Source organism: Salvelinus fontinalis, chromosome 3, assembly GCF_029448725.1.
Source record: "Salvelinus fontinalis isolate EN_2023a chromosome 3, ASM2944872v1, whole genome shotgun sequence".
NCBI lineage: Eukaryota > Metazoa > Chordata > Actinopteri > Salmoniformes > Salmonidae > Salvelinus > Salvelinus fontinalis.
The window spans coordinates 36,117,995-36,190,083 of NC_074667.1; the positions used below are offsets into that span (position 1 = coordinate 36,117,995).

Sequence of the window (72,089 nt, forward strand, 5' to 3'; positions counted from 1 at the left end):
GGTTTCATCAGACCAGATAATCTTGTTTCTCATGGTCTGAGAGTCTTTAGGTGCCTTTTGGCAAACTCCAAGTGGGCTGTCATGTGCCTTTTACTGAGGAGTGGCTTCCGTCTGGCCACTTTACCATAAAGGCCTGATCGGTGGAGTGGTGCAGAGATGGTTGGGTTGTCCTTCTGAAAGGTTCTCCCATCTCCACAGAGGAACTCTAGAGCTCTATCAGAGTGACCATTGGGTTCTTGGTCATCTCCCTGACCAAGGCCCTTCTTCCCCGATTGCTCAGTTTGGCCGGGCGGCCAGTTCTAGGAAGAGTCTCGGTGGTTCCAAACTTCTTCCATTTAAGAATGATTTCCAGTGTGTTATTGGTGACCTTCAATGCTGCAGAAATGTTTTGGTTCCCTTCCCCAGATCTTTGCCTCCACACAATCCTGTTTCGGAGCTCTACAGACAATTCCTTCGACCTCATGGCTTGGTTTTTGCTCTGACATGCACCATTTGCCTTCCCAAATCATGTCCAATCAATTGAATTTACCACAGGTGGACTCCAATCAAGTTGTAGAAACATCTCATGGATGATCAATGGAGACTCAAATTTCGAGTCTCATAGCAAAGGGTCTGAATACTTATGTAAATAAGGTATTTCATTTTTTTTTTTTTTATATATATATATTTGCAAGAATTTCTAAAAACCTGTTTTCCCTTTGTCATTATGGGGTATTGTGTCTAGATTGCTAAGAATTTTTTGTTATTTAATCCATTTTAGAATAAGGCTGCAACATACATTTTTGGTGAAAAAGTCAATGGGTCTGAATATTAGGCCTTAGTCCAGTGATTTGTTGTTCAAACAATATAAAGGTAGTTATGTATTACTGGACCATCCTTAATAACCTTACTGTTAACCATAATAAAGATAAAGAAGCAAGTTACATAACAAACAGATTCTTAGTAAGCTGTCTCAGTGTGGGTGTACCTTAAAATGTGTTGTCTATTCTAAAGTGTGACCACATTTTTACTTGCAGTTAACTTTCTCCAGAAATTACCTCATTGGACAGAAAGGGGCACACCTCCCCACATATACGCAATACAGCCACATTTCAAGTGGCAATTTCATGTAAACAATTAGCAACTAATTGATCAGAGGCATGCAGTCTTACATTGCTATAGATCTCATGCACCCAACAGAATCCAATGGAGGCTGAGTTGGACCTGAAAAAAAAAGACAGTGTGGATCAAAACATGACCAATAAACATAGAATGGGGCAGCTTTCAGACATGACGTGAAATCTCTCAGTAGTACATGTGGGCAATGAATGCAATTTGTGGGCACACAAACCAAGTGTTGCATAATACAGAATGAGTCGGGACTCGGGACAAGAATGGAATTTGTACTGTATGGGCTGTATTTCTAGTCATAGCACATACAATCTCAGACCACATATGTTGACAACCGGTCTTGTTTACTCAGTAACCATAGCAATTTTAGGCAACTGAAAGCAAACAACAGAACTGCAAAGTACGGTACAATATTAAACTGGAAATTGCATTTGTGTGTCCTTGTGGCTGTAGATAGGAAAGACATTTAAAAATGTATTATCTTCAAATACAACCGCATAATCACCCAATGCATAATTACCCAATGATTCATGTTTCTGGCAATCACCCATTGAGGATATGTTGTATCCATCCTTGCAGCTACACACCGTGTCTGAGAAGGTTGAGCAGAAACTAAAAGTAATCTTGCCTTCACCTGCCATGGGTCAAACAGACATATAAATACACTTAACAACAGATTGACCAGTCTGCAAGCACGTAAGGAAATGAGTTACTGGCATGAATCAGTTCCTAAATCTGGGTTGTAGCAAACAAAGAATGAATGGAATAAAAAAATGTAAAGTAATCTGTATTATCCAGCTCTTAAGTACTGTGTCAGATATATACGTACATTTTAGAATTTTTTTCAAGTCACATCTGTTGGGCATGCCAGTAAGAATACCAGTTAATTTTCTCCATCAAGTTATACATTATGCAAAATAATAATCTTATTTCAATATTTCACAGATTTTGTGTGGTTTTTACCTCTACAGTCACTGCATAGAATACAGCTAGGTCCTGTCCACCCCCCATCCAGCTGGCTGCAGTTTTTGACGGTATATCGTCCTAAATGAGAGGACATATCATGAATAACCATAAACATGAGAGGGACTGTGAAGAACAAAACAGATTGAAATGATGATTGAAACATAAAGCCATAATTTGTAGGACAATAAAGCTTAGATGAAAATGTACCTATAGGACAGGATGGACAGTGCTGTCCAATGCAGGGATTTACATATGCTATGGCCAGCAGAGAATGCAAGAGAATCTAGAAAGGGGAAGACAGGGTTAACCCAGCAGCTCTAGTAACAGGCAGCAGAAGAGGTGTGTGCCTGGCTACAGGTAGCTACTTTACTGTCCACTATCAGCAACATGCAGCATTGTAAAATATAGAGGGGCATCTTTAGGCAATTAACATATTTGGGACTAGGACCTAGGCGTAGGGCCCTCACAATCGGCTGATAACCTACTGCAACTACTGCATGTGCACTATTAGCCTTATGGTATAAAACTGGTAATACTAATCCAGCCTACTGTTTTACTAATTCCTTCACTATATTTTATAGACCTGTAATTACATGGTTTTTGATTGGTCATTGAATTTAATGTAACAAAACATGGGAGGAACAAATGAAATACAACAATTATTAAAATAAACAGAAGGATAGGGCAGAGGGAAATGTAACTGAACTTCATTTCATAGACAGAGATATAGATGTAAGGTTGCCATATTTTTTAAACTATAGCCTACATTTTTACACAGTCTTGACAACAAAAACATCCACAATATTACAAAATGCAGCCCTAGATCTTGGGTTATGATAGGATAAGACACTTAATTGTATACATAAGTTAAAAATTATCAAAAATCTATGTATGACCATCAAACAGCAGGACTGTGGATTTATTTTGGTTTGTTATGAGCAGCAGAATGCAGGCTATAATACGGTTTGGTTTGTTCTGAGCAGCAGATAGGCTATAATAAATTCGATAATCAATTATGTAGGTTTTGGATGCACTTACTTTTCTGAAGAACCACATTATTCCGTTGACATTAAAGGCGTTTGAAATTATTTTCACCTGAAATGGTCAGGGGTGCACTGTTGCAGACAACCAGTAATGTCCAAATAACTGTATCTCTCTGTAGCCAAAGTGAAGAAGTCCGATATGCTCAGTCTTGACGCACAGAAGTTATATGAGCTCAGACTTGCTCAGATATGAGGAGGTAGTTCGAACCAAACCCAGAGATTGTACCTCATTGGCCAATTTGAGGGAGAAACGACACACGTGGTTTTGTTCATGGCAATGACATATGCGTGTATTTATAGTTGCATTGCGTTATGTTTATTGTTACACTACTGCTTATTAAGTGTGATTCAATTATGCTTGTAAAAAGTTGCCACATTTTTATTAGTCAAGACTTCTACAAGTTCTAACCCATTTTTATTTCTTATGAATACTTTTTCACAACTTATACTTGTGACACATTAGGCTATACCTGTTTTTGAACAGTTTGGAATACATTTTTGGAACTTCAACTACTGCAATACTACTCATTTTGCCCAAGAAAAAATATATCACAGCGAAGGGCAACAAATCATTTAATCCTTAAGTATGGATAGGTTTGTACAATGCCATCAAGACATTTGAAACCCTAAAATAGTTCCGTTTCACTGTTTGTAGGGAGCCATGAAAACAAACTGCTTGAAATGCAGGTCTACATAACATCCGGAAAAATTTTGTGGCCATGGCAACCACAGTCGTTATAATCAGGGTGCCCTATCACCATCTGGTCACACCCAGAGCCATATGCCTACACCTAGTTGTAATGTATTGCACAAGACATTGGGGGCGTTCAAGGATTATGGGTATAAACATTTTCTGACTTTCAACTACATTTTGACTGCATGACCTTTACAACAACCATGTGTTTAAAGATCATGAACTTTCAACTGCAGTCGACTGGAAATTTCAGCAGTTGCTCCTCACTAAATGCAACTTGAAGTCGGAACCAAAGCATTATGGGAGAAAACCTTTTTTTCTGTTTATTATGATTATTTTTTATGGTTGATTTTGCCACCTATCTTTGGTTATTATCAATGCATGTTTACTCTTTTAGGTGGATGACTATTTAGAGCTTATACATCTTCATCCTTACATCCTTACGATTTAATTACATAGGCCTGCCTACATGTGAACCAAATGTTTAACATAAATAAATCAAATATCCTACTTGAGCCAATATAGCTAATGTATTTATCTATGTTACTGTAATGTTGTGTCCCATGTTATAGCCTACAATTTGTCTTGTCTGTAATATTGTCGTCACCAAACACGTTGTTGTTGATTGTCTATTAAGTGTGAATAAAATGTAATACATATTGTAGGCTACACAAGGGTTATTTTAGGGGATTTCTAGTAGGTTACTGAGAAATGCATGAGGAGGCAAGCAACACACTACTGAAGCTGTACTCGGGAGGGTTAATGAGATCAATTGGGTGATATCACACAGACTGTGTCATTAAGGGGTTAAGCACAAACTAGTCTTTGAAGTAGTTGAGATATACCAAAATCCACTACTCTCTGGTTCTACACGTGAGCGCTTAGGACTCATGACTGTCACAATACCAGCGTAGCTAAACAAAGTGGAGTAGTGCCTCAAAGGACCTTTAACCAAAGAACAGCTGCTGAGCGCATATTATGACGTTTTCGAAGATCCAGTGGACTCTGTGCTTCATACTGGACATGAATTGCACCACGGAATGTGCCTGTAGCCTTGAGTGAAAGCCCAACTGGAGAAATATGAATGTGATGGACATATCACCCCAGTCACTGAGCCGACTACCTGAATAAGCAACATGGTCGTAGTTGCCAAGACAGAAAATATCAGATTATGCATGGATCAAATGCTGGTGGATGCCAGAGATGCCTTTCTCAAGTGTGAACTTGATAACGACAGCAGCAGGATGACGGGGGAGGATGAGATGGCTGAAACGTCCCTTTGGGTTGTCCGTGGCCCCTGATATTTAACAATGTAAGCAACATGAACTGCTGGGGCACCTCAGAGACATCGAGCCGATTGCAGATTATATTCTTGTTGTCGGATGCGGGGACACTGATGAAGAGGCGGAGTGTGACCACGAGAACAATCTGCATGGAATGATGGACCGGTGCAGGGAGGTGAGACTCAGGCTCAGTGTGCAAAAGCTGCAGTTCAAGCTGTAAGTAGTTTTAAGTTTCATGGACACTTACTATCCTCCAAGGGACTGAGAATAGACCCAGAGAAGACCACGCCCACTGATGCCAAGGCAGTACAGCATTTCATTGGATTTATGACACACCTGGCCAACCTGTCTGAGGTGTGTAAGCCACTTCGCCACCTCCTGGACAAGAACAGTGTGTGGCACTGGCTGCCTAAGCATGAGCAAGCTGTACAGGAAATAAAGTGTCTGGTGTCTGTTATGCCTGTTCTGAGATGCAATGACGTCTCGAAACCGGTCACTGTCGCAGAGTGACGCAAGCAAAAATGGATTAGAGTGCTGCCTAATGCAACAGGGTCAGCCCATGGCGTTTGCTTTGTGAGCATTGTCGTCAACAGAGCAAAAGCACGCTCAAATAGAAGGAATTTTTGAGTACTGTATTTGCTTGCCAGAAATGTCATAATTATCTGTATGGCAGAGAGTTAAAAAAAAAAAATTATATAAGGGGTGGATCAGCTTAATATTGCGGAAAGATTGTTGCTTCCATCAATGTAATTGTCTGCATCCTTTCCAATCCCCCATATATTTTTTGGGGTAAATATATATATCCATATACATGCATATATGCATACATATACACATATATACATACACATACTATATAGACATACATACTTTTTTTAGAATATACCTTTATTATTCCCTGCAAACCCTACCACCCTTCCCCCAAATGGAGTAAACTAATAAAGAATAACACTTAGGCTTCTACCTTCAGTTTATACATCTTATACACATTTTACAGACACAATCTATTTTACAATAGTTATATTTTGTTTGTTTTTAGTCCTTCCTCTTTTTATGATCCATCCAGTTTGATTATTTGTAACTGTGCTATTTCACAACATTTCTGAATCTATATACATTTTACAGACCCCGTATGTTTTACATTGGTTTTCTTGTTATTAGTCCCATCCTTCAGCTCCATTCAACCCCTCTCATCTATCTCGCAACACCATCCATTTTGGATTTCTATTTTCCAACTGTGCTGTGATGCTTGACAAAAGTACTGAACCTTTCTATTCTCATAGCTTCTACAGATTGAAAAATAAAAATATATTTTTTACTAAAATAATTATTATATCATTGATTGACTATGGCTTTTCAAATCACCCAGTATTGCTATCTGCAGCGTTAGTTCTAGGCAAATGCTGCAATTCTTCAGCCATTCCTGGACCTGTGACCAAAAACGAGCTACATATAGACAATACCAAAATAAATGATCTAATGACTCTGCCTCCTCACAGCAGAATCTGCAGAGCTGGGAAGATTGTATCCCCCATATATATAACATTCTATTGGTTGCAAGAATTTTGGATATTAATTTAAATTGAAAAATTAGAAGTTTTGAATTCGGTGTTGTTATGCGTATCAATTCATTAACTATGTGCCATGGAATGGGTACATCGAAAATCTCTTCCCAACTATTTAGCAATTTATTTGGCATAGCTGTCAGTTTTTTGGTCCTTAAATGAAATTGGTAAATGTTTTTATTTATCACACTTTTCTTTAACCATTTACAGGGCCGACATACAAGTTCCTTACTTTTTTGTATGGCAGAGCGTTAACAACAGCTGAGACAGCTCATAAGCCGCTGATTACAATCTTCAAGAAGCCCCTCCTTTGTGGTCCTAAGCGTCTCCAAGGCATGTTAATGCAGCTGCAAAACTAAACTCAGCAAAAAAGAAACTTCCTCTCACTGTCAACTGTGTTAATTTTCAGCAAACTTAACATGTGTAAATATTTGTATGAACATAACAAGATTTAACAACTGAGACATAAACTGAACAAGTTCCACAGACTAACAGAAATGGAATAATGTGTCCCTGAACAAATGGGAGGTCAAAATCAAAAGTAACAGTCAGTATCTAGTGTGGCCACCAGCTGCATTAAGTACTGCAGTGCATTTCCTCCTCATGGACTGCACCAGATTTGCCAGTTCTTGCTGTGAGATGTTACCCCACTCTTCCACCAAGGCACCTGTAAGTTCCCGGACATTTCTGGGGGGAATGGCCCTAGCCCTCACCATCCAATCCAACAGGTCCCAGACGTGCTCAATGGGATTGAGATCCGGGCTCTTCAATGGCCATGGCAGAACACTGACATTCCTGTCTTGCAGGAAATCACGCACAGAACGAGCAGTATGGCTGGTGGCATTGTCATGCTGGAGGGTCATGTCAGAATGAGCCTGCAGGAAGGGTACCACATGAGGGAGGATGATGTCTTCCCTGTAACGCACAGCGTTGAGATTGCCTGCAATGACAACAAGCTGAGTCCGATGATGCTGTGACACACCGCCCCAGACCATGACGGACACTCCACCTCCAAATCGATCCCGCTCCAGAGTACAGGCCTCGGTGTAATGCTCATCCCTCCGACGATAAACGTGAATCGAACCATCACCCCCGGTGAGACAAAACTCGTCAGTGAAGAGGACTTTTTGACAGTCCTGTCTGGTCCAGCGACAGTGGGTTTGTGCCCATAGGCGACGTTGTTGCCGGTGATGTCTGGTGAGGACCTGCCTTACAACAGGCCTACAAGCCCTCAGTCCAGCCTCTCTCAGCCTATTGCGGACAGTCTGACCACTGATGGAGGAATGTGCGTTCCTGGTGTAACTCAGGCAGTTGTTGTTGCCATCCTGTACCTTTCCCGCAGGTGTGATGTTCGGATGTACCGATCCTGTGCAGGTGTTGTTACACGTGGTCTGCCACTGCGCGGACGATCAGTTGTCCGTCCTGTCTCCCTGTAGCGCTGTCTTAGGCGTCTCACAGTACGGATATCGCAATTTATTGCCCTGGCTACATCTGCAGTCCTCATGCCTCCTTGCAGCAAGACACATTCACGCAGATGAGCAGGGAGCCTGGGCATCTGTCTTTTGGTGTTTTTCAGAGTCAGTAGAAAGGCCTCTTTACCTGTTTGGGAAAGGCGTGCCGCTAGCGGGACACCTCGACAACATCCGGGGAAATTGCAGAGCGCCAAATTCAAATTAAATTACTATAAATATTTAACTTTCATAAAATCACAAGTGTAATACATCAAAATAAAGCTTACCTTCTTGTTAATCCAGCCGCGTGCCAGATTTCAAAAAGGCTTTACGGCGAAAACAAACCATGCAATTATCTGAGGACAGCGCCCCGCATACAAACACATGAAAAACATATTTCAACCAGGCAGGTGCGACACGAAAGTCAGAAATAGCGATATAAAAAATGCCTTACCTTTGATGATCTTCTTCTGTTGGCACTCCAAAAGGTCCCAGTTACATCACAAATTGTCATTTTGTTCGATAATGTCCTTCTTTATATCCATAAAAACTCAGTTTAGCTGGCGCGCTTCAGTCAATAATCCATCCAGTTTCCCTCCATCAAAATGCATACAAAATGAATCCCAAAAGTTACTAATACACTTTTTCAACCAAGTCAAACAACGTTTATAATCAAACCTTAGGTATCCTAATACGCAAATAAACGATAACATTTAAGACGGAGAAAAGTATGTTCATTACCAGAGATAAATAAGAAAGAACGAGCTTTCATCCACTCGCTTGGAAACACTACAGCCAAAATGGGAGCCACCTAGAAGAACTACAATTTCTGGGTCATTTTTCCAAAAACCAGCCTGAAACTCTTTCTAAAGACTGTTGACATCTAGTGGAGGCCCTAGGAACTGCAATCTGGGAGGACTTGGCCTTATAATTAAAGTACTAGCCATTGAAAATAGTGGTAAGCTGAGAATGTTTTGGGGTCCTCGGGGTTTCGCCTGCCATATATCAATTCTGTTATACTCACAGGAATTATTTTAACAGTTTTAGAAACTTTAGACTGTTTTCTATCCAAATGTACCAATTATATGCATATCCTAGCTTCTGGGCTTGAGTAACAGGCAGTTTACTTTGGGCATGCTTTTCATCCGGATGTCAAAATACTGCCCCCTATCCCAAAGAAGCTTTAGTGTCCTAAGTTTTCATAACTGTGACCTTGATTGCCTACCGTCTGTAAGCTGTTAGTGTCTTAACAACCGTTCCACAGGTGCATGTTCATTAATTGTTCATGGTTCATTGAACAAGCATGGAAAACAGTGTTTAAAACCTTTACAATTAAGATCTGTGAAGTTATTTGGATTTTTACGAATTATCTTTGAAAGACAGGGTCCTGAAAAAGGGCCGTTTCTTTTTTTGATGAGTTTACAACTTGGGTGTCATCTACAAGCCTGGGCTGGAAATGTACATCAGTGACGCTCTGAGCAGAGCAACAACACAAGGCAGGAGGACAGATGCACCACACACACGGCACACTGTGTGCAACGTAGAGATTGAGCATGCTGCATTCACACACATTTACCAGACACAGCATCTCAATGTTACAAACCACAGGTTCTGTCAGATTTTATAGTACACTGAGGTCGATGAAGACTTACAGGACTTAAAGTCAGTTGTTCTCTAAGTATGGCCAGCTGTGAAAGAGGAAACCTCTCTGAGAGTAAGAGATTATTGGTTATTTCGTGAAGAAATCAACGTGGACAACAAGGTGCTGTACAGAAGACAATGTGTTAATATTCCAAGGGCACTAAGGGCAGAAATGCTGAGCCTCATACCTGCTAGCCACATTGGCACGGAAGCATGCTATAGACAGGCAAGGGACACATTTTCTGGCCGAACATGAGAGGGGAAATCAAGGACTATGTAACCAACTACTCAGCCTGTAATGAATATGCACAAGCACAGCAAAAGGATTCAATGATGTCACATGACATCCCAGAGAGCCCATGCCAAAATGTGAGCATGGACCTTTTTGCCTACGCAGGGAAGGACTTCCTGATCATGATTAATCATTACTCAGATTACTGAGAGGTGGAGTCACTGCCAGACGTGTCATCTGACACGGTCGTCACACGCTGCATTGTCCAGTTTGCCCGCCATGGGCATCCAGACTGTGTAATCACAGACAATGGGGGGTGCTATGTCCAAGCACACCAAGACAGTTGTGAAGAGGGCACGACAACACATTTTCCCCCTCAGGAGATTGAAAGGATTTGGCATGGGTCCCCAGATCTTCAAAAACTTACACAGCTGCACCATCGAGAGAATCTGATGAACCTCCTGACCGGTTGCATCACCGCCTGGTATGGCAACTGCTCGGCATCTGACTGTAAGGCGCTACCAATCAGATCAGCTCTGAAAAAGAGCTGATGTGAAATGGTCTGATTGGTCAAATATACTAATTAGTGAAAAAAAGATCAGAATTGGGCTCCCTGTCTAAACGCAACAGCCAGCCTAATTATTATATTTCTTCACTAATTGTTTTTTTGACCAATCAGATTAGCTCTTTTGGCAATAATTTAGCAAAATATCAGAATTGGGCTGCCTGTGTAAACACAGTCATAAAGGTCTCTTGCCTTTGATGTCTGATAAATAGATAGGCATTGCCTGAAAGATTATAGATTATACTGTCACAGCTTTTTCCAGTTTTCTTTTTAATTTAAAAATAATTACTAGACCTGATTTAGCCAGCAGCATACCACCCTGCATACCACTGCTGGCTTGCTTCTGAAGCTAAGCAGGGTTGGTCCTGGTCAGTCTCTGGATGGGAGACCAGGTGCTGCTGGAAGTGATGTTGGAGGGCAAGTAGGAGGCACTCTTTCCTCTGGTCTAAAAAATATCCCAATGCCCCAGGGCAGTGATTGGGGACACTGCCCTGTGTAGAGTGCTGTCTTTCGGATGGGACGTTAAACGGGTGTCCTGACTTTCTGAGGTCATTAAAGATCCCATGGCTCTTGTTGTAAGAGTAGGGTGTAGTGGCTAAATTCCCAATCTGGCCCTCAAACCATCATGGTCACCTAATAATCCTCAGTTTACAATTGGCTCAGTTCATCCCCCTCCTCTCCCCTGTAACTGTTCCTCAGGTTGTTGCTGTAAATGAGAATGTGTTCTCAGTCAACTTACCTGGTAAAGGGAGTACGGCTATATGACTCACTGGTTTTGGTACACAAGTTCATTCATGCCTATTAAGCAATAAAATAGAAAAGGAGAGCTGAAGAAAGAAGGTAGCAGGTAGCTTGGCGGTTAGAAAGGTGAGTCAGCAACTGGAGAGTTTCCAGTTTGAATCCAAGGTCTGACAAGAAAGATCAGGTTGGTCTGTGTGTCAAATTCTAAATGCTACTGCCTGCCCTTGAGCTAGGCACTTACACCCACATTTCAGTGTGACAAATAAAGTGATCTTTATCTTAAACCAGTTTCTGTACCTGGGGAGGCAGGCAGTCTAGTGGTTAGAGCGTTGGGCCAGCAACCAAAAGGTTGCTGGATTGAATCCCTGAGCAGGCAAGGGAAACAAATCTGTCGTTCTGCCCCTATACAAGGCAGTTAACCCACTGTTCCACGGTAGGCCGTCATTGTAAATAAGAATTTGTTCTTAACTGACTTGCCTAGTTAAATAAAGGTTACAAAAATGACACTTGAGTTGTCAATGTTGCTATGATTCACATAGGGAGTAATGGTGTATTTTGTATGAATGGTTCATTGGACAAAGGCTATGTTGAAACTATTGGTGTTTTTGTAGGGTTTTTGGATACATGCCAAAAATAAGGCTCAGGAGTTCTATGAGATAATTTTCATCAGCTAACATTGCTTTTTGTGAATTTTGAAGCATAAATGCAATTTTAATAAGCATGTGAAAGTACATAAAGACTTCATAACGGTCATGTTAACTGACTGATATTATCTCATAGAACAACAAGTATAAGATCTCCTATGCTTGTGTTAACCTCAGACCTTATATTGGTTCTCAAAACCCTATTCTTTCCCTATTCATTTTTGCCATAGGCTAAACGAACAATGGCTGAACGAACAAGAGGTAACTCATTTCCGGGTTTAAGGACTACAAGTTGGCAAGCACTATAATCATGTATAATATAGTTAGTTTAGTTTAAATGTGGTATTTAGTGCCATCTGGTGGTAAAACACAGTTATGGTCATAAATATTTATTGGGTGTAAGAGTATTGATTTGATGTAACATACTGAAAATACAGGAGGTGTAGGTGCTTTGAATGAGAGACTATCCATGTGGGCTGGTCTGTGAATTCTATCATTACTCAATGTAATGATACCCAGGCTGTCATTGAAAATATGCATTTGTTTTTCACTGACTCACCTTGTTAAATAAAGGCAAAACAAAAAATAAAATAAAAAAGAGCGAGAGAGAGTCCAAAACAGCAGGTCCGGGACAAGGTAGCACGTCCAGTGAACAGGTCAGAGTTCCAAGCAGAACAGTTGAAACTGCAGCAGCACCATGACCAGGTGGACTGGGGACAGCAAGGAATCGTCAGGCCAGGTAGTCCTGAGGCATGGTCCTAGGGCTCAGGTCCTCCGAGAGAAGAGAGCAAGAGAGAGAGAGAGAATTAGATGGAGCATACCTCAATTCACACAGGACACCCGACATGTAAACTATTGCAGCATAAATACCGGAGGCTGAGACAGGAGGGGTCGGGAGACACTGTGGCCCCGTCCGACGATACCACCGGACAGGGCCAAACAGGCAGGATATAACCCCACTCACTTTGCCAATGCACAGCCCCCACACCACTACAGGGATATCTTCAACCCCCAACCTACTATCCTGAGACAAGGCCGAGTATAGCCCACGAAGAACTCCCCCACGGCACGAACCCGAGGGAGGCGCCAACCCCGGACAGGAAGATCACGTCATTGACTCAACCCACTCAAGTGACGCACCCCTCCAAGGGACGGCATGGAAGAGCACGAGTAAGCCAGTGACTCAGCCCCCGTAATAGGGTAAGAGGCAGAGAATCCCAGTGGAGAGAGGGGAACAGGCCAGGCAGAGACAGCAAGGGCGGTTCGTCGCTCCAGTGGCTTTCCGTTCACCTTCACACCCCTGGGCCAGACTACACTCAATCATAGGACCTACTGAAGAGATGAGTCTTCAATAAAGACTTAAAGGTCAAGACCGAGTCTACGTCTCTCACATGGATAGGCAGACCATTCCATTATGTATGCATAGTCACTTTAACTTTACCTACATGTACATATTACCTCAATTACCTGGACTAACCGGTGCCCCTGCACACTGACTCTGTACCGGTACCCCCTGTATATAGCCTCGCTACCGTTATTTTACTGCTGCACTTTAATTACTTGTTACTTTTATTTTTTACTTATCTATTTTTTACTTAACACTTTTTTTTCTTAAAACTGCATTGTTGGTTAAGGGCTTGTAAGTAAGCGTTGTATTCGGCACATGTGACAAATAACATTTGATTTGATTCCAATAGGAATTACACATCACTTTGCAAGCTATCATCAGAGCTTATCCCTGATGTGGAAACTGCCTGGATATTCTTTCATTATGTTTTTTTCCAAATAGTAAACAAACATGCCCCATTCCGCAGGTTCAGGGTTAAAGGGCGGGATAATCCATGGTTTTCTTCTGAGCTGTCTTGTATTATTCACGACCGTAATATAGCTTGGGCTAAACCAAGGAAATCATGTTCTGATGCGGATTGGCTTATTTTTAGGCAGTTACGGAACAAGTGTTCTTTTCTTCTCAGGAAGGTCAAGTCTGAATATTTTATGTCTGTTACCACTGATAATCTGAATGACCCTAGAAAGTTTTGGAAGGCTATTAAGTCTATGTCTGGTAACAGTAATGTTAATGAATTACCGTTATGTGTTTTGAAGGACTCTGTTACTGTATATGATAAAACTGAAATGCGGAATTGTTTCAGTGAGCACTATGTATCATCGGGTAGGCTGTTTGATTCAGTGTCCTCTCTCTCTCTGTACAACCCTGTGTGGATGAACCAGTGAAAGCTGGTCAAACTTTTAGCTTTTTGCCATTCTCAGTGCAGGTGGTACATAAAGCCCTGAAATCCTTAGATCAGAGAAAGCCTGCAGGTTCTGATATTTTGGATCCCTGCTTTTTAAATCTGGCAGCTGATTTCATAGCTGAACCACTTACATATGTGTTTAATCTAACCCTGGAATGTAATGAAATTCCGAAAATCTGGAAATCAGCATTTGTTCTACCACTTTTAAAAGGGGGAGATCCAACTCTTTTAAATAATTATAGGCCAATCTCAAAGCTGTCACCCCTAGTGAAAATACTTGAAACCCTTGTGAGTGAACAGCTAAAAGAGTTTTTATTTACTAACTCTATTTTATCAACGTACCAATCGGGCTTCAGGAAGAAGCATAGCACAATTACAGCAGCCATGAAGGTTTTAAATGATATCACTGAAGCCCTTGACAAATAACAGCACTGTCTCACTTTTTATTGATCTCTCTAAGGCTTTTGATACAGTTGATCATGCTATACTAAGGCAGAGATTGTCGAGTGTAGGTCTTTCAGAGCATGCAGTTGCATGTGTAACAGTATGACTTTAAACCGTCCCCTCGCCCCGACACGGGCGCGAACCAGGGACCCTCTGCACACATCGACAACAGTCACCCACGAAGCACGGTCGTTACCCATCGCTCCACAAAAGCCGCGGCCCTTGCAGAGCAAGGGACAACACTACTTAAGTCTCAGAGCAAGTGACGTAACTTATTGAAATGCTACTAGCGCGCACCCGCTAACTAGCTAGCCATTTCACATCCGTTACACATGGTTTGCTAACTATCTGTCTGATAGAACTCAGTGCACTCAATTTGATGGGCTTATGTCTGTTAAATTGTCTGTCTTTAATGGTGTGCCCCAAGGCTCTGTACTTGGTCCTCTCTTTTTCACTATTTATATAAATGATTTAGACAAAAATGTCCAAAATGCGCAACTTCATTTTTATGCTGAAGATACTGTTATTTACTGTTGTGCCTCATCTCTTACAAAAGCTTTCCAGAACTTGCAAACTGCTTTTTAGACTAGTAGAAAGAGGAGGAAGGGAAGCGCTACGAAGGTACACTATAGTATATTTTGGTAGATAGAAGGTGCTCTTTGGTAAAAGGTGTAAATTGGTCATCAAAAAGAAAGGAGGACCAAGGCACTCTTCATATAATTAATTAAAATGCCTTTATTAGTATGGCATGTTCAATAGAAACAAAGTTGTTTAAAAACCGACGCGTTTTTGGCTGCATGGCCTTCGTCAGGGAGTACAGAAAAAGGAGAATACAATGTCCTCTTTTGAAAGACTTTTCCAATTAGCCCTAATTAGAAGAGGGAGTAGTTACCAAATTGGACACACCTAGTAAGCAATAATATACACATGAAAAGGTGAAATACTGTAGCTATGTTATCATGAGCATACAACTCCAAGCTAGAAGCATCAGAACACCCAGAGAGGCAGTTCCAACCCTAACCATGACTGGGAGAAGTGTCCAGAACAAGAAAGCAATATATTCCACAGTACACTTAGACCACAGCAAAACATGAACCCCATGGCAAGGCACTAAAAGTCCTTACACCATGGCAACCCTGCCTTCCTACAAGCTACGGGTATTGATCATGTTCCGGCCTCTATTAGAAAAGGGGACCGTCTTAAACAGTTAAACCAAAGGAAAATTTTTGGGATTTACAAACTACAGGCCACTAAGTACCCTGGTTTAAATGAAGATATGGATTTCTCACCCTTCCTGTAGGGCCGTGATGGGTCCATTTGCTGTCATCTAGTGGACATTTTGCTCAATTGCCCTCAGCTATGTTTGGACTGTTGTTCATGTTTTGCTGTGGTCTAAGTGTACTGTGGAATATATTCCTTTCTTGTTCTGGACTCTTCTCCTAGTCATGGTTAGGGTTGGAACTGCCTCTTTGGGTGTTCCGATGCTTCTAGCTTGGAGTTGTATGCTCATGATAACATAGCTACAGTATTTCACCTTTCCATGTGTATATTATTGCTTAATAGGTGTGTCCAATTTGGTAACCACTCCCTCTTCTAATTAGGGCTAATTGGAAAAGCCTTTCAAAAGAGGACGTTGTATTCTCCTTTTTCTGTACTCCCTGACGAAGGCCATGCAGCCGAAACGCGTCGGTTTTTAAACAACTTTGTTTCTATTGAACATGCCATACTAATAAACGCATTCTAATTAATTATATGAAGAGTGCCTTGGTCCTCCTTTCTTTTTGATGACTGCTTTTTATACTGTTTAACATACCTTGTGTCAATTGAAGCTTATCCTCAATACTGACAAAACTAAACTAATGGTGTTTTCTAAAGCAAGAAATAGACCTCTGAACCTTTCACCTATTACTACCTGTCAGGGCAAGGAGATTGAGGTTGCAACCTCATATACATTTCTTGGAATTTTAATTGATGACGGCCTCTCATTTAAATTGCATATTCAACAATTTACAAAAAAATTTAAGCTGAAATTGGGATTTTATTTTAGGAATAAGGCCTGTTTTTCTTTTGAAGCCAGAAGGAGGTTAGTATCAGCTGCATTTATGCCTTTATTAGACTATGGGGATATTTTATACATGAATGCTTCCGCTCAGTGTTTGAGATCAATTGACAACCTTTACCATGGCACTTTGAGATTTATTTTAAACTGCAAAACCCTTACGCACCACTGCACTTTGTATACCAGGGTTGGCTGGCCTTCTCTAGTCACTCGTAGGCTCAGTCACTGGTATACTTTTATTTATAAATCCATTTTGGGTTTACTACCTTTTTATTTGGGCATTTTTATTGTTCAGAAATGTGGTGGGTACTCTCTTCGTTCGCTGGACTTTATCCTCCTAACTGTTCCAAATGTCTGAACTGAATTTGGTAAAAGGGCTTTTATGTACTCTGCGCCATCGTCTTGGAACGCCTGACCTGTCAATGTTTTTAATTTGCTGTTTTTGATTTTTGTTATACTCTTGTGAATTCTATGGTTTTTACTAGATTACTTGTAGTTTTTCATGTTGTTTGTCTGTAATTTCTGTAATGACTTGGTGCTGCCTATCTTGGCCAGGATGCTCTTGAAAAATAGATTTTAAATCTCAATGAGCCCTTCCTGGTTAAATAAAGGTTAAATAAATAAATAAAAATCATTATGTGACTTACAAGCCTGGAAAACGTGAACTTCAGGCTACTGTAATTGGGTAAAACCAAGCACCCAAATGAATACCTTATTAAATATTTATATTGTGTTGAATCATGTAATTTAAATGATAACATAGTCACTAAGAATTTCACTTGGTTAAAGGCCACCAACGAAAACGCTGAGGACTGCAGCAGGCATGTATCTTTCACTAACTAATACAGCCATGGGTTGTAAACTCTACAATTCACCAGGAAGGCAAGGCAGTCTGGGAAATATGCAGATAAGGCTTTACTAGCCGTGTGTTAATTTAACACTGAAAAGTGTAGACCAGTATAGACACTGGACTGGTGTTAAATTTAACACTGGAGAATTTGCTGTTTACAAATATTCCGCTGATAAAAACACAAAGGTCATTGGATATCTATTTGTAGAAGTGTTTGCATAGGCCTATGCCTATTGATAGAGAATTATGCAAAACCTGGCAATCCTTGATTCGGAGACACGGTATAGCCTACCTACCCTTATCATATTCTAGTCATTTGGCAGACGCTCTTATCCAGAGCGACTTACAGGAGCGATTAGGGTGCCTTGCTCAAGCACATATCAACATTCGAACCAGCAACTTTTCGGTTACTGGCCCAACGCTCTTAACCGCTAGGATATCTGCCGCCCCACACACTACTGGTCAAAAGTTTTAGAACACCTACTCATTCAAGGGTATTTCTTTATTTTTTACTATTTTCTACATTTTAGAATAATAGTGAAGACATCAAAACTATGAAATAACACAGATGGAATCATGTAGTAACCAAAAAAGTGTTCAACAAATCAAAATATATTATATATTTGAGATTCTTCAAATAGCTAGCCTTTGCCTTTGACATCTTTGCACACTCTTGGCATTCTCTCAACCAGCTTCACCTGGAATGCTTTCCCAACAGTCTTGAAGTAGTTCCCACATATGCTGAGCACTTGTTGGATGCGTTTCCTTCACTCTGCGGTCCGACTAATCCAAAACCATCTCAATTGGGTTGAGGTTGGGTGATTGTGGAGGCCAGGTAATCTGATGCAGCACTCCATCACTTTCCTTCTTGGTAAAATAGCCCTTAAACAGCCTGGAGGTGTGTTGGGTCATTGTCCTGTTGAAAAACAAATGATAGTTCCACTAAGCCCAAACCAGATGGGATGGCGTATTGCTGCAGAATGCTGTGGTATTAAGTGCGCCTTGAATTCTAAATAAATCACAGACAGAGTCACCAGCAAAGCACCGCCACACCTCCTCCATGCTTTACGGTGGGAAATACACATGAGATCATCCATTCATCCAAACCGCATCTCACAAAGACACAGCGGTTGTAACCAATTTGGACTCCAGACCAGAGGACAAATTTTCACCAGTCCATTGCTCATGTTTCTTGGCTCAAGCAAGTCTCTTCTTATTATTGGTGTCCTTTAGTTGTGGTTTCTTTGCAGCAATTCAACCATGAAGGCCTGATTCACACATTCTCCTCTGAACAGTTGATGTTGAGATGTGTCTGTTACTTGAACTCTGTGAAGCATTTACTTGGGCTCCAATTTCTGAGGCTGGTACCTCTAATGAACTTATCCTCTGCAGCAGAGGTAACTCTTGGTCTTCAATTCCTGCGGCAGTCCTCAGGAGAGCCAGTTTCATCATACCGCTTGATGTTTTTTTCTTCTTCACAGGATTGGGCAGGGATGCAGCATTGTGAGGCTCGTTGGATGTACTGCCAAATTCTCTAAAACAACATTAGAGGTGTCTTATGGTGGCGAAACTAACATTAAATTCTCTGGCAACAGCTCTGGTGGACATTCCTGCGGTCAGCATGCCAATTGTACAGTCCCTCAAAACTTGAGACATCTGTGGCATTGTGTTGTGCAACAAAATTACACATTTTAAAGTGACTTTTTGTTGTCCCCAGCACAAGGTGCACCTGTGTACGGATCATGCTCTTTAATCAGGCTCTTTGTATGCCACACCTGTCAAGTGGATGGATTATCTTGGCAAAGGAGAAACGCTCACTAACAGGGATATAAACACATTTGTGCACAACATTTTTGGAAAAATAAGCTTTTTGTATGTATGGAAAATGTCTGGGATGTTTTATTTCAGCTCATGAAACTAACACTTAACATTTTGCGTTTATGTTTTTGTTGCGTGTAATTCCACTGACACTCGAATGGACTGTGTGCATCTGACCTACAAATTGAGAGATTATTCAGACAAAATCCTAGTTGCTGTTGTTTTTTTGGAGGGGGAAGGCTGAAAATCTACGTGTATGAATACAGGCACTTTCGGGGCAAAGATACGTTTTTCTAAACTGAAATTAGACGTGGTTCAGGCTGCTAATTGATCCGAACTAAAATGGAGTAACGTTTTCACCTTCCAACATGGCAGACGTATATACCCATTTTCTCCAATCACATGGCAGGGTTCTCCTCGGGGAGCACATCCGGTGGCGTTTCCTGTGTTTGTAAATTGAAAGAAATTGGAACTCAGGCCACGGGCGTCGAAACACGACAAACGAGGAAAATTTAAAGGTAAACACCAAAAAACGACGTTTGAATATCACACATGGTTTGACTTATTGTATGTTTAGTCGTGTATCAGGCAATATTTGACAGATTCGGCCTCCGTCTCTAAGCAAAAAAGCAGTGACTGACACGACTTGTTAGCTTGACAACAGGGGAGGGGGAGTACGCATCGACCATCGCGAATGAATGTCTTTATCGGGAAATCTTGCTGTACTAGCTGCCTAGTCGTTTTGTGGCTCATCCGATCGCAATCCTCAAACTATTGAATTATATAGCTGGCTGTATTTATCCGGATCTAATCATATCGAAATTGCCTAGCGATATCATTCTATTTCGATTTGTTGATGGGTGGCAACTGAAGTTAGTAAGATGTAATGATGTACGTGGAAGCCACTGCTAGCTAACGTTAGCTACGCCGTTATTAGCTAGCTATCTGTTTCTGTTTTGGCTAGCGGTTAGTTAGCATCTCGATGATTTGTATCCGAGTTATGATTACATTAACAATTTTGTCACTAGCAGACTCTCTTAACCTGAGTGATTTACAATTAGTGTAATAATCTTTAAATGATTATAAGATTACGAGAAAATCATTTTAATTGTTGGGTTAAGTAATTTAAATGTATCTTCAAGTAGCTAACGTTAGAATTTCTACCATTGCAGGATAACTAGCAAACGTTAGCTAACCAGTTACGTTTATTAAATCTGTTTCACTGTATATTACTACTTGATGGTCCATTGCCTTGCCACACTAGCTAGTTATTTCGTTAACTTCACCAATTACGAAGTTAGTCAGTAGCTAGCTGTATCCAGGGAAAATTGCTCATATTTGCAACGATAACTAGACATTAGTGTTGCTGCTGGCTGCATGTAATAATGTTAGCTAGCTATGGGGTTGCTAAAAGATAGCTTTAGGCTTTCCCTGGATCATTATTTAGCCAGAGCCATATTATTTGACTATTGTTATTACATTGCATATATTTAGCTAGCTAGAGTTAGGTCAACTTTTTAAATTAGGAATATCTGAATACATGGCTCTGGCCATAGCCATTAACTTGCCAATGTTGGTGCCATTGGTTTAATTTGTAAAATGTTTTTCAGCTGTATGGCTATTCGCAATCATGGTAGTCAGTTAGGTTAACCTATCTACAGTATCAGCGTTTTGTCCCAAATTAATGGTAGCTAGCTATACTATTATAGTTCTTACACCAGTTTGCTAGCTAACATTAGCTATATGATTATGTACACAATTGGAATTGGGTGCCTGACTGAATTGCTTGACCATCCCATTTTGGCTATTAGCTAGATGTGTTGTATTAATGTGACCTGTGTTCAGGGCTTGTAGGAGCAGCTCTTTCAGAATCATATTTCATAGCTAGCAAAGTGACCTGATGACTGACAAACAAGGAGTAAACCAAATGACCTTCTACAGTTATTATGGAGATGCTAGTTTTTGAGTTATAATTGGGTTTTGTGTGATTGGAGCAGTTACAATCTGTGACTCATTGCTGGTTTTATTGTTTTAAAAAATCATTTCATTGTTATTGAATGTATTTTCATGTATTGTCCACATCCTCCTCTTCCTCAGTTTTAGTGCTAGATGAGTGAGGTGGGTGTGGCCCCCCGTCAGACTGACCATCCTGATTGACGGATCCCTGGATGACCTTGTCCCCGCCCCCATCCCCGCCCTCACATACACCGTTCCCACTGCAATGTCACACCTGCCCAGCAGCTCAGTCCGCGACCATATGAAATGGGTTTGTTTTCCAACAAAAAAATATATAAAATGGCTACAAACAACATGCCTACTATTAGGCAACATTATACAGTATCTTTTGTCACTCAGGATGTGGTCGTCATAAAATGTAAAGTGCTTGATTTTAATTTTTATCATTTGGTTTCATACTGTTTCTGGTGTAACTGACTTGGCCTATGACAGTCTGAGTGTTTGTCTTCTCATTTGTTTATCCCCTCTACACCCAGACTGGTTCTGTTTTATATATTTTCTAAATGTCTGATTGGTACTGGATTTCCCTGACTCCGGCTCGGTTCTGTTCCTAGGCGGGGTTGCTTGGCTGTGAGGCTGTTCTCTCCAGTATGGCCCTGATGCAGGCCAGCTCCATGGCCGGTCCGCCCAAGAAGATGATGGCTCCACTCGGCCATGGACCACCACCCCAGAGGGATGGTTTAGACCGCGGTCCTCAGAGCCACATGATCCTGCCATCTGGAATGAGCTGTCCACCCCTGGTTAGGAGGAGCTGGGGCAATGCAGAGGGGGAGGAGGGAACTTTGTTGTTTATCATTGTCACCCACTGAAAGAACAACAAATTAGAAATGGATATATTTGCCATTGGCTAGGTCTCAGTAGTAACTTACTGTGGCCTGCTAATATGCCTAAATAAGTCTTCATTAATGATTTAAAGAGGCTGCCAGATTATGTACACCATTTAAAAGTAGTCATAGGTTACCTTCTGTATTTCTGTCTTTTGTCAATGTTTTTTTTTTCTTTTCTGTTCATTATTATTTGTTTTCCCAGCATAATCATGTAAATGATTCTAAAATATCCTGTGGTTCATGTTTAAATTTCACACATTTAGAAAACATTCCTTGCTTTCCGTTCTTGTTTTGTTTCTGTCTTGAAATGTAGGCCTTATCTGTAAGGTCATTTCTCATTTTAAGTTTCATGCTATCTCCACCAGGAAGGCTGATTCACAGGCTCCTGTCTCCCTCTTGTATGTGCTCCCCAGCTTATCCGAAAGGAGGCTGACTTCCACGCCCCCCGCCTGCTGGACGAGAAGGAGATGAGGGCCAACGAGGACATGCAGCTGAAAAAGAAGAACAGGAAGTCAGGAACTCCGTGTAAAGTGAGAGAGCAAGACGGGAGGGGAGGGAAGGTCAGTGTCTCTGAATTTTAAAGCAAAACACCTTCTCTGTGTGTTGAGGAGAGATTGTTATAAAAACGGGCTGAAGGTGTGTTTGTGGGTGTTTGGCTCGCTTTGTGCTTTTGTGTGTGTGTGCGACTGACTTTTTTTGTCTCTCGCTGAGTTGGTGCCTTTGAGTTTGCACATTTTGTGTGGGGGGAGGTGTGCAGACGAGATGTGGAGGGGGTGGGGTTCTCTGGAGAGGAAAGAGGGGGGAGGGGAACACAATAACTGTTATTGTGTTTGAGGGGGGAGCAGTAACATGTGGGAGGGGGTTAACCCTTCTCTAGGTTTTGCTTTAAATGGCCAAAATGGTCAAAACGTTGTTTTAATCCTGTACTACCTTAATTTAATTCAGCCTTTACGTCAGCACTGGCTTTTCTCATACTAAAACGATTGTATCATATGTTTCCTTCTATACAAGAGTGTGAGGGTATGCTTGTTGTGATGATTTAGTAGATTTGTACGTTTTTTTCCTTCTTCTGTATGGTGTATTTAGGCCTACAATTTTATGCTGAGCCACTATTCTGTCATATCCTGCCTAGGTGGTTGTTGTGGATGAGAATGGTAACTGTCCAATATCCAAAGTGCAGAAGAACTTCATCTGTGATCACTGTTACGGAGCATTTAGGAGTGGATATCACCTGAAGAGACACATCCTCATTCATACAGGTATGCGTCCCAACCACAATGGCCTACTTCTGGAAGTTTCCATTACCAGTTAGGGAGATGTTTAACATGCTTAGCTAATACAGTACGAAAATACATAAGGCCAGCAGAAACACCCGTTTGAAATAAAGTGACCAGTGATTTTAATCTTATTCGATGGCCTCCAAAAAGAGATTGTCTAGTGTCAGATTTTCATTCACAGTTTTTGGTGTTCTCTGTGGGGACCTTTCACTAAAACTGGTACTCTTCGGTTTAGGGGAGAAGCCGTATGCTTGTGGCATATGTGACATGAGGTTTATTCAGCGTTACCACCTGGAGAGACACAGCCTCATTCACACGGGTATGCGTCCTCTTACCGTACCCATCTCTCACTAAACAGGCTACACCTGTAGTGCTGCACCGGAACCCAAGTGTACAGGGTTTTCAGTGTTCTTTTGTCATTTGGACAGTAATTTCCAACAAAGCTCAACATTCCTTTCACCTCAACTATGTGAAGGAGAGGGTTATCACAAATGTGCAAGTGGGTCCCCCAACACCAATGAGAGTACAAATGAAAGATCTAGTTGGTACAAATGTTTATAGATTGGCCATAGGAGGCTGCACAAAGGTCACAGTTTTAGGACAATGTTGCTTTTAGTAGGTGGTGTTGCTAGTTTAGCAGTAGCTTTTTGTATGCAGTATGAGATTTTTAATAGAATTTACTGCATGGACATCAAGCGATTGATTTTCTGAGACATTTTGTAATATTGGTAAGTAGACCATTTGAAGAGTGGTCTATAGCTTCTCCTATATTGGAAAATAAAACAATGCTTTACACGTTTGCATTTTTAATTTACAGTGAAAACTATTTGCTTTAGATTTTTTTTGTTATCTGATATTTGTGAAATTCTCATTTGACCAAAAGCAAGATGCATTCAGATCATAGTCAAGTATTATGGGTGTGTTCATCATTTGGCCATATGTTTATCCTTGTAAATATAACCAATAATCCTACTCAAATTCATTTGAGTGGACAGTTTGCAATTTGGAATAAAACTTTTTTTTATTTTTTTTATTCTGTGCAGATTGAATAGCTAATATTTGTATGCTCTGTGTGTATAGGGGTGAAGCCGTACGCTTGTTCCATGTGTGACATGAGGTTTTTCCAGCGTTACCACCTGGAGAGACACAGCCTCACTCATACGGGTATGAGTCCTCTTTCCGTACCCATCTCACATAAAACAAGCGACCCATTTTACTCCTGTTTGTCATAGAGCAGCCTCTCAGTAGAAATGTATTGAGTGTAAAATCAAAAAGACAGCACGGCAGTTGGCCAGCTTCGGGAGCTCAGGATGTGACAAAGATCTTTATGCTAGGACAAAAACCATGTGGCCTTCATATAGGTAGAAATGCAAACTTAATATACAGTTACTGTGCCTTCAGAAAGTATTTATACCCGTTGACTTATTCCACATTGTTGTGGCCTAAATTCAAAATGGATAACTTTTTTTTCCTTCTCACCCATCTACACAAACTACCCCATAATGACAGTTCTAACATGTTTTTAGAAATGTTTGCAAATTTATTGAATCTGAAATACATAAATATCTCATTTACATAAGTATTCACACCCCTGAGTCAATACATGTTAGAATCCCCTTTTGCAGTGGTTACAGCTGTGAGCCTTTCTGGGTAAGTCTCTCTAAGAGCTTTGTACACCTGGATTGTGCAATATTTGCAAATTTCTTCTTTTAAAGATTCTTCAAACTTTGTCAAATTGGGTGTTGATCATTGCTAGGCATCCATTTAAGTCTTGCCATAGATTTTCAAGACAATTTTATATAAAACTGTAACTAGGCCAGTCCGGAACATTCACCCTCTAGGAACTGTCGGATCGCTGTTCGATTGCCAAACCAACTGTTCGATCTCCAAACATTTCTGTACGATAAGCCTTGAGTTCCAATTTTTTTACGTCATCTCGCACTGTTGGCAGTAGATGCACCTGATTCAGCGGACTTGCACGCCGAGTAGGAGACATGGCCCATTTTGAACCATTTGAATGACTGTACAAACTCTGCCCTGTTGGGGGTAGCAAATAAAGTGCACTATAGGCCTACCACTGGCCAATCAGATTGCTCAGATTACCGTGTCTGCAGTAGCGTAGCGGGTGTAAAAGAAAGCTACAGCAAAGTTGATACTGTGCGATTTCTAAACTTTTAAAACCATGACTAGAGAGAGACTGTCAATAACTATAGCAAAGCGCTGCTGTTTTTCAGTGAGTTCATGTTTACGTTTTTACTTAGCACTGTCCACACTTTCTATTCAACACTTCTTTTTTTCCCCCTAAGCTGTTCTCCCTACTGCCACTCGCTCTACAACTAGCGCTGCAGTTGCAATGAATTTATTAGCGGCTTGCATCTTTTATATCAAGGAATATTTAATTTGTCTGGTCATAGGAGTAACAACATACATTTTTGCATGAGATAGAAACAAGGCGGTGCAACTCGAATTTCGCCATCAGCTGGAAGACCTTTTTTGGTCCGTGTCAGTAGAGGAAAGAGAGAGCGGAGGGATGTTGAGAGGCAGACCGTTAGTCTGCTGCCCTCTCCCGCTGCTGAGTCTGACCATAAAATGCAGGCTCCATCAGCCCAGCAAAATAAAAATATAAAGCAAATTATTTAAATGTAAGCTCACTTATTTTTTTATTTTATTTAACCTTTATTTAACTAGGCAAGTCATTTAAGAACAAATTCTTATTTACAATGACGGCCTACCAAAAGGCCTGCGGGGATGGGGGCTGGCATTAAAAATATAGGACAGGACACACATCACGACAAGAGACACCACAACACTACATAAAGAGAGACCTAAGACAACAACATATCATGGCAGCAACACAGACAACACAACATGGTGGCAGCAACACATGGTACAAACATTATTGCGCACAGACAACAGCACAAAAGGCAGGAAGGTAGAGACAACAATACATCATGCAAAGCAGCCACAACTGTCAGTAAGAGTGTCCATGTTTGAGTCTTTGAATGAAGAGATTGAAATAAAACTGTCCAGTTTGAGTGTTTGTTGCAGCTCGTTCCAGTCGCTAGCTGCAGCGAACTGAAAAGAGGAGCGACCCAGGGATGTGTGTGCTTTGGGGACCTTTAACAGAATGTGACTGGCAGGACGGGTGTTGGATGTGGAGGATGAGGGCTGCAGTAGATATCTCAGATAGGGGGGAGTGAGGGTTTTATAAATAAGCATCAACCAGTGGGTCTTGCGACGGGTATACAGAGATGACCAGTTTACAGAGGAGTTTAGAGTGAAGTGATTTGTCTTATAAGGAGCATTGGTGGCAAATCTGATGGCCGAATGGCAAAGAACATCTAGCCGCTTGAGAGCACCCTTACCTGCCAATCTATAAATTACATCTCCATAATCTAGCATGGGTCCGATGGTCATCTGAATCAGGGTTCGTTTGGCAGCTGGGGTGAAAGAGGAGCGATTACGATAGAGGAAAGCAAGTCTAGTTTTAACTTTAGCCTACAGCTTTGATATGTGCTGAGAGAAGGGAGTATGGCTAGACGGTACACTGTCCAAGTACTTGTATGGGTTGACTACCTCAAGCTCTAAAACAGGGCTGTCCAACCCTGCTCCTGGAGAGCTACCGTCCTGTAGGTTTTCACTCCGTCCCTCATCTAGCGCACCTGATTTAAAAAATGAGCTAGTTGATGCGCTGTATCAGGTTGGTTATACCCGGGGTTAGAGTGTGAACCTACAGGAGGGTAGCTCTTCAGGAGCAGGGTTGCGCAGCCCTGCTCTGAACCCATCAGAGGTTGTAATCACACCTGTAGTAATCGCACTTAGCTGTGCCTCACAAGTAATACATTAACTGGTTTATTACCGGTGTGATCATATTGCCTACCTCAAATGTTGAAATATAATTTAAAAGTGGTCTGAGAAGAACAAGAATGCATTTAGGGCAATTCAAGCAAAGCTAATATGCGGCGATAATGTTTTGGGCCTGTAGCCTACAGCACAAATGCCATTCCTACAGTACTGTTTTTAATAGGTTGATGTTGCATAGGCTTATGTTTTTTTAAAGTCGCGTTACAAAAAATTCTGAAAGGTAGATCTCTGCTTGCATTTTGACTCCGTGATCTTGACTCAAAAGGTTGGTGACCACTGCTCTACAATTGTGCTAGTGTGCTTAGCTCTATTCCATTTTGTATTTAATTTTTTACAAATACAGTGGGGAGAACAAGTATTTGATACTGCCGATTTTGCAGGTTTTCCTACTTACAAAGCATGTAGAGGTCTGTATTTTTTTTAATCATAGGTACATTTCAACTGTGAGAGACGGAATCTAAAACAAAAATCCAGAAAATCACATTGTATGATTTTTAAGTAATTAATTTGCATTTTATTGCATGACATAAGTATTTGAACACCTACCAACCAGTAAGAATTCCAGCTCTCACAGACCTGTTAGTTTTTCTTGAAGAAGCCCTCCTGTTCTCCACTCATTACCTGTATTAACTGCACCTGTTTGAACTCGTTACCTGGTATAAAAGACACCTGTCCACACACTCAACCAAACAGACTCCAACCTCTCCACAATGGCCAAGACCAGAGAGCTGTGTAAGGACATCAGGGATAAAATTGTAGACCTGCACAAGGCTGGGGTGGGCTACAGGACAATAGGCAAGCAGCTTGGTGAGAAGGCAACAACTGTTGGCGCAATTATTAGAAAATGGAAGAAGTTCAAGATGACGGTCAATCACCCTCGGGTCTGGGGCTCCATGCAAGATCTCACCTCGTGGGGCATCAATGATCATGAGGAAGGTGAGGGATCAGCCCAGAACTACACGGCAGGACCTGGTCAATGACCTAAAGGGAGCTGGGACCACAGTCTCAAAGAAAACCATTAGTAAGACACTACGCCGTCATGGATTCAAATCCTGCAGCGCACGCAAGGTCCCCCTGCTCAAGTCAGCGCATGTCCAGGCCCGTCTGAAGTTTGCCAATGACCATCTGGATGATCCAGATGAGGAATGGGAGAAGGTCATGTGGTCTGATGAGAAAAAAATGGAGCTTTTTGGTCTAAACTCCACTCGCCGTGTTTGGAGGAAGAAGAAGGATGAGTACAACCCCAAGAACACCATCCCAACCGTGAAGCATGGAGGTGGAAACATCATTCTTTGGGGATGCTTTTCTGCAAAGGGGACAGGACGACTGCACCGTATTGAGGGGATGATGGATGGGGCCATGTATCGCGAGATCTTGGCCAACAACCTCCTTCCCTCAGTAAGAGCATTGAAGATGGGTCGTGGCTGGGTCTTCCAGCATGACATTGACCCGAAACACACAGCCAGGGCAACTAAGGAGTGGCTCCGTAAGAAGCATCGCAAGGTCCCGGAGTGGCCTAGCCAGTCTCCAGACCTGAACCCAATAGAAAATCTTTGGAGGGAGCTGAAAGTCCGTATTGCCCAGCCACAGCCCCGAAACCTGAAGGATCTGGAGAAGGTCTGTATGGAGGAGTGGGCCAAAATTCCTGCTGAAGTGTGTGCAAACCTGGTCAAGAACTACAGGAAACGTATGATCTCTGTAATTGCAAACAAAGGTTTCTGTACCAAATATTAAGTTCTGCTTTTCTGATGTATCAAATACTTATGTCATGCAATAAAATGCAAATTAATTACTTAAAAGTCATACAATGTGATTTTCTGGATTTTTGTTTTAGATTCCGTCTCACAGTTGAAGTGTACCTATGATTAAAAAATTACAGACCTCTACATGCTTTGTAAGTAGGAAACACTGCCGATTTTGCAGGTTATCAAATACTTGTTCTCCCCACTGTATATACACTACTCAAAAAAATAAAGGGAACACTTAATAAACAACACAATGTAACTCCAAGTCAATCACACTTCTGTGAAATCAAACTGTCCACTTAGGAAGCAACACTGATTGACAATAAATTTCACATGCTGTTGTGCAAATGGAATAGACAAAAGGTGGAAATTATAGGCAATTAGCAAGACACCCCCAATAAAGGAGTGGTTCTGCAGGTGGTGACCACAGACCACTTCTCAGTTCCAATGCTTCCTGGCTGATGTTTTAGTCACTTTTGAATGCTGGCGGTGCTTTCACTCTAGTGGTAGCATGAGACGGAGTCTACAACCCACACAAGTGGCTCAGGTAGTGCAGCTCATCCAGGATGGCACATCAATGCGAGCTGTGGCAAGAAGGTTTGCTGTGTCTGTCAGCGTAGTGTCCAGAGCATGGAGGCGCTACCAGGAGACAGGCCAGTACATCAGGAGATGTGGAGGAGGGCAAAAACCCAGCAGCAGGACCGCTACCTCCGCCTTTGTGCAAGGAGGAGCACTGCCAGAGCCCTGCAAAATGACCTCCAGCAGGCCACAAATGTGCATGTGTCAGCATATGGTCTCACAAGGGTTCTGAGGATCTCATCTCGGTACCTAATGGCAGTCAGGCTACCTCTGGCGAGCACATGGAGGGCTGTGCGGCCCCACAAAAAAAATGCCGCCCCACACCATGACTGACCCACCGCCAAACCGGTCATGCTGGAGGATGTTGCAGGCAGCAGAACGTTCTCCACGGCGTCTCCAGACTATGTCACATGTGTTCAGTGTGAACCTGCTTTCATCTGTGCAGTGCACAGGGCGCCAGTGGCGAATTTGCCAATCTTGGTGTTCTCTGGCAAATGCCAAACGTCCTGCACGGTGTTGGGCTGTGAGCACAACCCCCACCTGTGGACGTCGGGCCCTCATACCACCCTCATGGAGTCTGTTTCTGACCGTTTGAGCAGACACATGCACATTTGTGGCCTGCTGGAGGTCATTTTGCAGGGCTCTTGCAGTGCTCCTCCTTGTACAAAGGCGGAGGTAGCGGTCCTGCTGCTGGGTTGTTGCCCTCCTACGGCCTCCTCCACGTCTCCTGATGTACTGGCCTGTCTCCTGGTAGCGCCTCCATGCTCTGGACACTACGCTGACAGACACAGCAAACCTTCTTGCCACAGCTCGCATTGATGTGCCATCCTGGATGAGCTGCACTACCTGAACCACTTGTGTGGGTTGTAGACTCCGTCTCATGCTACCACTAGAGTGAAAGCACCGCCAGCATTCAAAAGTGACTAAAACACCAGCCAGGAAGCATTGGAACTGAGAAGTGGTCTGTGGTCACCACCTGCAGAACCACTCCTTTATTGGGGGTGTCTTGCTAATTGCCTATAATTTCCACCTTTTGTCTATTCCATTTGCACAACAGCATGTGAAATTTATTGTCAATCAGTGTTGCTTCCTAAGTGGACAGTTTGATTTCACAGAAGTGTGATTGACTTGGAGTTACATTGTGTTGTTTAAGTGTTCCCTTTATTTTTTTGAGCAGTGTATATATTTTTTAACTGGTTCTTGCCGATGACAAGCATACCCATAAAATGATGCAGCCACCGCAATGCTTGGAAATATGGGGTGTGGTAATCAGTGATGTGTTGTTGGATTTGCCCAAACAAAACACTTTGTATTCAGGACATAAAGTACATTTCTTTGCCACATTTTTTGCAGTTTTACTTTGGTTTATTATTGCAAACAGGACGCATGTTTTGGAATATTTTTTTCTGTACATGCTCCCTTTTCACTCTGTCATTTAGGTTAGCATTGTGGAGTAGCTACAATGTTTATCAATCCTCAGTTTTCTCCAAGCTGTTTTAAAGTTACCATTGATAGCATGGTGAAATCCCTGAGTGGTTTCTTTCCTCTCCAGCAATTGAGTTAGGAAGGGCGTCTATCTTTTATAGTGACTGGATGTATTGCTACACCATCCAAAGTGTAACTGTTTTAATTTAACTAGGCAAGTCAGTTAAGAACAAATTCTTATTTACAATGACGGCCTACACTGGGCCCGGATGATGCTGGGCCAATTGTGCGCCACCCTATGGGACTCCCAATCACAGCCGGTTGTGATACAGCCTGGATTCGAACCGGGGTGTCTAGTGACGCCTTAAGCACTGAGATGCAGTGCCTTAGACTGCTGCGCCACTCAGGAAATGTAATGTCTTAATTTTTTTGTATTTATTATATATTTTTTTAACCCATCTGCCAATAGGTGACCTTTGCGAGGCATTGGAAAACCTCCCTGGTCTTTGGTTGGATCTGTGTTTGAAATTCACTGCTTGACTGAGGGACCTTACAATTATCTGTATGTGTGGGGTACAGAGATGAGGAAGTTTATTCAAAAAATTATGTTAAACAATGTTATTGCAAACAGTGAGTCCATGCAACTTATGTGACTTCTTAATTAAGCACATTTTTACTCCTGAACTTTAGGCTTGCCTTTAAAAGGGGTTGAATAGTTATTGATTCAAAACAATTCATATTTTCATTTTTAATTAATTTATATATAAAAAATCCTAAAACATCATTCCACTTTGGCATTATGGGGGTATCGTGTGTGTAGGCCAGTAAAACACAGTCTTTATTTAATCCATCTTAAATTCAGGCTGTAACACAACAAAATGTGGAAAAAGTCAAGGGCTGTGAATACTTTCTGAAGGCACTGTATATGTATTTAAATTGTTTAAAACTATCGGACTCATGGGGCAAAAGTCAGTCTCTTGCCAACAGAGGGAATGGTCTCTTGATGTCCAAGCCTGGCACATTACTTACTGGTTGTTGTTCATGGCTAGGTATTGTAATTGATAATGGCTTGAAGTTGGTACAGATTATTACTGATGACAATTCTTTTTTTTTCTTTTTTTAGGTAAAAACTTATTTTGATGTCAGTGAAGGGTTTCCTCTTTTACACTTTGCCAGCTAACATTTCTGTGGTTAATTCCCAATTGTTGCCATTGAACCCAAATTGAATTTGATTGGGCATAAAACATTTTCTTGTTTTAGCCTTAAATACACACTAAAGTTTTTGTCTCCAGGGGTTAAGACATGGCAACAAACATTTGACCTCTAGTACTAGAACTAATCAGTCCTTACATTTGTGTGAAATGTATATGGTTATAGTTTGGGAGTTGGGTATTGTTTTGTGTTCCCCCTTATGCAATGGGAACACTAGCTAATATATTGATACTCTGTGTGCATAGGGGTGAAGCCGTTTGCTTGCAACATGTGTGACATGAGATTCTTCCAGCGTTACCACCTGGCGAGACACAGCCTCACTCATACGGGTACTGGTCCGCACACCGTACCCCTCTTAACAATGGGCTATAACACTGATGCTGCACTTAAGCACCAATACACAGGTTCCTTATGTTGTACTTGCGTAGGCTGGCGTAAAGCCACAACAAACTAGAGTTTTAGAACCTCTTAACAATTTGTGGCTTTCAATTAATATCTCTGGATTCACTATCTTGGCAATTTCATTGTCTTGGTAAATTGCCAAACCAACCCTTTAGTAGGAGAGTGCATTAATAAGCTATATTTGTATATTCAAATGACTGAGGTATGCTGGTAATTGTTTTGAATTACTTTATAGCCCTTTTTAAATATTTTGAGTGCATTCATAAAGTATTCAGACCCCTTCGCTTTTCCACATTTTGATATGCTACAGCCTTATTCTAAAATTGATCAAAAATTTTCCCCCCTCAATCTACACATACTACCCCATAATTACAAAGTGAAAACAGGTTTTTAGACATTTTTGCAAATGTATTAAAATTAAAGAACAGGCATACCTTATTTACATAGGTATTCATACCCTTTGCTATGACACTCGAATTAGAGCTCCGGTGTATCTAGTTTCCATTGATCATCCTTGATGTTTCTACAACTTGATTAGAGTCCACCTGTGGTAAGTTCAATTGGACATGATTTGGAAAGGCACACACCTGTCTATAGAGGGTCCCACAGTTGACAGTGCAAGTCAGAGCAAAAACCAAGCCATGAGGTCAAAGGAATTGTCCGTTGAGCTCTGAGACAGGATTGTGTTGAGGCACAGATCTGGGAATGGGTACCAAAATATTTCAAGAGCATTGAAGCTCCCCAAGAACACAGTGGCCGCCATCATTCTTAAATGGAAGAAGTTTGGAACCACCAAGACTCTTCCTAAAGCTGTCTGCCTGGCCAAACTGCGGAATCGGCGGAGAAGGGCCTTGGTCAGGGAGGTGACCAAGAACCCGATGGTCACTCTGACAGAGCTCTAGAGTTCCTCTGTGGAGATGGGAGAACCTTCCAGAAGAACAACCATCTCTGCAGCACTCCACCAATCAGGCCTCTATGGAAGAGTGGCAAGACGGAAGCCACTCCTCAGTAAAAGGCATATGACAGCCCACTTGGAGTTTGCCAAAAGGCACGTAAAGGACTCTGACCCCAAGAAACAAGATTCTCTGGTCTGAAACCAATATTACTTTTTGGTCTGAATGCCAAGAGTCACGTCTGGAGGAAACCTGGCATCATCTCTACGGTGAAGCATGGTGGCAGCATTCTGCTCTTGGGGATGTTTTTCAGTGGCAGGGACTGTGAGACTAGTCAGGATCAAGGGAAGATGAACGGAGCAAAGTACAAAAATGATCAAATATAATAGAGTGGTGTGTTAATGTGTTTTATACATCTGTTTTTTCTAGTCAGTGATCTCAAACCAAGTTTCTCATATATTTGATGAAAACCTGCTCCAGAGGACCTCAGAATGGGGTGAAGGTTCACCTTCCAACAGGACAACGACCCTAAGCACATAGCCACTCCAGCATTGTTTAGGCTTCGGGACAAGTCTCAATGTCCATTGGGTTTACCAGCCAGAGCCCGGACTTGAACCCGATCGAACATCTATGGAGAGACCTGGAAATAGCTGTGCAGCAACTCTCCCCATCCAACCTGTTTGAGAGGATCTGCAGAGAAGGATGGGAGAAACTCCCCGAATACAGGTGCGCCAAGCTTGTAGCATCATAACCAAGAAGACTCGAGGCTGTAATCGCTGCTGAAGGTGCTTCCACAAAGTACTGAGTAAAGGGTCTGAATACTTATGTAAATGTAATGTTTTATTTGTAATAAATTAGCAAAACTTTCTAAACCTGTTTTTGCTATATTATTGTGGGATATTGTGTGTAGTTTAATGAGGGGAGAATTACTTAATCCATTTTAGAATAAAGCTAACTTAACAAAATATGGATGAAGTCAAGGGGTTTGAATACTTTCCCGAATTAACTGTTTAATAATGGAATGTATCAGTGCAAGCTTTGCATGGCTATTGTGACGTCTCGGATCATTTTAATTACTGCCATTGTTCTGGCGCGTCAGGCTTTCTTCGATTAGTGTTAAGGACTACTTAACCACAGGGCAAGATGCAGACTTCTCTAAAGTTGGTGCTCTGTGTGTATAGGGGTGAAGCCATACGCTTGCTCCATGTGTGATCAAAGATTTTTCCAGCGTTACCACCTGGCAAGACACAGCCTCAAACATATGGGTATGGGTCCGCTCACCGTACCCATCTCAGATATTTAGGTACTCCGGTGAAAAAATTGACATAAGACCATCGAGTTTGATTCTTACAAACAATGAAATATTGCAGATGGACTCCAAAAAGCGTTACAGGAACAGCTTTAATTAGTTTTGCAATGTTATGGACACGTTTCACCGCTGCCACTACTTTTAAAATAGGCCACTGAGTTTTCAAAAATGTTTGTCCATATTTTGGTGCCTGGCACAATACAAACCCAGTTAATATATGCATGATGCTCTTAACAAGCCTTATATACTGACATGACTGGTGGTCTGTGTGTGTATAGGGGTGAAGCCGTACGCTTGCTCCATGTGTGACATGAGGTTCTACCAGCGTTACCACCTGTCTCGACACAGCCTCACTCATACGGGTATGGCGTCTGCTCACTGCTACCTTACTGGAGCTAGTGACGCAACATTATTCAGTTGAATGTACATGTTAAGTCCCCAACAGCCCCATGCATTGTCAAATGTTCTGACAAAATGTATTTGTAGGGTTAGGCTACTTTTTTAGCACTCAATTATACAGGATATTCAGTGTTGGATGTCCTTCTGTTGGTAACCCCTTAATCTCAAAGTGAATGGAATGAAGAGGCTTTGTTGGAAACTACTGTCCACTGGAAAGGGCAATCTCCATGTTATCAAATATTAGAGAGTGGTGTGTTAATGTGTTTTATACATCAGTGTTTTTTCTAGTTAGTGATCTAACCAAGTTTCTCATATAATTGACTCGTATTTATAATAAGGAGAGTGATTTATCACCAGATGAGATCAATTTAAGTGATGTTTTTTAGCTTTAGCGAAAGTGTTTTGTATGTGATATGAGAAATGTAATTGCAAGTACTCTTAAGGCTAGTTGCACAATCTTTTTTTTTCATTGTAGTTCCCCTCGAAGTGATTTGTTTATACAATAGTTTAAGTTGTATAGCAGGAAATCCAGCATGTTAATGTCTACAATACATTTAAAAATCAGGGAATGCATATTTTAAAACTGACAAAGATGGCTAATGTTTGTCTGCTCTGTGTGTGTTTAGGAGTGAAGCCATATGCTTGTTCCATGTGTGACATGAGGTTTATTCAGCGTTACCAACTGGAGAGACACAGCCTCACTCATACGGGTATGTGTCCTCACTTTAAATCTCTCCCTCTCGCTTCAATCTGACATTGCAAATGCCCTGCATGAGCCCCACTGCAATGTGTGGTTACATGAGTCGTCTATGTCATGTTGAGGTATAATGGAATTGAAGTCATACATATGACTGCATCAAACTCGAGTTTGTATTGTTAAAGGCATTTTATTTCAAAATCAAAGACTATTGTCCCAGCACAGCACTACCAATACTGAGCCTTGATTCCTGTCCGATCTTAGAGAAAGATCTTGAATATTGTTTTATGTAGGCAAAAGATTTCCAAGCTAACCACTTTAGATTTTAATCAAACCCCAAATCATTGCACAACATTTGTAAATCAGCATCAGATCATGTTTAGAAATAAGGCTTGTAGCAGTGTTATAGTGAAATGAACTAATTGAATTAAGTCCCAGGTCCGATAAAATCTTTGAACCCCCATGTTGAAATTGAGCTTGAGGTCTGGCTAAGAGCCACAACTTCAGGCTGACTGTATTTCCAAAAATCTTTGATGGCGTTTAGGATAGCAGGAGAACCAGACCGATTCAGGAGTTTGAGGCGTCACAATAGCATGCCAAAAATCAAATGGTTGTGTCAATGTGTTATGTTTAAATATATACTAACTGCTTAAAATTTTCACATCAAATGTTCATATGAACAGCATGATGTGAAGCCATGTGTCCACCGGCATTTTCACCCAAAATTCTAATCTAACACAGCAAAATTGCAATTGTTATTAGCTAAACCATTGGAATCATTGGTAGCTAGTAGCCACGCTTAGGCTACTACAGTGATTTTGCTGTGTATTATGCTGGTGTATTAAAGCATTGCCTTTTCTTAGCATTGCCCTTTTGAACATAAACTGCCTAATACTCATTGGGCGCTAAAATCGAGTCCCAATTGGATTAGTAGATTGCACCTTTTTTGACCAACTGCTGTAACAAGATTTTCTGTAAGAAAATTGTCTGGTGAACAAGACAAACAGTGCTAAGCTTATTTAGCTGCACTAAAGGTAAAGAAATAATCCACTCAAATCTTTTGGTATTTTTTTTCATTCGTCCCAAAATGTTTTGCTTGTCAGCGATCAAGTTTTCAAGATATGGGTCTTTCAAAAAGCTATTTGTCACGTACCACATCATCATGGTGATGCGAAACGCTTCCTCATGATGTGGAAAGTGATCATTTGGTTCTTGCAAGTCCTATATCGTAACTTGATTGCTGAAATGCGAAACATTTTAGGACCACTAACAGTGCAATACTGAAAAAAATACCAAAAGATTGAGTGGATTATTCCTGTAAGATTGATCATTTTTGGCAGTTGAACTCTTTTATACTGAAGTTGGTGCTCTGTGTCTGTGTGTGTGTATAGGGGTGAAGCCATTTGGTTGCACCATGTGTGACAAGAGGTTCTTCCAGCGCTACCACCTGGCAAGACACAGCCTCACTCATATGGGTATGCACCCGCTCACCTTTTCCCTGTAATTAAACCCTAGTATGCAGGGTTGGCAGGATTTATTATTTAGTCATGCAGAAAAAAAAAATTGTTTTAATATCCCCAAAAAGTTCTTCATTTAATTTCTGTTAAAGATGAGAAGGGTTAGTTTTGCCACCGGGTGACATCATCAGCTCATGTGATGTGTTGTGGACTAAAGCATTGGGGGTGGGGGGGAAACATAAAAAAAATCTCTCACTTTATTGGGGTAACATTTGAAAGATTTGTGAATACCTATTACATTGTGGCAAGTATTGAAAATAGTAGTTGACTACCAATTGATCCAAGTATATACCTAAAAACCTAAAACCTAAAAAATGAGAGGCACTGAAATAATATATTCACGCTCTGTGGGTTTAGGTGTAAAACCTTATGCTTGCACCGTGTGTAACATGAGGTTTGTTCAGCGCTCCCACCTGGTGAGACACAGCCTCAAACATACGGGTATGGGTCCACTCACCGTACCCTTCTCACATATAGAAGATAGTTAAGGATGTTAGTAAAAAAATAAAATCACAGGCACACATTCAATAACGATTTAGGACTTTGATCAATAATTATCGTGATTTGCAGTCCTTTTGCAAGTTAACGCCTTTGATGAAGTGTTGTATTGCATCATTGCTATGTTGTACTTGCGAAGTTCCCAGTAGAACTAGGTCATAAGCCGCCACTAGAAAACCACTTTATTTTCGCAACTTCCTAAATTTAAGCACTTTAAGAAGGCCTAGAACTTCCACCAGATAATATAATCCCTTAATCTGTGTTGTATGAGATCATGAAGTGCAATTTCTTACATTCTGAAGTCTGTGGATGGACGCCTTGTCAAATTGTGGTTTGTCATAAACGAATGGCCAATCCTAAATTTTGCACACCTTGTGAACACTTTTTTTGATGAACCCCAACAACTGCAAGCTATTGAGGTGGTAGTGTAATCAGATTCTAAACGGTCAATACCCGGGAAGTTATTGTGTGGATCGACATCAGTGTTTTTACAAGATATTTATTAAGTACACAGTGCATTCGGAAAGTATTCAGATCCCTTGACATTTTGTTACGTTACAGGCTTATTCTAAAATGGATTAAAAAAAAAAACATTTCCTCATCAATTTACACAATACCCTGTACGGACAAAGTAAAAACAGGTTTCAGATATTATTATCCTTATTTACATAGGTATTCAGACCTTTTGCTATGAGACTTGAAATTGAGCGCAGGTGCATCCTGTTTCCATTTATCATCCTTGATGTTTCTATAACTTGATTGGAGTCCACCTGTGGTAAATTCAATGGAACAGGATTTGGAAAGGCGCACACCTGTCTATATAAGGTCCCACAGTTGACAGTGCATGTCAGAGCAAAAACCAAGCCGTGAGGAATTGTCTGTGGAGCTCAGACAGGATTGTGTCAAGGTACAGATCTGGGGAAGAGTACCAAAACATTTCTGCAGCATTGAAGCTCCCCAAGAACACAGTGGCTTCCATCATTCTTAAATGGAATAAGTTTGGATCCACCAAGACTCTTCCTAGACCTGGACGCCCAACCAAACTGAGCAATCTGGGGAGAAGGGCCTTGGTCAGGGAGGTGACCAAGAACCCGATGGTCACTGATAGAGCTCCAGATTTCCTCTGTGCAGATGGGAGAACCTTCCAGAAGGGCAACCATCTCTGCAGCACTCCACCAATCAGGTCTTTATGGTAGAGTGGCCAGACGAAGCCACTCAGTAAAAGGCACATGACAGCCCACTTGGAGTTTGCCAAAAGGCAGCTAAAGGACTCAGACCATGAGAAACAAGATTGGTCTGGTCTGATGAAACCAATATTGAACCTTTTTGGCCTGAATGCCAAGTGTCACGTCTGGAGGTGACCTGGCACCATCCCTACGGCAAAGCATGGTGGTGGCAGCATCATGCGGTGGGGGATGTTTTTCAGTGGCAGGGACTGGGAGACTAGCAGGTCTCTCCGATCTAACATCTCTGTAGAGACCTGAAAATAGCTGTGCAACAACGCTCGCCATCCAACTTGACAGAACTTGAGGATCTGCAGAGAAGAATGGGAGAAACTCCCCAAATACAGGTGTGCCAAGCTTGTAGCGTCACTCCCAAGAAGACTCGGCTGTAATCGCTGCCAAAGGTGCTTCAACAAAGTGCTGAGTAAAGGGTCTGAATACTTATGTCAATGTGATATTTCAGTTTTTTCTTAATAGATTTGCAAACATATCTAAAACCCCGTTAAAAAAAAAAACATTGTCATTATGGGGTATTGTGTGTAGATTTGAGGGATAAAAAATATATCGATTTTATAATAAGGCTGTAATGTAACAAAATGTGGAAAAAGTCAAGGGGTCTGAATACTTTCCCACTGTACTGTAAATGTATACATCTTAATTTTGGAAGACTTTAATTGACGGACAGTGGGGCATAAAAATAATATGATGTTCTGTGTGTGTGTGTATAGGGGTGAAGCCGTATGCTTGCACCATGTGTGACAAGAGGTTTTTCCAGCGAGACCATCTACGGAGACACAGCGTCACTCATATGGGTATGGGTCCATTCTGGAATACAGGGTTGGAACAATTTAGCCTATATTCTAGCTACTGCACGAATCAAGGATGGCTAAGAATACATAATTTGTTTAAGATGAAAAACAATTGGTTGTATAATTTTTTTTGTGCTACAATCTGAAACCCCCAATCCTACTGTTTGAAATCAGGATGTTGGTAACAGTGTTCTGTGGATATTGTTGATCATACTAAATGTGGTGTGAAGTTTATGGTATTAGATAATGAACTTCTCATCTGTGCAATTTCTTGCATTCTCAACATTTTTCTTTTATTGGCCATCCTTAATTCGCACAACTTACCAACACCTTTTAAAAAATATACCCCAACAACCGCAAGCTATTGAGGTGGTAGTGTAATCGGATTCTAAAAGGTGAATATCCTGGAAGTTATTGTGCGTTCGATTGCTGTCGGAAATAAAAGAATATGACTTCCCAACTCCAGAAATAACAATTTGAACGACCTTCCAAGTTGGAGTGGTGGGAAACTTGGGCCAGTATAAAAATACCAGAATTTCTGAGTTGCGACATATCGTCCCTGAATTTTAAACTTTTTGACCAAATATGGTAAAGTGAAGCCATTTACAGTAATGTAGCTAGTTTGGCCCATAATGTCTGGGTTGACACATTGTCAACGTTAGCAATCTAGCAACGTTGGTTCTTTGCCATCAAGTTGAAATGTCATTGTACGCACTCATGTCATATTTACGACTTCACCAACTATGCAATACGAGAACCATTCCAGCACATCACCATTGACATCAGTGGTTTATCAGAAGTAAATGTATACACGCCTAAGCTTAATTTTGGAAGACTTCAGTCGATGGAGAGAGACTTTAAAAACACTATTTTCTGTGTGTACAGCGGTGAAGCCGTTTGCTTGCACCATGTGTGACAAGAGGTTTTTTGAGCGCCACCACCTGCGGAGACACAGCATCACTCATATGGGTATGGGTCCATTCACCGTTCCCGTGTCATTAAGATCAGGCTACACCTGAACCCTGATATGCAGAGTTGGCAGGGTTTAAATGCCAACCACTGTGCAAATTTAAGGATGGCCAATAAAATATACAGTGCCTTCAAAGTATTCAGACCCTTTGACTTTATCCACATTTTGTTATGTTACAGCCTTGTTCTAAAATGGATTAAATAGTTTTTCCCCCTCATCAATCTGCACACAATATCCTAATAATGATGACAAAAATTGTTTTTTAGAAATGTTTGCAAATGTATTAAAAATAAAATACAGATGCCTTATTTACATAAGTATTCAGACCTATTGCTATGTGACTCGAAATTGACCTCAGGTGCATCCTTTTTCCATTCATCATCCTTGATGTTTCTATAACTTGGAGTCCACCTGTGGTAAATTCCATTGATTTGGAAAGGCACACAACTGACTATAAGGTCCCACAGTTGACAGTGCATGTCAGAGGAAAAACCAGGGGGTCGAAGGAATTGCCCGTAGAGCTCCGAGACAGGATTTTGTCAAGGCACAGATCTGGGGAAGGGTACCAAAACATTTCTGCAGCATTGAAGCTCCCCTAGAACACAGTGGCTGCCATCATTCTTAAATGGAAGAAGTTTGGAACCACCAAGACTCTTCCTAGAGCTGGCCACCCGGCTAAACTGAGTAATCGGGGGAGAAGGGCCTTGGTCAGGGAGGTGACCGAGAACCCGATGGTCACTCTGACAGAGCTCTAGAGTTCCTCTGGAGATGGGAGAACCTTCCAGAAGGACAACCATCTCTGCAGCACTCCACCAATCAGGACTTTATGGAAGAGTGGCCAGACGGAAGCCACTCCTCAATAAAAGGCACATGATAGCCCGCTTGGAGTTTGCAAAAAATGCACCTATAGACTCAGACCATGAGAAACAAGATTGGTCTGGTCTGATGAAACCAAGATTAAACTCTTTGGTCTGAATGCCAAGCGTCACGTCTGGAGGAAACCTGGCACCATCCCTACGTTGAAGCATGGTGGCAGCATCATGCTGTAGTGATGTTTTTCAGTGGCAGGGACTGGGAAACTAGTCGGGATTGATGAACTGAGCAAAATACAGAGATCCTTGATGAAAACCTGCTCAGGACCTCAGACTGGGGCAAACAAACACCTTCCAACAGGACAACAACCTTAAGCACACAGCCAAGACAATGCAGGAATGGCTTCGAGACAAGTCTCAATGCCTTTGTGGCCCTGCCAGAGCCCATACTTATACCCGATCGAAAATCTCTGGAGAGACCTGAAAATAGCGGTGCAGCGATGCTCCCTACCCAACCTGACAGAGCTTGAGAAGAATGGGAGAAATTCCCCAGATAAGAGGTGTGCCAAATTTGTACTTAAAGAAAACTCGAGGCTGTAATCGCTGCCAAAGGTGCTTCAACAAAATACTGAGTGAAGGGTCTGAATACTTACAGTACCTGTCAAAAGTTTGGACACAGCTATTCATTCAATAGTTTCTTTACTTTCACTATTTCTACATTGTAGAATAATAGTGAAGCCCTCAACTATGAAATAACACATGGAATCATGTAGTAAACAGTGTTAAACAAATCAAAACACATTTTAGATTCTTCAAAGTAGCCGCCATTTACCTTTGACAGCTTTGCACGCTCTTGGCATTCTCTCAACCAGCTTCACCTGGAATGCTTTTCCAACAGTCTTGAAGGAGTTCCCACATATGATGAGCACTTGTCTGCTTTTCCTTCACTCTGCGGTCCAACTAATCCCAAACTATCTCAATTGGGTTGAGGTTGGGTGATTTTGTGGAGGCCAGATCATCTGATTCCGCACTCCATCCCTCTCCTTCTTGGTCAAATAGCCCTTACAAAGCCTGGAGATGTGTTGGGTCATTGTCCTGTTGAAAAACAAATGACAGTCCCACTAAGCGCAAACCAGATGAGATGGTGTATCGCTGCAGCATGCTGTGGTAGCCATGCTGGTTAAGTGTGCCTTGAATTCTAAATAAGTCAGTCACCAGCAGAGCACCATCACACCACCTCCATGCTTCACGGTGGGAACCACACATGAGATCATCCGTTCACCTACTCTGCGTATCACAAAGACACGGCGGTTGGAAACAAAAATCTAAAATTTGGACTCATTAGACCAAAGGGCAGATTTTCACCGGTCTAATGTCCATTGCTCGTGTTTCTTGGCCCAAAGAAGTCTCTTCGTTTTGGTGTCCTTTTAGTAGTGGTTTCTTTGCAGCATTTCAACCATGAAGGCCTGATTTCATTCAATCTCCTCTGAACAGTTGATGTTGAAATGTGTCTGTTACTTGAACTCTGAAGCATTTATTTGGGCTTTAATTTCTGAGGCTGGTAACTGTAATGGACTTATCCTGTGCAGCAGAGGTAAATCTTGGTCTTCCTCTCCTGTGGCGGTCCTCATGAGAGCCAGTTTCATCATAGCACTGGATGGTTTTTGCGACTGCACTTGAAGAAATGTTCAAAGTTCTTGACATTTTCTGGTTGACTGACCTTCGTGTCTTAAAGTAATGGACTGTCATTTCTCTTATTTGAGCTGTTCCTGCCGTAGTATGGACTTGGTCTTTTACAAAGTAGGGCTATCTTCTGTATTACCACCCCTACCTTGTCACAACACAACTGATTGGCTGAAACGCATTAAGAAGGAAAGAAATTCCACAAATTAACGTTTAACAAGGCACACCTGTTAATTGAAATGCATTCCAGGTGCATACCTCATGAAGCTGGTTGAGAGAATGCCAAGAGTGTGCAAAGCTGTCAAGGCGAAAAGAGACTGCTTTGAAGAATCTCAAATATATTTTGATTTGTTTCACTTTTTTTTGTTTACTACATGATTCCATCCATATGTGTTATTCCATAGTTTTGATGTATTCAGTGTTATTCCATAATTTTGATGTATTCAGTATTATTCCACAGTGTAGAAAATTGTAAAAAAAATAAAAACCCTGGAATGGGTAGTTGTGTCCATTTATGACTGGCACTGTATGTAAATGTAATATTTCCTTTTTTTCCCTCAAATTTATAAAAAATAAAGGAATGTCTTAACCTGTTTTTTGCTTTGTCGTTATGCTGTATTGTTTGTAGATTGAGAATGTTGTATTGAATCCATTTTAGAATAAGGCTGTAACGTAACAATGTTGAACAAGTCAAGGGGTCTGAGTACTTTCCGAAGGCACTGCAACTAGTATATGATGAATGTAGGCTATATTGTGGTTGTAGAGATGTTATTCAAATTTGTATTTTTACTTTTCTTTCAACTCAATAATATTTGAATTGATCAAGTGTTACCATAATTGTTTTTCTTGTGTCTCGCGGAAACACCTTAACACACCCAATCCTGCTGCTTGAAATTAGCATGTTGATAACAATAATGCAGCTTGGTACATATTGTGGGTCGTACTGTTATGTGGTGTGAAGTTAATGGTAAGATATCACAAACTTGTCGTCATCCAAGTGCAGATTTTATTGGCCACCCTTAATTCACTCATCTTGTCAACACTTTTTTTTTTTTTTTTAATAAAACCCCAACAACCGTAAGCTATTGAGGTGGCGGAGTATTTAGATTCCATTGACATCCAGTGATTTTAAATAAAATAAAATAAATAATAGGAAATCAATGTAGTATAAATGTATATACTTGACCTTTTTAATATTGGAAGACTTCACTCGATGAATAGTGAGACATAAAAATAATATAATGTTCTGTGTGTATAGGGGTGAAGCCATTCGCTTGCACCATGTGTGACAAGAGGTTTTTTGAGCGCCACCACCTGCGGAGACACAGCATCACTCACATGGGTATGGGTCCGTTCATTGTGCCCGTGTCATTAAGATCAGGCTACACCTGAACCCTGGTATACATACTCACGCACCAGGGCCTTTACCCCCCCCCCCCCCCCAAAGATCTGATATACCATAGCGTAAAAAATGCCCTTCATTAACCCTATAGTAACAACGGTAGAAAACCCTGGAAAATGTGGCTAGCTGCTTCAGTCCTTTCTGTCGTTTTTCTTTTCTTTTTTTCGGATAGTTGGTTTTCCCCACAAGCGCTACACATTGACCACATATTTTGGCGATGTTTAACCTGCAGGTCTTGTATATTTTGCTAACACACCACACGTCTCTGATTTGGAGCCATGCCTCAAATTGGTTTGCTAAGATCAAATAATTACAAATACGTCACTTCGTAAGTTCACACTTACTAAGGCCAGATTTGAGTTGTTGGTGTACCACCGGCTAATAAAGCACATCAGATGTTTATATTCAGTCATTTTAGTATATAGTTATACCTGAACTTAATAATGACAGAGTGAGAAACAAAAATAATATGATGTTCTGTGTGTGTATAGGGGTGAAGCCGTACGCTTGCACCATGTGTGACAAGCGGTTTTATCAGCGCCACCACCTGCGGAGACACAGCATCACTCATATGGGTATGGGTCCGATCACCATACCCGCGTCATTAAGATCAGGATACACCTGAACCCTGGTATACAGGGGTGGCAGGATTTATATGTCAGTCATCATACACAAAGAAATGTGCAGATAAGATATTTGATAACAATCTCCCATAAGTTCTGATGGAAAGCAGTGGCGCTTTAATGAATACACAATATTGGAGTACTTTTAGTGGATGAATTTTGAGAACCTAAGTAATATATTGTTTTGTGTGTATAGGGGTGAAGCCGTACGCTTGCACCATGTGTGACAAGCGGTTTTACCAGCGCCACCACCTAGCAAGACACAGCGTCACTCACATGGGTATGTCATTAAGGCTATTGGTGAAATGTTTGCATGTTAGGTTTGATATCCAAAATGCCCATAATTCCATTTCCCTTAAGGATGAGAAGGCCTAATATTACTACCAGATGTTGTCATCAGCTCATGTGATGTGTTTTGTTATTTGGGGAAAAACAACTACACCGACTGTTCGATAACTCGCACCTCAATAGCATGCGGATTCGGATAACTTGCGTTATCTAATTGTTAGTTTATTTTCAACCCGGAAATATTTGAATTGAGCAAGTTAACTTTTTTTCTTTTCTTTTTTTAAACCTTTAAAAAAAATTTTTTTTAAGTAGTTGAAGTAGGTTTACCATCTGAAAACAGGTCAGTTCTGCTACATGAAAGCAGCTTGTTGATAACAGAACGGCACTCTGCATGTTATTAGTTGTCCTGTATTCTGTGTGACGTGGTGTTTTAGGTATGAGATGGTGAACTTGTCATTAAGTGTGATATTTCTACATTCTAAACCCTATATTTTCTACCATAATTAAAATTGTGTTCTATAAAGATAACATTTTGTTGCTCAGCCTCAATTCACGTATATACAAAAATATAACATTAACTTGTGCTTTGTTGGACTCCAAAAACCACCGCGAGTTATCGAAGTGGCGGTGTAATTTACATTTCTTCAGTGTGAATCCTCTGTTATAATTGCATAGATTTACAACAGTGGTTAATAAACAATCAACGCATACACATATTAATCGACTCGGAACATTTTCAATCGCTAGACTGTGAAACAGAAAAATAATACAATGATGTTCTGTGTGTGTGTAGGAGTGAAGCCGTATGCTTGCACCATGTGTGAAAAGAGGTTTTATCAGCGCCACCACCTGGCGAGACACAACGTCACTCACATGGGTAGGGGTCCGCTCACCGTACTCCTGTCATTAAGACCAGGCTACACCCGAACCCCAGTATACAGGGTTGGCAGGATTTATAAACTAGTCATGTACAAAGAAATGTACAGGTGAAATATATTGTTTATTTTATTATAGGTTTAATATCCAAATAAGTCCAGAATTTAATTACACTTAAGGAGGACTCTGTTAGGCTAATATTACCTCCAGATGACATCAGCATATGACGTGTTCTGGATAAAAGCATGAAATGTATTGGCTAGAAACTACATTAACCACTCTAACGCATGCCTCAGTAAGTTTTTTTTCTTCTTCTTTTAAGCGCTTAAATTTTTCTTTTAAAGATGGTTGTGGAGATGTCTTCCAGAATTTGTATGTGTTTTTTTCCAGACCGTTAAGTGTTATTGTAAATGGAGGTCATTGGAAACTGTTAAAGATTTATACAATCTGAAAACACCCAATCCTGCTCAGTGTTGCCAACTTGGCCACTTTGCACTAGAGTCACTAGATCTAGCAAAGTTTTGGATCCCTCCTCCCATTTTTGCCCCCTGAACGTGACAAAGACAAATTCAGCAGTAATCAAGGCATTCTCAGAGGGTTTGCTTCTGAGAGGTTTCAGGAATTAGCAGCCGGCTATGTGATGTTCACATTCCTTGCAATTTGGTGTCATCTAACAACTTCTAGTGACAAATTGTGCAGCCAATTGCTACTCCCCCCCCCCCCCCCAAAAAAAGTTGGTAACACCGGTCCTGTTGTGTGAAGGCAGAATGTTCATAATAGCCACGGGTCAGTCCTGCTGTTTTTGTGCTTGGAGTTGATGGTAAATCTAATATTGGACTTTAATATGGCGTGTGAGGCACAACAGTAACGTATTGATGCTCTTGTGTGTGTATAGGAGTGAAGCCGTACGGTTGCACCATGTGTGACAAGAGGTTTTACCAGCGTTACCTCCTGGCAAGACACAGCCTCACTCATTTGGGTATGGTCCGCTCACCGTACCCACCGTACCCAAGATTAGGCTACACCTGAACCCCAGTATACAGGGTTGGCAGAATTTATATGCTAGTTGTGCTAAAATAAATATATAGGTGAAATGTTGTTTTAGATATTCAGTTTCATTACCCCAAAAAGTATCTTAAGGATGAGAAGGGCTAGTTTTACAACCAAATGACATCAGGCCATGACATGTGTTGTGGACTAAAGCGTTAAAAAAAATGCATAAATCTTAATTGTCGAAAATAACTACACTGACCACACAGTAACATATGCCTCAATACGTTTTAAATTGGAATAACTCACGGTTGTGGAGATGTCTTCCAAAAGGTTAGGTGTATTTTCAAACCAGTTATGATGAGTGTTTTTGGAATTGCTGTTATTGGGAACCTGCAGAAATGGTTAAAGATGTCTACAATCTGAAAACATCCAATCCTGCTCAGTGTTGCGAACTTGGCCACTTTGCACTAGATCTTTTGGATCCCCCTCTCCTTTCCCCCCTAAACGTGACTAAGGAGAATTCAGCAACATTTAAGGGTTTCTGAGTTTTACCTCAGTGTTCAGAAAGTCAGCGACTTGCTTGCAGTGAATTTGCCTATTCAGAACAGCAGCATACGCACTCATTGTGCTGATGATCACATGCCTTACACATTTGTGTTGACATTATCACACAAATCAATTTTCTACTTTGTCTACAATTTCTAGGGATATATTGCGCTACCAATACCGGTTTGCTTTCCCCACAAAAAGTTGGCAACACCAGTTCTGTTGCGTGAAGGCAGAATGTTGATAACAGCACCTGGTGCATATATTCTGTGCTGTATTTGTGTCTGAAATGTGTGGTAAACCAACGAGGTGCAAAGTTGTGTATTGATGTGTGTGTGTGTGTGTGTGTGTGTGTAGGTGTGAAGCCGTACGGTTGCACCATGTGTGACAAGAGGTTTTACCAGCGATACCACCTCTCAAGACACAGCCTCACTCATTTGGGTATGGGTCCGTTCACCGTACCCACTATGCCCAAGATCAGGCCACACCTGAACCCCAGTATACAGGGTTTGCAGGATGTATATTCTAGTCGTCATGCACAAAGAAATATAGGTGAAGTATTGTTTTCAAGTTAGGTTTAATTTCCAGAAGTCTGGATGAGAAGGGATAGTTTTACCGTTTAGACTACAATCATCAGCTCATGTGATGTGTTGTGGCTGTGGACAAAAGCGTTTGGAAAAATACATCGTAAACAAAATTGTTGGAGAAAACATCTCCCTTTATTCTTCCGTCTGAATCCCCCTGTAAATGATTGCATGGATTGAAATAAGTGGTTAAATAATTTAAGCATAAATGAATATACTGTACTTAAACTTCCAATTGGAGTATGAGGAACAAAAGTAATATCTCAATGCTCTGTGCATTCAGGTGTGAAACCTTACGCTTGCACCATGTGTGACATGAGGTTTGTTCAGCGCTACCACCTGACAAGACACAGCCTCACTCACACGGGTATGGGCCCGCTCACCGTACCCATCACACATATAGAAGCTAGTAAAGGATGTTGGCAATGGATTTTCACAGATGAAAATATTAGAAGAGTTCTAGAAAAGAACGGTTTCTCATCTACATCATTTTGTACCGAGAAATTAGTATTTTGTTGATTGTAAGTTTTAAACACTGCAGCAACGCTATTTGTAATACATTCTAGTACATGTTCCATATTATCGGTTTAAGAAATGCCGTTTTAAAGCTAGACCCCTAAAAATCTTCTTCAGCTAATTGTGAATTTATCATTTGGATGTCAAGTTAATAAATACATCATTTATTAGAATAATGAAATCTTTCCAACTGTTCCCAACATGGCTTGACCAGGCACTTCCATGTAGGCTTAAATAATCTATATTTTTAAAACAAGGTGACGTTTTAGGCTTGTTGTGAGATTGTCTAGTTAAGTAGCTAGTGCTATGATAGTTTAGTGTACATTTATGTTGAAACTTGTAACTACAACTAACATTGTAAAATGGTTCGTTTTCGACATTGACACAAATGGTACGTTATTTAGTGATATTTACTTCACGATATTTGGCTTTCGAGCTAGTTATTTTGCCGTGGGATAATGCATTCTGCAATGGCTTTATTGACACACAATTCCAGATTTTCTTTTGTACTTTTATTCGGTGCTTAGTTCACAATTGCATGCGTTGATTGTTCTTATTTAGCTAGTCGTGTTTTTTTTGGATGCAACAATTTAAATATCAAAAGTAGTCTTCATTCGAGCTGATTAAACAAGTTAGATTGCAGCATCTTCACATTCTTTGAATAGATTGTCCACATTGTGACATGACAAAAAGCACTCTTACTGTAATTGTAACATGCTTATGGTAGCCAACTTTTCTCTCACAATAGTGTTTGGAGAGCTAGCTTGAGCTCTTTTGTTTGTACTCTTTGGAGAATGAGAGCTAATGTATTGCTCTGTGTGTGTGTGTGTATAGGGGTGAAGCCGTATGCTTGTTCCATGTGTGACATGAGGTTTATTCAGCGTAACCACCTGGAGAGACACAGCCACACTCATACGGGTATGCGCCCATTTACCATACCCTTATCCCCAAGAAAGGCTATTTTTAATAAAAACAAATACGACCACAACAAACTCGAGTTTGGATTGTCAAGTCATTTGATGGGATGTTGAACCAGCCTCAAACTATCAAGTAAAACGTTTCAGGGGCATCGAGTTGGTATGATGAATATATATTTTTTTAATACAAAAACGGAGATTCCACTCTAATCTACACATAATGAGTTGATGACAAAACATCTTAAAATGTTACCGGAAGTGTAGTTTCCTATCATGCTTAATTCCTGTCCAGAAATTGACTTAGTTTTGTTGTCATGAGAACTAAAGAAACCTAGTTTCCCATCACTTTAACAAACATTTGTAGATGCAGTTAATGTAACCAGGAGACTAGTAAGAGCAAATCATATACAGTTTGTTGTGGTTGGACTCTGTGGATTTGATGTGATGATTCTGTTTGTGTGCTCTTTTAGGGGAGAAGCCGTTTGCTTGTGACATGTGTGACATGAGGTTTATCCAGCGTTACCATCTGGAGAGACACAAGCGTGTCCACAGCGGAGAGAAGCCTTATCAGTGTGAGCGCTGCCAGCAGGTAAGAGAACTTGCGCGCGCGCACACACACACACACACACACACACACACACACACGGCCGCCCGCATTTGAAAGATGCCTTCTCAGTGTGAGCAGTGCCAGCACATAAAAGAACATGCCTTACGTGCTTGTACTGAGGAACGCATGCATACCTGGACCCACATGGAAATACCCTCTTACGTCACAAAACATCTGTCGCAGAGTGAGCAGTGCCAGCTCATAGCAGACTTATTATCACAGAAGCACACATACATGCTGATACAGGCACGCATCATACCTATGCAGCACTTGTAGCAAAGATGTGCCCTACCAGGTTAGAAAAGTAATTTGAGGGCGAGCAGTGCCATCACGTAAGATAACGTATCTCACTGGTGATGCACACAGTGACACATACCAACACAAACAGATGCCTGCCCACGTCAAAGTGTTCTCCGTATGAGCAGTGCCAGCAAGTAAGAGAATGTGTGCACATACTCTGACAGGCGCACACAAGCCTCCATGCACCAGAAAGTCCCATTTGAGCAAACAGACACAGTGGGTTTAGTTGTATTGGGCATGTGTCCACACACTCATCTGTTTTTACATGAATGCTGAATAAATCCTCCTCTATGTATGTGTTGTAGAACTTCTCGCGGACAGACCGGCTGCTTCGACATCGACGGCTGTGCCAGGGCCGGGGTGTGGCCAAGGTGGAGAACCAGCCGTGCTGCGAGCCCCGCCCTTACTCCCAGGAGCCCCCGCCCGCTCCACCAACTTGGAGCCCCCTGCACCCCCCTCCTGGTCGGCTGGCTGTCTGACTGACATTCCCCCCACCCCCATCGTCCCTCCATACACTTACACACATACACGACTACCACCTCCCCAGAGAGACAGGACAGGCCACAGGGTCTTTGTCACGCAGCCCTGCGCTCAGTGGCCACACTCTGGCAAAGACTGATCCTGCAGCTCCAGTCCTGAGGTTACTATGACAGAGGGACAAATACAGGTAACTGCCAAAATACAGGAAACACTTAAGTAAATGAGGGATACAAAGTATATTGAAAGCAGGTGCTTCCACACAGGTTTGGTTCCTGACTTAATTAACATGCCATCATGCTTAGGGTCATGTGTGAAAATGCTCAGTTGCCCCTTATTTTAGCTCCTATGGCTAGAAGGAGAGATCTGTGACTTTGAAACAGGTCTCAAAGGTGCATGGGGGTTTAAAGTGTGTGTGTGTCAGTCACCAGATCTCAACCCAATTGAACACTTACGGGAGATTCTGGAGCGGCACCAGAGACAGATTTTTCCACCACCGTCAACAAAACACCAAAAGATGGAATTTTGCGTGAAAGAATGGTGTGGCATCCCTCCACTAGAGTTCCAGACACTTGTAGAATCCATGCCACGGTGTTTTGAAGCTGCTCTGGCTCGTGGTGGCACAATGCCCTATTAAGACACTTTATGTTGGTGTTTCCTTTATTTTAGCAGTTACCTGTTTTTATTTGTTGTGTTTTGTCGTCTTTTGAGAGCGAGTTTCCTTTGATAGTTAGTCTATTTTGTTCTTAATATATCAGATCCTTTCTCAAAGTTAAGTTTTGTATTATTTAGGTTTATTGTTTGTGCACTTGGTGGTACTCTTGGGGAGGGTGGGGTTACTGTTTGTCGTTACACCATGGTAATGATGAACTGGTGTGTGTGTGTATATATATATATATATATATATATACATGAATATATAACAATATACAACAGAGGATGTCTGTGGAAAATGTAGAACATGTAGTTTGTGAAAGGGGGGGGAAAGGAGAAGTTGTCAGACTGGTACAGGTGTCAGAACTGTTAAAGAAAGGGGTTCCATATAGTTAATTTAGGACGGTATAAGCAAGTGGAGGACGTCCTAACAGGTCAAAGGTGAAGGGTCAGGTCAGAGGATGTTTTATTGGATAGAGATGTGCTGATGACTCAGGAAGTGGCACAGGCAGGATGACAGCGTTACCAATTCCCATTACACCCTTTATCGGTGTACGTATGTACAGAGGTCTATGTGAGAAGGTCGCAGGCTCTTTCACGGTCAGTTCCATTACAGATGTACGTGGAAAACAACGGCACAAGATGGCAGCTTCAGCAAGTCCCATTACTTTGTGTTTGTACAGATCCTCATGTTGAGAGGATAGCAGGAGGTATACAAAATCTTGTGGCCTTAGAGCATGCTTATTTTTTATGTTTTGTATTTTATTCATTTGCCTTTTTGTTTTTTGAATGAATGGTTTAATTATTATTATACGATTATAAGGACGAGCCACTGCCTTTTACAAGCGGGGTATATTTTTCCAAAGCTGTCAACCTTATAGAACACTGCTTACTGCAATGGCACTATAAGGCATAGGCTTATAGTGCCATTGGCAAATCCTTCCTCTGTTCTTTGAGATAATTGATATAGTGCTGGTTATTATTGTTAATAATGTAACCCCTTGTGTAATCATTCAGTAACCCTGGGAGTTTGACAATTCCAGTGAGATGCTAATAGTGCTAATTTCAGTCAGGCAATGCTTTGGTCAGCTACAGGCCATATCGATCATTTTGTCATAGCTAAATCAGCGATTGCTTCACTACACTAACAAATGCCTTTTACTGAGTTATGTGGAGTAGGTGTGTGTATAAAGGATTTGTGTTAGTTCTTTCTGGGGTTAGCCTTAACCCAAATAAGATCTGACTCTTAAATAATCATTGTAGTGCTAAATGATATTGTAATGAATGACTCTGTAACATGTAACAAACTTTTAAACATGTCTGTGGTTTACCCCCTCTAATTGTAATGGTTACAGAGCACGGAGATGCTCTAGTTAATGTCTACCTACTCTGACATTTGATCTATTTCTATGTGGGTTAGTCGGTGGGTCTGTTGGTGGTGTTCCCCAGCAGCCTGTCTGTGGACTAGTAGAGCAGCCTAGGAGAGGCTCTCTGAAACTTGGCCCTGAGGACCCCCTGTGTGTGCTGGACTTCACTTCAACCGAATCATTGAATTTAATGAATGTTTCTCTATATCACCATGCTACTACTGTCAGTGAAACAATGTACCTTTGTTTATTTAGTAATACCGTATGTATATTCCAGAAATGTTGCGATGTACTGTCGGCAGTAGTTAAGAGATTGAACTGTTCAATTATGCCTGAGTGATTAGAGGATACCATCCAGCAAACACAGGTGCTTCCTAGTACCAGGGTTGAGAGACTCCAGCTTACTGTATGATTTGGCAAGCCCATTCCCTAAGAAATGTGGGAAAGATGCCACCAGTGACCACGACTGCCCACCAGTGAGGCCATAGGGCAAGGCGGGTTGCCATTAACTTTTAAATCCCTCTGTTCTTGTCTTTTTTAAGTATTGTTATCAATCTTATGGTGAAAATGCAATAGAATCTTTGTCTGATCAGTTAATACAGTGAAATGCTTTTTTCTTCTAAGCATCAGACAAAGGATGGAGCGATTTAGAGAAGAGCTCTTCTCTCTCTTCCCCATCGCATTTGACGATTCTGTTAATGTTTCAAGGACCTTTTTTTTCTTCTGAAAGTATTGTAAACACTGGAGTGATAAAAACAAAAGACAAAAAAATATATGGAATATGGATATTTTTTTTTCCAAATCAGTACTAGATTTTAGTCTTTAGACAGAGCCTCTTACTCCTCAACTTGACAAAGAAGATGGACAGAACCATTTGGATCAGTACTGTATTGAGAGCCCAGGGCATCTAGTAATTTAAAGATTAGAGGCGGTAGTACCTCAAGACAATGACTGTTTTCATACAAATCCCCTTCTATTTGTAGTAAATGATATTGCTAGAGGTAAGCAACAGCATCTACAGTAGCTATCACAGGTTAGCCTTTTATTTTTCTTTATTAGTCTTGCATGCAGTTATGGTCCTCCAGTTAAGATAGGATCTTATATTGATTATTCTTTTGTGTAGGCAAAATAAGTGCATCTAAAATAAACCTTGTGATCCAATTAGTTTTAATTGTATGGAGTAAGGGGAGAGGCTTCTTACCATTATGCTGAAATAAAATACTTTGTAAAAGACTTGAGTTTTTTGTCTGTTTTAATCCCAACATTCCTGTCTAGGATCGATGGTGTGATGGGGAGTGTATGCATATGTGTCCTCAGGAGGGTGCCAAAGTTTAGAGGAAATATGAGATGTACACAGAATGATTATCAGGAATCTACAATATGACACTGACTAGCCTGAGTGCCAGTATGTGCTATCATGTCAACTTGTCACTTAGTGTCATGCCAAGCATGTTTGGCTTGACAATGAGCAATGGACTTGGCAAGAGCACAACCCGATCTGGGACCGGGGTAATATGGTACCACTGTCTGGCTAGAATTTGTTCTTTGGTGTTTTATTGAAACATTGCTATGCTTAGTTAAATACTCCTCATTGGGCCTGAAATAAAAAAACATCTGATGCTGATCCTAAAATGTAACTGGGATGACTTGTGGCGTCCTTTAGAGAGCCTACACCAAGCAGTAGTTGGTGTTCATGTTGGCATGAATTCGAATGGCGTAGTTAACTGCAACCCATTTCTTGTCAAATTAAATGTCCCTCGGATTAAATTAAACCGTGTTTGCTGTGATCAGGAAGTTCTTTTTAAATGTATTTCCCCAGAAACACTGACCTTGGTCCTTCTCCACCCCACATCCCCCTCAAACAATCAACACCTGCGGAGGAGGAGGGCTGAACATAATGAGATGGCAGGGAGGAGGACTGAAGCAGGGAGTTAGTCAGGGGTGTCCTACTCAAAGGCCTGCGTATTCACCTTTTATTTTGATAGGGAGTCACTGCTGAGACCAAGGTCTCCCTTCCAGATGAGCCCTGTTTTTCTTTAAAATATTAAAATAATTTAACCTTTAACTAGGCAAGTCCGTGAACAACTTATTTACAATGACTGCCTACCCCGGCCAATTGTGCGCTGGCCTATGGGACTCCCGATCACAGCTGGTTGTGATACAGCCTGGGATCAAACCAGGGTTGTAGTGATGCCTCTAGCACCGCGATCCAGTGCCTTAGACCTAGTACAATAATTGAAATCTCATTCCAAAATCATGGGCATTTTTTTAAATTTAACTAGCCAAGTCAGTTAAGAACAAATTCTTATTTTCAATGATGCCCTAGGAACAGTGGGTTAACTGTCTTGCTCAGGGGCAGAATGACAGATTTTGTACCTTTGTCAGCTCGGGGATTCGATCTTGCAACCTTTCGGTTACTAGTCCAATGCTCTAACCACTAGGCTACGCTGCCGCATTGATATGGAGTTGGTCCCCCCTTTGCTGCTATAACAGCCTCCACTCTTCTGGGAAGGCTTTCCACTAAATGTTGGATCATTGCTGCGGGAACTTGCTTCCATTCAGCCACGAGCATTAGTGAAGTCAGCACTGATGTTGGCCGATTAGGTCTGGCTCGCAGTCTGCGTTTCAATTCATCCCAAAGGTGTTTGATGGGGTTGAGGTCAGGGTTCTGTAGGCCAGTCAAGTTCTTCTGCACCAAACTCGACAAACCATTTCTGTATGGACCTCGCTTTGTGCACGGGGGCATTGTCCTGCTGAAACAGGAAAGGGCCTTCCCCAAACTGTTGCCCCAAAGGTGGAAGCACAGAATCGTCTACAATGTCATTGTATGCTGTAGCATTAAGATTTCCCTTCACTGGAACTAAGGAGCCTAGCCCGAACCATGAAAAACAGCCCCAGACCATTGCTCCTTTTCCACCATACAGTTAGCACTGGGCATTCATGCAAGTAGCGTTCTCCTGGTATCCGCCAAACCCAGATTTGCCAGATGGTGAAGCTTGATTCCTCACTCCAGAGAACTCGTTTCCACTGCTCTAGAGTCCAATGGTGGTGAGTTTTACACAACTCCAGCCAACGCTTGGCATTGCGCATGGTGATCTTATGCTTGTGTGCGGCTGCTTGGCCATGGAAACCCATTTCATGAAACTACCGGCGAACAGTTAATTGTGCTGACGTTGCTTCCGGAGGCATTTTGGAACTCGTTAATGAGTGTTGCAACAGACAATGTTTACGCGCTTCAGCACTTGGCGGTCCCGCTCTGTGAGCTTGTGTGGCCTACCACTTCATGGTTGAGCCGTTGCTGCTCCTAGACATTTCCACTTCACAATAACAGCACTTACAGTTGACCGGGGCAGCTCTAGCAGGGCAGAAATTTGACAAACTGACTTGTTGGAAAGGTGGCATCCTATGACGGTGCCACGTTGAAAGTCATTGAGCTCTTCAGTAAGGTTATTCTACTGCCAATGTTTGTCTATGGAAATTGAATTGCTATGTGCTCGATTTTATACACCTGTCAGCAACGGGTGTGGCTGAAATAGCTGAATCCACTCATTTGAAGGGGTGTCCACATACTCTTGTATATATAGTGTATATTATGTACTGGGAATGCCCCCAATATCCAATGTAATGGTCCTTAGTGTACGTTGCTGTGATAAAGTATGTGTGCAGAGGGTTATTCCAGAAAATTCCAGAATATTCAGGATAGTGTTAACTTTCAACAAAGAAGGTTAGTTGGGGAAGATTTATTTGTTCCCATGGTTTCTGAGTTTATTCGAGATCTAACTAAAATGATCTTGCTAACTCATTGATCCTGCTTTCTGGAATACCCCTGAGGCCACACCTTTCTTTGTTTCCTCCTCAAGGATATCTTAAGCCTCACCACCTCAGGTGACCTCAACACTGACTGCAATGCTTTCAGACTTTTGGGGTTCTAATGAAACCAGCTCACTGATGCATCACTCATAGAGGGCACTCCCTCTCTATATATCTCTCTCCATCCCTTTGTCTCTCCCTTTCTCGTGGGTTCAGCCATAGACTGTAATTTACAGCACCCTAGAGCTCTGAGCACTTAACACAGAGCCTTCCTGATTAAGGGGAGAGTATGTCTGCTGATAGGGGGGGAAGGGTGTGTGCGTCTTTTCATAAAGCAGCCCACTTGGCACAGACGTCAATTCAACGTCTATTCCACGTTGGTTCAATGTAATTTAATTGAAAGGATGTGGAAATAACGTCGATTCAACCAGTGTGTGCCCAGTGGGAGGTGTCTGGGTATTGTTTTTAGTGTTTCGCTAAATAACAGACACCTGGTAAGGTTGCAGACAGTTTGGTTGGACATTTGGCATATTGCTGTGGGGAAGATTCTAGAACTTTGATCAAGCTTTTATTTATCTATTCTCATGGACCTTTCAGACGTTTCTGAAATCAGAAAGAATTAAACCCTCCTTTCCTTTCTCAATGGTTGAGCCCGGATCCCTCACTGTCATAAATCATGTGTCATTCTTTAAAAGCATACCAGACCCAGACACCCCACCCCTCTTCCCACCATGAGGTCCAGGGGTGGCCTCTCATTTAGTGGTTAATTAATAAATTAATCAGCAGCTCTGTAACTGCAGTGATTGGCCCTAGGTCATCTATCACGGTATCACCATGGTTACCGTCTGTGGTAATTAAAGATGATATTTAAGCTCGCCGATACATGTCCTGGAGGGGTCTGTGGCTTCATGACAGCATTTACACACACACACACACACACACACACACACACACACACACACACACACACACACACACACACACAAAGACACAGATAAAAACATGTTAGTTGTAAATTCTCCAGACATTATGAGAGAGTAGAAAGCTATCTGGTCCATTTCACAAATGGGTGAAATGAGATAGGAAGAGATTGTGGAATTTGATGAGAGAGAAAGTCAAGCCACAAGGGCCCAGAAGATCAAGGCCAAAGATCATGTTGACTGAAAAGGAAACAAACCGGTGCTCGGTCATATGGACATACAGTGTGATCCTACATTATCACCCTTGAAAAGAGGAGCAAAAATGACTACAAAATAAATAATTCAATTACTGAGATATATTGCTAAAAAAAAGGGGAAATTAGATTATTTTATATAAATACAATTGCTTAGAGAAAGAGATTTAGTTTAACAAGGTAGGGGTCAAAATTATTGACACTCCTGTTTTCAATACATTTTAATACCTTACCTTGCAAGGATAATGGCACTGAGCCTTTTTCTAAAATGTTGTAGTTGTTGGAAAACACACTGGGAGGGATCTTAGGCCAGCAGCATACTACCCTGCATCCCACTGCAGGTTTGGTCCTGGTCAGTCCCTGGATGGGAGACCAGATGCTGTTGGAAGTGGTGTTGGAGGGCCAGCACTCTTTCCTCTGGACTAAAAAATGCCCCAGGGCAGTGATTGGGGACATTGCCCTGTGTAGGGTGCAGTCTTTCGTATTGGGCCGTTAAACGGGTGTCTTGACTCTCTGTGGTCAGTAAAGATCCCATGGCACTTATCGTAACAGTAGAGGTGTTAACCCCGGTCTCCTGACTAAATTCCCAATCTGGACCTCATACCATCATGACCACCTAATCGGCCCCAGCTTCCAATTGGCTCATTCATACCCTCTCCTCTCCTCTGTACCTATTCCCCAGGTCGTTGCTTTAAATGAGAATGTCAGTCAACTTACCTTAATATCCTTAATACCATTAGTCTGCACTTATGGACTGCTACTCTTCAATTCAAACCGCAGGTTTTCAATGGGTTTAAAGTCCGGAGACTGAGATGGCCACAGCAACATTTTGATTCTGTGGTCAATTAACTATTTCTTTGTGGATTTTGATGTGTGCTTGGGGTTATTGTCTTGCTGCCAAGTTTCACCACCATATTTTACAGTAGGTATTGGGTTCTTTTCTGCTTATGCATTCTCATTTCAACACCAAACTGATGCCAAACCTACCACTGGTGGGTGGAGCTCTTTTCATGTCATCTGACCAAAGCACTTTTTCCATTCCAGGTGCCAATGCCGTTAAACAAACTACAGGCTTTTACATTTGTTAGATGACATGAAAATAGAGTTCTTTGGCCAACAATACCAGTGGTGGGTTTGGTGTCAAAATGAGAATTCATGAGCATGGTTGTGGATCTTTGATGTTATGGGGCTATTTTGCTTCCACTGGTCCTGGGGCCCTTGTTATGGTCAACGGCATCATGACCTTTACCCAGCACCAGGACATTTTAGCCAAAAACCTGGTTGCCTCTGCCAGGAGGCTGAAACTTGGCCACAAGTGGATCTTCCACCAAGACAATAACTCTAAGCACACGTCAAAATCCACAAATAAAATTTTAATTGACCACAAAATCAACATTCTGCAATGGCCATCTCAGTCACTGAAATATTGAAAACCTGTGGTTTGAATTGAAGATGGCAGTCAATAAGCGCAGACAAAGGATATCAATGATCTTGAAGGATTCTGTATGGAGGAATGGTAAAAGATCCCTCCCAATGTGTTCTCCAACTCATAAAACCTTTTAGAAAAAGGCTCAGTGTCATTATCCTCGCAGGGTGAGGTATTGAAAGGTATTGAAAATAGGCGTGTCAATAATTTTGACCCCTACCTTTTTAGAGAGAAATGGTATTACTTGTTAACCAAAATATCTTTCTCTGATCAATTGTATTAGTGTAAAATAATGTAATTTCCCTTTTGGTTTTTTTGCATACAATATAGCTCGGTATTTGAATTCTTAATTTTATACAGTCATTTTTGCTCATCTTTATCAAGGGTGTCAATAATTTCAGACCCCACTGTATATCAACAACCAACTCTGTGCCTGATCTAGAAAAGACTTAAGAGTGTCAGCTCGTTTACTCAGCAGTGACACAGTGGATTGGTGAGAGAACCCTCTGAGTTATCTTAAAGTGAGCGTGCATTAGCTTCAACTTCAACCAGGATTTAGACTGGTCAACACTCGTGCACGGAGGGGGAGCAGAGAGGTCAGCTTAATGGAGAACTGTAACTTCACATGCTTTTGAAAGCTGTGTAAATTCCTAACTGAAGGAAAAATGACACCCTGTGCTGCTTTTTCCATGTGTTGTAGAGCTTGAAAAAGGACTGCCATAACACCACCTACTTACTGGAGAACTAATGCTATTACTTCTAATACTGTCTGCTAGCCCAACTACTAGTCCCATTGTGTCTGTGATTAAGGCTAGTTGCTGTATGATTGGCTAATCATGAGATGCAACGAAACGTGTTCAATGACCCACACATACCAAAATGTATGCAAGCATGATTCTAAGTCTCTTTGGATAAAGGTGTCTGCTAAATGGCATATATTATATCGTATTGTATTGTGGTTTCTGATTGCTTCCCTGCAGTATTGAAACCATGATATCATAGCCAATGCATGTTCATCATGTTGTTATATTTGCCATTTACTAGGACAACGTAAGAGAGCAGGCACTTTCACTGATAGACCTCTTAGCAATTCTTTCAGCTGAGATTAGTCTAATAAAAAGTTATCAATCAAAATGAATATTGTAAAAAATAATAGTCTGCAGCATCATCGTTTATTAAACCATAAATCAATGGTAAACGGGGTGAATCTCTGAATGAGAATGAGGGTCGTCTTCTCATGGTTAGCGCAATCCAGGATCCCTGGGACGACCCTAAACCCTAACATTAACTCCTACCCTTACCCTAACCTTAACCCTTACTTTAACCATTTTAAATGTCATCTTAATGGAGGTCCTGTGTGGTTCAGTTGGTAAGAGCATGGTGCTTGCAATTCCAGGGTTGTTGGTTTGATTCCAATGGGGGACAAGTATTAAAATGTAAGTTGCTCTCGATAAGTGACTTACAGTATTGTAACCCTGGACAAGCACACCTGATTCAACTTGTCATCTAATCATCAAGCCCTCGGTGAGCTGAATTAGTTGTGTTTTTCCAGGGCTACAACAAAAAGGTGTACTGGAGGACCAGGGTTGAGAAACACTGCTAAATGACTAAAATGTCAATGTAAAATGAGTGATGTCAGAGTTGGGATATCCCAAGGATTCTGTTAAGACTTTTCCTTCTCATAGGATGGTGAAAACAACAGCCATTTCGAGTGGGACTACTCAATTTCAGCAGCTGCACCAGGCACAAAATGGTGCTGATGTTGGGCCATTTTAGTTGTCTATCCAATGTTAGCATACCTAAACCATGTTTACTTGAAGCTTACAATGAACATACAGTATGTGTAGGTATATGTGGGTGTATATTTTAATGTATTGATGACTGTGAAGTTCCTTGATCTTCTCTACTAAAGGTTGGACAGAGGTAAACTACGGACATTGGACCTTTCCTCCCTCCCCACTGCTGACAGGTTGGAGATACTTGAAGCACATGTGGTGGAGGTACAGTGTAAAAATCACTTAACTGACAGACATGATGGGTTCAGGCTTGGACAGGTCCATTACCACTGTGGCCCCGGTATCAATCTGGAGCTGATTTGGCCTCTGTCAGTCCTACCGTCAGTCAGGGCTCCTGGTCAATGAGGGGCCCCATTGTCTCCCAATTGAAGTCCTACTTTGTCCTTCGAGCAAGATTGGCAATTCACAGAACTAACTGTTTGTCTACTGGACATCATGTCAGAATGTATGAATAGACTAAGGCCCATGGTGGTTAGTGTGATCAGGAAGGAGAAATAGAGAGAATCATGAGAAAACAAAAAGAGAATTACTTGACACATTGGAAAGAATTTACAAAAAAAACTGAGCAAACTAGAATGCTATTTGGCCCTAAACAGAGTACACAGTGGCAGAATACCTGACCGCTGTCTGACCCAAAAATAAGGAAATCTTTGACTATGTACAGACTCAGTGAGCATAGCCTTACTATTTAGAAAGGCCACTGAAGGCAGACCTGGCTCTCAAGAGAAGACAGGCTATGTGCACACTGCCCACAAAATGAGGTGGAAACTGAGCTGCACTTCCTAACCCCCTGCAAAATGTATGAACATATTAGAGACACATATTTCCCTCAGATTACACAGACCAACAAGGAATTCAAAAACAAATCACATTTTGATAAACTCCCATATCTATTGGGTGAAATACCAGTGTGCAATTACATGAGGGCAACCAGTGAAAAACAAACACCATTGTAAATGCACCTATATTTATGTTTATTTATTTTCAATTTTGTACTTTAACTACTTGCACATCATTACAACACTGTATATATACATAATATGACATATGAAATGTCTTTATTTTTTGGGAACTTTTGTGAGTGTAATGTCTACTGTTAACTTTAATATCTATTTCACTTGCTTTGGCAATGTAAACATATGTTTCCCATGTCAATAAAGCTCCTTAAAATTGAAATTGAAAAAATTGAGAGCGAGCGAGCGGGGGAAATGTCTACAGAAACAGAGGAATGGAGGAAAAGATACACACTGTCAGGCAAATGGATATTTGCTAAACTGAAGAGAGTTAGAGACAGAACAGAAAGATAATCTGACCAACAGACAGATAGAAAGGGAGTAAAAGTGACTTTGGCAGTTTTCTCCTGTTGATCAGCGATGCGACACGGTCGTTTACAGCGCACCACATCCATATGATATGTCATACACTGCCTGGCTGCCCACGGAAAGATGGCTCTGGGCTGGAAGGCAGCAGGAGGGAGGAAAGGAGTGGGAGGATAACTGGATAATGGAATCAGAGGGAAGGAGAGGAGAAGAACAGAGGCGTTCAAACTCAGAATGCATCATGGGTAATACACAATGACCCGAAGAATATCCTTGCAGGATCGAAACGTTAAAGGTGCGTGGAGGAGCTTATGAGTGTGCGGGCTCTATTTCTTTTATACCGACTTTTTTCGGCCAAGCACCCCACTAAAGGATATGCGTTTGATTACACTTTAATACACACTGTACCGCCTCCACTCCCCCGAGTCATAAAACCTGGCGCTCATCTCTACCTCTATAAAACACGCAGTGCAGTTTCACGCCTTCTTTTCTCCCTCATTTTAATTTCTAGCTTATTATTTTAAAATAGGAACAAAGGCATTTTAGTATAGAAGGGAAACTCCTGTAAGGAAAGGCCAGAAACAGTTAATGCACAAGGATTGACTGTAGAATATAACATGAGACTGAAAACTGCTCTCGAAGAGGTATAAAGGCGGTATGAAAACCACATCCCTAGGGCAGGGGTGTCAAACTCATTCCACGGAGAGCCGAGTGACTGCGGGTTTAGGTTTTTCCTTTCAATTAAGACCTAGACAACCATGTGAGGGGAGTTCCTTACTAATTAGTGACCTTAATTCATCCATCAAGTACAAGGGTGATGCGAAAACACGCAGAACTGGCACTCCGTGGAATGAGTTTGAGTCGTGTCCTAGGGGATTCTGAGTGGTGTGTGACTTAACAAAGGCTGCAGGAAAATAAAATAATAACAGACTGGAAAATACAGCAAACCATGTTGCTTCTCTCTCTTTCTTGCTGTCGGTCTGTCTTTCTGTCTCTCTCCATCTCTTTCTCTCCTCTCGTCCTCAATCTTGACTCAGGCATACCACACGACACCCTCCCCGCTCCCCTCCCCCAGGGACGCAGGTTTTACGACAGTAACTTGACACTGCTCCTGTGTCCTATCACAGACAAGGCCGTAATTCACATCAAAGGCGGGCGGCAGCGAATCGTAGCGCATCAATAAATTTGCTTGTCAGGCGAGGACCAATGAGGGGCAAGCTTTAAATCACTTCTGTCAGCTTGGCGGCCAATAGCGTGGCAATGGCAGTAAATCTGTCTGAGTAGGTGGGGGGTGGGCTCTGTTAATGGGCACTGCATTGCTGCTGGGGAATCCACAGGGAGCAGGATGAGGGGGGTGGACGGGTGGAGAAAAGAGAGTGGCTTTAAGAGAAGAAACATATAGGAAAATGGCAGTGTTTTTTTGTTGTCTTCCTCTTCTTCCCTTGGCTGTGTTAGAGTCCCACGAAAACAGATCTCTGGGCATGGAGCCAGAGAGAGGAGGCATTTATGACAGAAACAATCCTGAGCATGTGACCATCGAATAGGAAGACCCAGTATACCAGCCACATCTGAGCGGCAGCCTTCACCTTGTATAACATCCAAGAACATATCCACAATCATATACAAGATGTGACCATAAACCTATCACTATTTTCTGTTTGATCACACACACAAAGATAATGTAATACAGCTCACCGGATCATGACTGTAACAAGAACAGTTTCTGTTCAACATTAGTTAGCCACCATCTCCTAATCAGTTTCATAACTACTGTTTTTTGATCATTTAGTAGTAAACAGACTTAACAAACTCCAACCAACCATAATCCCAATTGGGTTAGTAAATAAAATAATGCCCTATACAATAAAAACAGTATAAATGCAATGGAATAATGGCAGTGTAGCCTTGAGTTTTATACACCAATGCCATAATGATGAATACAAATTCCAGTCTTTAATTCTTGAGGCCCATATGTTCTAGTTTCATGTCTCAGAGTCATACTTGATACAGGGAATTCCTTTCCTCTGTGTTTCCAGACTCGGGGTGGGGTGCAGCTATGCAGCTCCATAGGAGTTCAGAAAGCATTACTCTGACATTCGGTCCCAAAAAATGTTGATTTTGAGTGTGACTGATATGTGTAGACATCAGGCATGGTAGCATTGTCATCGTATGTCTATGTATGATCTCTCTTTCTCAATCTTTCAAACAAATGGAGATTTATCTTTTCCTGCCCCGCTATGTCCAATAGTAAATTACTTTTCCCTCTGTCTCTCCAGCAGCTCCTGCAGTACGCTGGGTGGAATAGGGAATAACTGGCCAGTGTGCGTGCTATTCCCTCTTGTCTAACCAACTTGTACATCTGCAACCTCACACCATTACAACCAAGTACATTTACATGCACTGCGACCACAGATGAGATTTGAGAGTAATTTATGTTCACATTACTACTTGTGGTATTGCTACACGTTTTTCTATAGAATTGGGGCGCCTGGTGGCTCGAGTGGTAAGTTATAGCCGTGGAATGAGTGGAGGGAGGGAGTTGAGGGAGGGGGTAATGTTGTGGTGGTAGTGTTGTTTTTGGCTGTCTCTCCGTCCCAGGGCCCGAATTGACAGTGAGAATCTGCAAACAACAAGAAACAGCCACAGTCATAAAGCACAGTTTAAACTGCGGGGAGATGCTGCATATCGGCCCCAGGCCCACGTCTCATAAAAACTACACACACACACACACACACACACACACACACACACACACACACACACACACACACACACACACACACACACACACACACACACACACACACACACACACACACACACACACACACACACACACACACACACAGACGCAATCCCTGTGTGACAACAACTGTTATACGGTGGCATTATGGTCGCCCACACTGCTACACAATCCAAGAATCCCATTTCACCCTGCTCTCATACACGCACACACACACAGGCGCAATCCCTGTTTGACGACAACCGTTATGCGTTGGCTTTGAACATTAAGATCTCTCACACTGCTACACAATCCCAGAATCCCATTTCACCCTGCTTTCACACACGCACACACACCTCTGGGTTTGTTTATGCAAAACACATCCCATAACGAATGTCTTTCTCTCCCCTTTATCACATGCCTTGGGTTTGCACAGCTTCCAGGGCCATAATAACAGCAACACAGATGGGAGCAGAATGCAATCAGGCAGACTCCTGCTCCAATATCCCTGATAGCACAGTGTGGCCATTCAATCATCTCATTTCGACTAATGGTGGTGGATCCGATGATGTCAACCAAAACCCTTGATTTATTTGGCTTTGCAAATGAGCTAAGATTAACGAAGATCTATGCCGCCACACTTTTCACTGTTTGACACTGAATCAAGGTGTAGGATCACTCAATGTGTAGAATCACTGAATCAAAGTGTAGGATCACTGAATCAATGTGTAGAATCACTGAATCAATGTGTAGGATCACTGAATTGTTTAATAGTATATAGTGCAGGTGACACTAGTTTAAATGGTAAATGTATATTTAAGCACAAGCTTTTTTTTCTCTGAGTTTACGCAAGCAGAAGTCAAAATTTGAAAGTGGGACAATTACAGACGGAGGCAAACAAAGACATGGTAGACGCTGCAGATATTCATTCTGACCTGAACGGACAGACAAGAACTCCAACCATGGGACATTCCCGTTGTCAATAATACACATATCATAGGCATTAATTATAGACCTCTGACATACATCAACTCACACACTTGTAAACATTCCCTGTTATTAGATATAGGCACCAACCTGCAGGACACACACACTCAGATGCTGCCGGTCTGTGTGTATGTAAAACATAGGAGCATGCCAAACGGTGGCATTTCAGTCAATTATCCTGGTTTCTGTGTAATCAATATAAATTACCTCTCTGCCTCTTTATGGCTCTGCCGGGGTAATTAGCCGATGAGAAATGAGTCCTTGACGGCTCGGAGGTGTCACTAACGTTCCCTGATGAAAATTAACAGGATGGCAGCAGCGCTTCCCTGTGACCTTTCCCTACCCTCTGCACACTCAGTATGCAAACCTCATACACACTTTTAGTCTCAACTTTTGACATTTTGAAACACACCGGGAGAAAATGTGTACCTGCTGTCAGTATACCAGGGATTCCTAAAATCTAACACATTCTAGCAGATAGATCATTCAGCTGTTGTGATCGTCATACCTACTTTCTATTGAGGTGTCATGCGCACAGTGTCCGAATCTGCTGTTAAGCAACTTTTAGTATGTCAGTATGAGTCAGTATGATTAATTTGTTTAAATATCTTAGTATGTCCTCTGTCACTACTATGACATGTGCACTGTAGTGGCTTTGTCTCCCAGCAGGTGGCGATGTAATTCCTTTCAACTGCAGCATCTGCCCTACTGCGGCAAAAGATAGCCTCACAAACTTTTTCCCAACAAACAAATCTTTTACTGCACCACAAACAAGATAACCCAATCAAATTCTTGCTGGTTTAAATAAAGTTTATTTGATCCAAGTTCTTTTCACAACAAGAGAAACACAATGTAAAGAAAGCCTGCAAATCCTTGTAATTATCACATTTAAATCACAAAATGTATGCTTCATGCACAACTACACAACCACACATTTAGTGGAATCTCTAATAAAGGTTGTGTACAAAGAGACACGGGCACAGCAAGGAGACGGCTCAGTGTTTTACTAATAGTCATGTTTCATATACCATACAATTATTAACACAGCTAACAGCTACTACACCATGCCCACTAAAATAGGCAAAATCCCAGAGTTATAGGTGAATACTGGGTGATTCATACTGGTCAGATCACATTTGTTGGTACTGTAATAGAAAAGGTTGGAATCACCAACAGCCATAGAGACAGTAAGGATGTGTGGAGTTGAGACAACAAAAACTAATCCTGTTGTCTGGGCGATTAGAGCTCTGGATCTCCCACCACATGGGAATGGCTAATCCAGACAGGAAATGGAGGATAGAAAATGTCACAGTAGGCCTGGCTAGTTCTGATTCGTGGCCCAATCAGAAGACTTCAGTGCAATGATCTCTGGGACACACAGGAATAGGAATGATGTTATCAGGTGAGTGAGTGTTAGTAGGTGTGTATGTGACAGCAGAGACACCTCTCCTATCGCAGTAAGGACCACTTGATCTGTTCTTTTGCAGACTGAAGCACCTGAAATAGAGAAATAAGAGAAAAACAGAGTGAGGAGAACTCGGTTTAGTTAAGTGTCTCTCTAATACGGTCCCTCTAATACTGTTTATAGAAGATGAAAGCCGTTAGCAACCCACATAAGGCAGAACTGTATAGTTTGGTAAATGTCCATCACCTCAAAATCCAACTACAGGTAGAAAAAAATATACAGTATGAAACACTGAAGGAAGCTTCCAGAACTTTCCTACTGTGATATGAGGGAAGAGTGGTGGTGTGATGACACCAGTAATACTACTACACACAGGAACGATACATCAATGAATGAATCATTTTAATTCTGCAGACTAAAGTCTCTCAGTAACCATTATGAGGCGTGCGGGCCCAGGGTTGGCGATGACGATTAATGGACAGAGTGGGAGAGGGAGACACCTGCAGCCAGTAAAATGCCTGTGAGATGGGAGAATCCATCAGCGTAGCGCTCAGAGAGCCTGCCAGGTGTGGAGACACGCCACCTAGCTAACAGTGGCGCCTCATTAGCAGATACTTTGGGTACGCTCCCCTCTGTTCTCTTCCCTTTTCATTACAATAAAGCTAATATAGTAGCTTAATATACTGTTGGAGAGAAATAAAATTATTTTTTAAATAGCTAACAGAACAATGAGGGCATTTTAGGGATAAAAAGAGCTGGGAAGCATAAGGTACAGTATGTGCTTAAGATTGTTAGCCTGACAAACCACCTAGTCATCACTCAGCCATGTTGTTCACTGATATCCAAATCACATTACTATCAAAACACATGTTTAAATTCCAGTATAACAGGCGGCAGATCGCCTAGCAGTTAAGCAGTTGGGACAGTAACCGAAAGGTTGCTGGTTCAAATCCCAGAACCGACTAGGTGAAAAAAAATCTCTAGATGTGCCCTTGAGCAAGGCACTTAACCCTCATTGCTCCAGGGTCGCTGTCAATAATGGCTGGTCCCTGGCCATGACCCCAATCTCCGAGGGTGTCGCATGGGGAGTGGGATATGCCCAAAAAATATTTACAATTCACATGTACATGTGTGAAATAAGACTAATGTAAACACCTACCTAATTATTAGTAGTACTAAAATAAATTGTACACAATTTTAACAGGTTAGGTTTACAAGGTAATATGAGATTTTCTCGTAAATAAGAAGCGCAATTACCTGAGACACAGTCTGTTCTGTTAAAGGAACATCATCCCCCTGTAAACGTGAGAGAGAAATAGTCCAGATCAATTTAAATGTTGTTAACATCTGGGCAGTACAGTACTCCATGATAACAGAACCATGGTGTTTGACTGAGGAGGAGGAGGATCAATGGTCTTACTCTGAGGGCCACACGGTACACCACCTGCTGAGGGTCACTCTCCAGAATGACTCTGGAAGACAGAGGAGCACAGATCACTCAATGGCTGACATCTAAATGGTAAGCAAAATGGGCATCCTCCCTAACCCTAAATAACCTTACTTCGAGGGGCTATTGTATCACCTAGCTATGGACTAGTAGGATGGTTGATTTATATTGGACTGAGAGCCTATCCAGTCTCAGAAACCTTAAATTGTGTAAGAGTACTTAACTGGTCAAATCCATCTGTGGTAGGTGGGTCATTCCACAAAATGAGTACCTTTTAGATAAATAAAAGGAACATCATCATTTATAGTAAAGTAAAATAAAGTAACAGGGTTGACGATTTCATCTTAAATCTGCCATAAATCCCCTTGTGACAGGGGGAATGGAAGCATGATGTGTGCAACAGGGAGGGGCAATTGAATGCAAGCTTCAAAAAACACATTTAGATTGTAAAAAAAACATTTCTAGCTATTGGTAACAGGGTTGGCGTGTTCTGCTCGACCTGCTCAGTTTTCCACCACAAAACACAAGAAATTTCCAAAAGGGTTAGAACCAGTTCACCTGCTTTTACACTATGATTTGACTATTAGATGTTTAATTGTTTATAATTTTTTATTGTTTCATTACATTAAAAAGAGTAACAGGATTGACCTTAAAAATGAGGGATAGGTTTATTTTGCCTTATAATTAATCACTAATCAAGTGAAATAAATAATCATCTTCAGAAATTACTTTTTCAAAGCAACAAAATAACTAGGGCTTTACTATGGAGAAAACCTCCAACATTTCTCCAGGTTAAGTGGGTTGACATCGTCACAGAGAGACATGTCAAAACGCTGAATTGTGGCACTTCAGCAAGCCTTTATAAAAATAAAAAAAATTCCGATGTGGTCAATATTTCATTTAATATAACAGGCTTTGAAAAGGCAATATTGGTGCACAATTTCTACTTAAAATATCAAAAAGGAATCATTTTGTGGAACGACCCAGGTTGCCAAAGAATTGCTTTTGTTCTTCCTCTTTATCTTGGCTACAGTGGCTTGCGAAAGTATTCACCCCCCTGGCACTTTTCCTATTTTGTTGCCTTACAATCTGGAATTAAATGTATTATAATTATTTTTTTAATCATTTGATTTACTACCACTTTGAAGATGCAAAAATATTTTTTTATTGTGAAACAACCAAGACAAAAAAAACAGAAAACTTGAGCGTGCATAACTATTAACCCCCCAAAAGTCAATACTTTGTAGAGCCATCTTTTGCAGCAATTACAGCTGCAAGTCTCTTGGGGTATGTCTCTATAAACTTGGCACATCTAGCCACTGGGATTTTTGCCCATTCTTCAAGGCAAAACTGCTCCAACCCCTTCAAGTTGGATGGGTTCCACTCGTGTACAGCAATCTTTAAGTCATACCATAGATTCTCAATTGGATTGAGGTCTGGGCTTTGACTAGGCCATTCCAAGACATGTAAAATGTTTCCCCTTAAACCACTCGAGTGTTGCTTTGGCAGTATGCTTAGGGTTGTCCTGCATTGTCCTGCTGGAAGGTGAAACTCCTTCCCAGTCTCAAATCTCTGGAAGACTGAAACAGGTTTCCCCTCAAGAATTTCCCTGTATTTAGTGCCATCCATCCTTCCTTCAATTCTGACCAGTTTCCCAATCCCTGCCGATGAAAAACAGTGTTCTCGTGGTGATGAGAGGTGTTGGGTTTGTGCCAGACATAGCGTTTTCCTTGATGGCCAAAAAGCTAAATTTTAGTCTCATCTGACCAGAGTACCTTCTTCCATATGTTTGGAGAGTCTCCCACATGCCTTTTGGCGAACACCAAACGTGTTTACTTATTTTTTTCTTTAAGCAATGGCTTTTTTCTGGCCTCTCTTCCGTAAAGCCCAGCTCTGTGGAGTGTACGGCTTATAGTGGTCCTATGGACAGATACTCCAATCTCCGCTGTGGAGCTTTGCAGCTCCTTCAGGGTTATCTTTGGTCTCTGTGTTGCCCCTCTGATTAATCCTCTCCTTGCCTGGTCCGTGAGTTTTGGTGGGCGGCCCTCTCTTGGTAGGTTTGTTGTGGTGCCATATTCTTTCAATTTTTTTAATAATGGACTTAATAGTGCTCTGTGGGATGTTCAAAGGTTCTGATATTTTTTTTTAACCCAACCCTGATCTGTACTTCTCCACAGCTTTGTCCCTGACCTGTACATACACTGAGATCAGGTGACACTTAGATTGCATACAGGTGGACTTTATTTAACTAATTATGTGACTTCGAAGGTAATTGGTTGCATCAGATCTTATTTAGGGGCTTCATAGCAAAGAGGGTGAATACATATGCACACACCAC

General features: G+C 41.5%; 2 protein-coding genes across 33 annotated transcripts in view; one reads left to right on the forward strand and one right to left on the reverse strand.

Moving 5' to 3' along the window:
- The first annotated feature begins 19,515 nt into the window (after window positions 1-19,515).
- Window positions 19,516-54,898, forward strand: znf740a (zinc finger protein 740a). Of its 31 annotated transcripts, none has more exons than XM_055914260.1 (24): window positions 19,523-19,876; window positions 21,456-21,624; window positions 21,929-22,114; window positions 22,615-22,761; window positions 23,334-23,460; window positions 23,714-23,797; window positions 24,559-24,642; window positions 32,549-32,632; window positions 34,780-34,863; window positions 35,186-35,269; window positions 35,933-36,016; window positions 37,395-37,478; window positions 39,970-40,053; window positions 40,936-41,019; window positions 44,774-44,857; window positions 45,409-45,492; window positions 45,737-45,820; window positions 46,622-46,705; window positions 47,600-47,683; window positions 48,601-48,684; window positions 49,111-49,194; window positions 50,178-50,261; window positions 50,731-50,849; window positions 51,473-54,898. In XM_055914260.1, exons 2-24 carry the CDS (start codon window positions 21,580-21,582, stop codon window positions 51,644-51,646), a joined length of 2,226 nt encoding a protein of 741 aa, XP_055770235.1. In that variant the 5' UTR covers window positions 19,523-19,876; window positions 21,456-21,579; the 3' UTR covers window positions 51,647-54,898. The 31 variants fall into 31 exon arrangements, with proteins under 31 accessions (XP_055770263.1, XP_055770255.1, XP_055770239.1 ...); XM_055914263.1 differs by lacking the exon at window positions 19,523-19,876 and adding an exon at window positions 19,899-20,249; XM_055914288.1 differs by lacking the exon at window positions 37,395-37,478 and having other exon boundaries at window positions 19,516-19,876.
- Window positions 54,899-67,688: 12,790 nt separating this feature from the next.
- LOC129846476 (coatomer subunit zeta-1) overlaps window positions 67,689-72,089 on the reverse strand; it is an 11,792-nt gene continuing 7,391 nt past the window's right edge. Inside the window, exons 7-9 of one of the 2 annotated variants that reach the window (XM_055914424.1) lie at window positions 69,725-69,776; window positions 69,562-69,600; window positions 67,689-68,396 (exon numbers count right to left, since the gene is read on the reverse strand). In XM_055914424.1, the coding sequence (XP_055770399.1) occupies window positions 68,349-68,396; window positions 69,562-69,600; window positions 69,725-69,776 (139 nt within the window). In that variant the 3' untranslated portion in view covers window positions 67,689-68,348. The other variant, XM_055914432.1, reaches the window with a different exon arrangement.

Coding starts and splice junctions, on each gene's coding strand:
- znf740a (XM_055914260.1), top strand. CDS start 21,580: ATGTCACACCTGCCCAGCAGCTCAGTCCGCGACCATATGAAATGG. Junction 40,054..40,935: donor ACACAGCGTCACTCATATGG/GTATGGGTCCAT, acceptor CTGTGTGTACAG/CGGTGAAGCCGTTTGCTTGC. Junction 45,493..45,736: donor ACACAGCATCACTCATATGG/GTATGGGTCCGA, acceptor TTGTGTGTATAG/GGGTGAAGCCGTACGCTTGC.